The 72,089-nt window shown below is 36.4% G+C and overlaps 1 long non-coding RNA gene across 2 annotated transcripts; it reads right to left on the reverse strand.

The window, feature by feature from the left end:
• Nucleotides 1–1,638: 1,638 nt before the first annotated feature.
• Nucleotides 1,639–60,332, reverse strand: LOC310893607. 2 transcript variants are annotated; one of them, XR_014579130.1, is made up of 5 exons: nt 60,296–60,332; nt 39,430–40,076; nt 9,848–9,963; nt 6,180–8,371; nt 1,639–5,730 (listed from the first exon to the last, which is right to left on the reverse strand). It is a non-coding gene; the product is annotated as an uncharacterized lncRNA (long non-coding RNA). The 2 variants fall into 2 exon arrangements; XR_014579131.1 differs by lacking the exon at nt 1,639–5,730 and having other exon boundaries at nt 5,861–8,371.
• Nucleotides 60,333–72,089: the final 11,757 nt, after the last annotated feature.

Genomic DNA, 72,089 nt, shown 5'->3' on the forward strand with positions numbered 1-72,089 from the left:
CAACACTCTGAGACAGGAGAAAAATGATCGTGTAAAAATAGCTCAGCTCACATCTAACTGAGAAATAGAGCCACCTCTTTGGACTTACCACTCTAGTGTTGAGTTTGGGAACTGTTTGCAGCTTGGTATTACTCTGGTAGTCTAACACTTTTCTGGTCCACTATAAAGATATGCAAAATTATCTCACATTCGTGAACTAGTTACTTATCATTTTAATCTTGGGTTTATATAACTGAATAATTATGAACAGGCTGTCAGATCCAGGTGACATAACCTGCACATGTTCTCTCAAATATAGCAGAAGAAGGTTGTTGCAGGATCAACAACATAAACACATCATATGAAAACATCAGGGATACCCATGCAAACCGGTTGGTCTATATGGTACATAAAAATAATGCACTTTTACTGAAACCAATCTGATGCACTAAACACAGAGATAAAAGGGCCTGTGTGTCATAATGACATTGTGCCTTTAGTTCTAAAATTGGTGCTAATTCAGCGGTCTTTGCATCTAATCTAATTTTGTGAGATAACCAAAATGCCCTAATGCAAAATTTTCACAGAACATCAGAATTAGGAAACTTTTTTAGTATTTGACTACTATTCTCAACATAGCATTTTTGCTTTATATCTTTTCATACACCTGCAAACTTTGAATATGATATTTCGTAACATACGTGATTATTTAAAAAAAACAGTAATCATAAAAATTGAAATACCTCTTGTCACTTTGTTGGCTGTTAGAACTTACATGGAAATAAGAATCAACCAGTTACTGAAAATCTGAATGAAAAAGGAGAATTCCACAAATAATCCCCAAGCAGACAACATTTTATTTTATTTTTATATAAAAGCAGTTACTCAAACATGAACTGCTAAGATCTTTGTTGGCTATTATATATTATATGCAGACTGCCACAGCTCAAGTCTATGATGGAGCCAATGCTTTTATTGACAGACATGCACTGTTGGAAAAAGAATTATAAGAAAAAAAGTTATTAGACTAATACTTACATTTTTCCCGCTATTTCTTCCCAAGACTTTTTTTTTTGTCTTCTGTCATTGTTTTGTTTTGTTTTGTTTTAGAAGCAGTCAAAAGTAAAATCTCCTAGAATAATAAAACTTCAGGAGGTATCCATGAGGTTCCTTAAATCTCTTCTTAATGTGTACAATATGAAAAGAATAAGCACATAAAAGGAACATATCAGAAAACGCAGTGTTTTTTTCTTCTAGATTCAGGAATTGGGGGTATACATGCCAAAATTCAACAAATGGACCAGGAAGCCACAGATTAGCAAAACAAAAAGGAATATTTTATTTTAAATATTTGCATTCTATCTGCCTTTATTAAAAGACTGTTCATGTCCTTTAGCACTCAATTACAGCACATCTAACTATCTGAACTGCATATTTATGACACGCAGATTGGAAATTATTTTAGTTTACTTATGTTATTTGCAGTGTTAACAGAAGTGCATATCCACTGCTGTTTTCACTCAAACCATTTATAAACATTTCTAAATTAATAAAAAACAGCAAAAACAAATTATCCCTAATAAGAAAAAAAAAGTATTGCTCTATGTTTAACAAAACAGAAAATCCATTTCCACACTGCAATCATTTTGCAGATTGAAGATGTACAAATTAAAAGTCTTTGTAAATATCTGCTTTCTCAGTCAGATTATGGGCATAAACAATGTCTAGGAAAATATTCCCTCTTTTCCCACTTGTATATTATTTGTAGATATTGACATTTGATAGTATATAGCTAGTTTTTACTATATATAATTTTAGTTATAAGAGGAAATAATATGGTGATTTTTACTTCTGTTTCAAGTAGTATTTTTGGTAAACATATAAAATTAATGGGGGAAAAGCTATTATAGAGAATAATCTGAGGCACTTAGTTTTCGGTATTTCTTCTCATATAGAAGAGCGAGGAGAAACAGCTTCCCAAAGTTGTTCTCTTTAACATACCTCAAAGAGAGAAGTGTCACATGGAAACACATTTGTGAAGCCCAGGAGATTCAGTTTACCAAACTCTTTTATTCCTACTTTCCTGATGGTCTTTTTCTTTAGAAATATAAACTTTAGTTTGGAATCATGTAGAGAACTGAAGCATTATTCATCTTTAGAACTTCTGTGGTTATAACCCCAATATTTAATGTAATTTTAAGTAAAACAAAAGTATTTGTGAATCACGGGCCATAAAACTAATATCTGAAACAGAGATGGATTAAATTTATTTGACATTTTTAGTTACAGGTAAGAAGAACAAAACTAAAATTGAAATTCTTTTCTCCTACCAACTTAATCCACTTTAAAAAAAAAAAAAAGAGGAAAGATGACCTATGCCAAAATTCAATTTATGCATTAATATTTTAGAGTAAAAAAAAAAAAATTACATGTAGTAATACATCTAGAATTTAATCAGTAATTTCCTAGTGTTTCAGTAATATCTTTAGAAATCCATCAAAACAAGTATAATTTCCCCAAAATATCTAACAACAACAAAAAAAAACCTGTTTAGATAACCTAGATAACTTTAAGATCTATGCAACGTTTAGAAGGTTTTAACAATTTGTATTTAAATACACAGGCTTTTTCAGATTTTTCTTTATATAGTATTTTTTTGAAACAATTTAAAGCTTTGTAAAAATAATTACCTTTAAAAAAGAGCTACATATTGTGCTAGTTTCCTTCACAGGAACAAAAATACAGAAGACAGTATCTACTCTTCAGCTGGAGGCTGGGAAGAATAACACAAACTGTTTCTCTTCTTTTTCACTAAATGTTATTTGTCTGAGACAGGATAGTGTTCTAGATGGGCCTTTGTTTTGACCAATTAGGGTGATTCTTTTACCCTTAAGATTACTTATCCTAACCTTTTGCATTATAATATTTGAACTGAAATGCTTCTGGAAATGGCATGATAGTAAGAACTTAGTGGAAGGATGACAGGAAGTAAAAATCCAGAAAGGCCCTAAGAAATGTATATTCTGTCTTAAAATAACATTGAAAAGGGGAAGAGGAGAAAAATAGATTTATCCAAGTGTCATATTTTGATGTTACTGAACTCCTGAAAAAGTGATATGAATAACCCATAGCATCACTCCCCAGTAAACACTCAATAAATTCAATTCTCCTATACCAGCTTATGCTGTTTAGCCATTTCATAACAACCTGATTTGAAATATCATTTTGCAAGCCATTGAACTGCAGTAGAGAACATGAGAGTTTGCATGGAAGTGATGCTAGAAGGAAATAAGGGAATTTGGTCCTCCTGTATTGTTCCTTCTGGTTAGATAGAGGCAGTGAGAAATGAGTGATTTGGGAGAGTGCGAGGGTGCACAGGGTGTGCCGTTTGAAGTAGAGAAAGGAAACAAGAGCTGTATGTGAGGCTGCGAAATGTGTGTGAATGTAAAATGTTGGCTTTCTTCCGCCTTGGTGTCCTGTTGAGTTAGTACTCCATTTCCTCTTCCCCAACCCCCAACCCCTCACTCCGAACTATGATTCTTGTTACTAAAACACAAAATGCATGATGACTATTTGGCTTGATAATGGGAAATTTCATCAAAGTAAATATAGGAGCACTTCCACATAATTTTATATAACACAATGCCCTAGGAAAACTTTCTTACATAACTTAATACAAGAGAATAGCCTAGGAAACTCTGCTATACAATGACCTTGATGTAAAAAATGGCATTTACATTGGCAGCAAAACTATCCAGAGCATAAATGTATGCTAAAAACTTATTACTGTTAAAAGTTCTGTGAAATAAGAGGAGGAAAGCAAAACATAATACAGATTACTTCATACCTGTCAGTCCTCCAGGAGCTTTTAAGTTTGGGCCCAGACACACCAGAATTTTATAAGCCTTGGTAAAATCATTCTGTCTTATTTCCCTTCTCCATTAAGTGCAGGTGGTACACATGCTAGGATCAATTCATGACAAACCAGAAGATAACATACTCTCTGTTTTTCTTTGTAACATTACAGAAACCACTAGAGTTACCACAGTAACCTGTCTTCCCCGGCATAGAGATGAGATTCGAACTCTCAGTTATACCAAGTGCTTTCCCAGGAAACCTAACATTCTCTATAGAGTTGTTTCATAAGTTAGCACATGTATAGTTAGTTGTGTTTGTCATATTCTTGGTGTTTGCACGTGCTTTGCAGACAGTGTATTTATCACTGGCGATCCAAAAGAACCTGTATTCCTGTTGCTTCAATAAATTACACCAGTTATTTACTAGGCTGAAAGTGTATTCTGCTATTTGTGCATCCATGGTCATGATTAATGTGACTGGACTTATTGTTCGGATTGTGCTATTTGTGCATCTGTGATCACGGTAGTTTAATATATTGAATGTAAATGGACTTATAGTGCCAAACTGGGCATCACCCAGAGTCTAAGCCAAGCCGCCTCCAGCCCTTCTGATATCTGAGGACAAGCTGGAAAGCAAAGGGGTTTAGGTCCTGCCACACTCCCTTACCCTTTAATGCAATAGACTTACAGTCTTTGTGGCTGACATAGGGAATAAAGGAAAGCATGGATGCAGCAGAAAGTCCCAGTACAAGGCTGAAAAGATGGTAACATGCTGAAAGTTTGGCCAGTTCATGTATTATAGCAGGTCTGATATTTGTGTATAACTTGTTTGTTGTACCTAATTTAAAGTTGAGGAGTACGTGTGCCTGAGTTTCTGCTTTATTTTTTATAAAGTTTATAAGTTTGGGTTCTTGCCATGTGCATTATTGGCATACTGGCTAGCCCAATTTAAGTTATACCATAAAACTATGCTTAGCTTACTTCAGTCAACTGTGAGAATACACAATGGATTTCAAACTAGTGATTCTAGAAATAGGACTAGACAAAACTTGAGGCTGAGATATACCAAATAGTCCATTCCACCAATAGCAGTTTTGTATGAGGAGCTCTCTCTCTGGTTATTAATTCTTTTTAGGAGCTTGCTGTGGTCTTCTGGATGACAGTTCTCTGGATATGACTTTGGAAAATAAGACAGCTCTTCTTGTTACACACAGTACATTACCTCAAGAAAAATAGGCGGATTGATATAGCCTGAGATTTTTTCAGTGTTTAATTTCTTTTATCATCTCAGCAACACAGAAAAGAGAATTTAATTGAGGGTGCAAAGGACAGAACACACTTTGTTTTGTTTTACCATAGAGACAGTAGGCACTCAAGAAATTCAGGAAATTTTCTCATCTAATGTTTGTCTTACAACACTACTTTATAAATTCTGTGCAGAAAATATTTCCATCACTGTTTGTTAAATGTAAAGCTTAATGCACTAAATGATGTGTTTATTAATGCAACCAGTAAGAGAGATGGGATGTAGAATGCAGCTGAGATGGTTTTTCTGGGGAATGCTTATATTTTTATGATTTCCTGAGAACCTCAGTTTTCAGCATTAATATTTTATCAGTGATAGAAACACTTCTGGTCTCATTATAGTTTTCAAATTTGCTGTGACATCTCTGAGTTTTGGGCTAACTGACCTAAGCAATATTTGTGTAATGGCTAAAACTGGGCTGAAAGAGCTAGGATTCTCTATTCCAGTATTAGATTTGCCATGGATCCAGTTACTGATATCAGACTGGGTAATCACTGTACTTACGTTTTCTCATCTTTAAGCTATGAACAATAATCTTCTCAATTCCCTTTCTCATTCGTCCTCATTTTTCAAAAATATCTGTGAAATCTGATAAAGGACATCATTTAACTTGTTTGAAGGACATTTGGGTTTATACACAAGTTGAGATCCAGGTAAACTGAAGAAACTTCAAACCAGATACACAGGTTTCATTCATGATATGAGTGAAGCCCTGTAGTCCTTCTTATCCATGCAAAATGTTTATTAAATAATTCGATAACATTAGATAGGATGCAGCTCAGTGGTGAAAGACCACCGATTCCTCATAACTGTCAAGTGTGATTACAGATTTTTCATGTGTTGACAATACACAAAGTCCTTGGAAACTTGTAGTCATTCTTATTAATTATAGTTTGAATTCAACCAGAAAAATCTAAGTTGTATCATTAAAATATGTGTAATAACAAGGATATTTAACAGGAGTTTATAGCATAAGCCATAATTAGGAAATACAAAGACACCCTCCAGTGAGAAACTATTACAGTTATTTTACTCACAGAAGAAGGTCAGTAGCTGAGTAGCAAATTTCAGGACATTAAACTGATGTGATAAAAGAAGAGAGTTTATTTGAAAGAGGACCTGAAAGATAAGAAGGAGTAGGAATAAAGTAATCAGGTTTTGTAGCAGAATATAATTAAATATGGATGCCACTAAAATGTCAGCAGCCTATGCTGTTCTACATAGAAGTGGTTGGAAAAGAAAGAACTGCTAAGTAACAAAATATGCCGATAATACACAGATTATTCACAACAGTCTAAATTAAAGGATTGTGAAGAGTTACTTGGTGCTCCCAGCCTTCTCTCTCTGGTGCCAAGGTGTGGAGACACTCATGAACAAGCTGACCTAAGTGCTGGGTCACAAAGAGGAGGGGAGACACCAACTGAGCCAAGGTGCTGGGGTGCCAGGATGCAGTGACAACCTCATGGAACTGGGAAACATAACAGCACAGGGAGTACTGTCCATGAAACCAAGCAGCAGCAAGTCCTGTGTGGGACTTGGACGAGACCTGCTGCTACTGGACATCAAAACCCATGATGCCTGATGGCCAGGGTTGCCTACACTGTCATCCACCTCCTCTGAAGGCTGAGTGATTCAAGATCTTTTACAGAATCACAGAATCATCTAGGTTGGAAGAGACCTCCAAGATCACCTAGTCCAGCCTCTGACCTAACACTAACAAGTCCTTCACTAAACCATATCACTAAGCTCTACATCTAAACGTCTTTTAAAGACCTCCAGGGATGGTGGCTCAACCACTTTCCTGGGCAGCCCATTCCAATGCCTAACAACCCTTTCAGTAACGAAGTTTTTCCTAATATCCAACGTAAACCTCCCCTGACACAGCTTTAGCCCATTCCCCCTCGTCCTGTCACCAGGCATGTGGGAGAATAGACCAATCCCCACCTCGCTACAGCCTCCTTTAATGTACCTATAGAGTGTGATAAGGTCGCCCCTGAGCCTCCTCTTCTCCAGGCTGAACAACCCCAGCTCCCTCAGCCGCTCCTCGTAAGACTTGTTCTCGAGACCCCTCACCAGCTTCATTGCCCTTCTCTGGACTCTCTCGAGCACCTTTTATTTTACATAAAATCTGAGTCTGGGTTATGACTGTAAAGTGATAAGACTTTGATCCAATCTGCAGAGATATTATAGATAATAAATTACACCAATTGTAATAATAAATCTTTAATTACAACCACAACATTGTTGCCAGTCCTCATTCAGCCAAGGAAGCCTAGGGCAACCTGCATGTCCTCCATAGAAACATTGAAAAATACTATATTAAAGATAGCAGTAATCTTTTGAAATAAATTCCATGATCCTTATCTTAGAAAGCCTTTTTGTTCTTTCCAGCATTTTGGTGGTAACAGAGATGTTTGTGGATTAGTCTTGATTGGGACAGGTAGAAAGTGAGATGGTCTGCTGAGATGCTGAAAGTGAGCACAGCACCACAAAAGATACGATAGAAGTCACTTGGCAATAAAACTGGTGATGAAATTTAGTGCAGAGTAACACAGTCATTTAGCTAACTACAGATGGTTATAGAGCAAAAGCTGAAAGCTCTGAGAAATACCTCTGGTCTGATCAGCTATAAACTTTGTGATTTGAGCTTCTGCCCTTATCCTCAATTCATGGCTCTCTCCTTTTTACTTGATAGATAGAATGACACATCAGACATCCTAGCACCCTTCAGATCAATTTCTATTCCTCTATTGATCATGATAATTTATCCATGTCATACTTCAAATAATTCAATCTAAGTGACGCAGCTTGGTTTTAATATTTGATTTGCTCTACAGGAATTATTTTTGTTTTAAAAAACAGTATTGAAAGCCTTGCTGATGTCATCTACCTTGACTTTAGCAAGGCTTTCGATACTGTCTCCCATGACATCCTGATAGCAAAGCTGAGAAAGTATGGGATAGAGGAGTGGACAGTAAGGTGGGTTGAGAACTGGCTGACTGGCTGAGTTCAGAGGGTGGTGATCAGTGGCGCAGAGTCTGGCTGGAGACCTGTGACTGGCGGCGTTCCCCAGGGGTCGGTGCTGGGTCCACTCTTGTTCAACATCTTCATCGACGACATTGATGAGGGAATAGTGTCTGCCCTCAGCAAGTACGCCAATGACACAAAGCTGGGAGGAGTGGCCGACATGCCAGAAGGCTGTGATGCCATTCAGCGAGACCTGGACTGGCTGGAGAGATGGGCAGGAAGAAACCAAATGAGGTTTATTAAGAGCAAGTGTAGAGTCCTGCACATGGGAAGGAACAACTGGACATATCAGTACAGGCTGGGGGACGACCTGCTGGAGAGGAGCTCTGAGGAGAAGGACCTGGGGGTCCTGGTGGACGGCAGGTTGACCATGAGCCAGCAGTGTGCCCTGGTGGCCAAGAGGGCCAATGGGATCCTGGCGTGCATTAAAAGGAGCATGGCCAGCAGGTCAAGGGAGGTGATGCCCCCCCCTCTACTCTGCCCTGGTCAGGCCTCACCTGGAGTACTGTGTCCAGTTCTGGGCTCCCCAATACAAAAAAGACAGGGATCTCCTGGAGAGAGTCCAGCGGAGGGCCACAAAGATGATACGGGGCCTGGAGCATCTTCCCTATGAGGAAAGGCTGAGAGACCTGGGTCTGTTCAGCCTGGAGAAAAGAAGACTGAGAGGGGATCTCATCAATGTGTATAAATACCTGAGGTGTGGGAGACAGAGGGATTTGGCCAACCTCTTTTCAGAGGTTTGTGGGGATAGGACAAGGGATTACGGCCACAAGATAGAGCACAGGAAGTTCCGTGCCAACATGAGAAAGAACTTCTTCACGGTGAGGGTGACGGAGCACTGGAAAAGGCTGCCCAGGGAGGTTGTGGAGTCTCCTTCTCTGGAGATATTCAAGGCCCGTCTGGACGCCTACCTGGGCAGCCTGCTCTAAGGAACCTGCTTTGGCAGGGGGATTGGACCCGATGATCTTTTGAGGTCCCTTCCAACCCCTTCAATTTTGTGATTCTGTGATTCTGTGATATCCAAGATTCCCATGTTAACAGAATATACACTAGCATTCAAACAACTAAAAGAATGATGTGACTCACTATCAATAAAATAGTAATTCCCCCATATTCACTCTACTTTTTATCATGGCATTACTGCTGTCTTTGCATGAATGGTTTCTATCATAGTGACTCAATTTATGTCAATCTGCATTTTTACACATCCTTGAACAGCTTGCACATGTTTTTCTGAACACTAGAAGTGCTGTCAGCCTCATTTACTTTCCACTGAAAGCACCAGCCCTCTACAATGAAATTCAGAAACAATAGAACAGAATCTTATTTAAAATGTTCCTGTGGACATAACAAAATAGCACATATTTGAAATTATTCAATTATCAGTCATTTGCAATATACAGGCATTTCTTTCCCAGACAACAGAAGCAGAGTTTTTACTTCTGAGTATGTACACAGCCTGCTGAAAGCAATGTTGATCTGATAACTAGTGTTTTGTATCATAAGAAGAAACAAAGACTAATGGCAGGCTTAGTCCTTCCATTTCAAAATCCCATTTTCCTCAGCCTAACATGTTAAGGGGATGTGGACCAGAACAACACAGACCTCTCCAGTTCTCTCTCAAAAGATTCTGACAGCAAAGAATGATAGCAGATCTGGAGCCTGGTGACAAACTTACCTCAGTGAGAAATCAAGGAGCATCTGTGATCCTTTCCCCAAGGCAGCATTACTTTCAGTGTCTTGGCACATGCCAGAAAAATAGTCTCTTCAGTGTGGAAACTCCAGATGCTTCCTCTAGTAGAAAATTCAAAACAGGAGAAGTAGTGAAACACAAACATACTCCTACCTACAGGCTGTTCAAGGTACCTGTTGTTTCATTTAACAGAATCACAGTATGGTTAAAGTTGGAAAGGACCTGTGGAGGTCACATAGTACAACCCCCAAATAAACTATTCCATCTATTAAAAAGTATGCTCTGAGATGTACAGTAGGAGAATGAATATTTACCTAACAAATTTACAATTAAAAACTATACAATCTTTCAGTGTAGCTAGTTTTGTATGGAAAACAGAGATACATGATCTTAAATTAGTCTAGGAAGATGTTCAAAGGTAATGAAGAACTAAAACTAATTTCTATGTCATTATGACAGAAGCACTGTGTGCTGGGAAAACGACTTATAACGCATACACCATAGTAAAGAGGACATAACAGATATGAAGTTACCATGACTATTTTTACTGATTCAAAATGCCCTTCTTTTCTGTTCCGGCTACATCCCACATATTATTCCTTTATGTCTGTAAAATACAATGAAGGTGAATATATTTTAAGTATATTTATTGCAGAATACTTTATCCTGCCCTGTGTATTAATAAGTCACTTTTACTAACTGCAAACTGAAAGCAAAAGATGGGGTCTAAATGACCCTACACATTGATATGTTCTTGCATATATTGATAATGAACATCAAGCACATCTTTAAGAGTAAAATCGTTACTGCTTTATAGATTTTTTCTTTTTTTTTTTCTGAAAAAAAAAAAAGCTAGGCAGATAGTAATACTAATTTTTACTTATTCCTTTTCTTTTCTTTTTTTTTTTTTTAAGATAAACCTATATTTCATGTTTCTCAGATTGCACTAGTCAACTTCCTCAGGCTCCTTTGTAGCAGGAGAGCTGCAAGAGGCATGCAAAGCATGAAGGCAACAAGCCAAGCCTGACGCAACTTCTTCTCTATTCTATTCTTTCAAGCTACAAATATTCCTCCAAAATACTGTTGTGCTATGGCTGAAGAAGAAGCAGCAGGAAACCACTTTTCTTTTTTTTTTTTTTTTCTTTTTTTCTTTTTTTTCAATAAATGCATAAAACACTGCCAACTAAAATGTAACCAACAGTTATTAAATAACTGACAGCATGTCCAATAATTAAAACCAAGCTACATTACTGTAATACTAATTTTAAAACAATGACTAGGTCTGTCTTTACATTTTTCACTTTTAATATTTCTTTATTTTGTTATATTCTTCAGGATTTCTTAGAATAAGTTTTGACTTGAGGTATGACTTTTGCTAGAGAAAAATAGGAAGGTATGAACTGCATTTTCAAGGTAAGAAGAAACTTGTCTTTCCTGCTTTTGTTCACTCAATAAGCAAAGGGTAGGATACATAGCCAAGATATTAGTTTCCTGCTGAATGCCCTCCTCTGACAGAATTTGAAGCTGTAGTACTGACTCCCAGAGAACTGCATTAACTGCCAGGCTGCCATTAAACTTTCTTGCTGACATCTTCAATTGAGAAACATTTACTGGGACAAGATCTGGAACCTGGGCATTTCATATCTCCAGTGAGAATGTGAACTATCAAGAAAACGACACTTTAGTAGGATATATCGTCAACCTAAGCATACTTGTTTCCAGACGAAGGTTTGGCAGCACACACTTATTCGGTCTGACTTCACTCACCCATGGTTCTGACAAGTTAATGTAAAGAACTGAGTATTGGGATAGGCAAAACTACAAACAAGTTCAGACTGAAGTCAGCAAAAATTGTGAACTTCTGGAAAGAATCAAAGTGTTTTATTTATTTTCACATTTTCAAAGAAAAACAGGTATGAGTTTTTGAAAAGACAATGTTTGGGCTCTTTAAAATGCCTTTTCTAAAATCGGTCGTTTAAGATTATTTTTAAATTTATTTAAAATTTGTAACACTACTTTTTTGGAGTAGAATGCTTTCTTTGCACTAATCTGTGCATGTGTACTAATCTGTGATCTGTGTCATGTAAGGCTTTACATATTTCTGAGACTAGGAAATACTTCAAGTAATGTCATGTTCACCTAATGAAGATCATTTTGGTAAATGACACAATGCACATTGCAATACAACACAATACAGTTCTGAAGGTTTGTTTTGTTTTGTTTTGTTTTTTTGGTGGCAAATGTCATTTTCCTACAATGCAGTCAAACTGTTTTTCCTCAGCAGTTTTGTATCAAGTACTGCAAGGCATGTAGGGGAGCCAATGACAGAATTATTCTTCATATCCATTCTATCTTTACCTAGCCTTTCTTGATAATCACTTCACAGGCTCATCTGATATGCAGTACTGTTCCACCACCATTTTATCTGCTCATCTGCTGATTGCTTTCCTGACACTTTGCCCTCCAGTAATACTTGTCTCTGACTGTCATCCAATCTCTTGCTGAAATAAAACAAGAGTTTTCATTTTTGTCTCTCAGATGTGCATATAGAATGCCTACTGCACACCAGCTCTTGAAGTATCTACCCACTAGCAGTTTCAAGCATTGGCTATTACAGAGGCATAAGTTTAAAAAGGAAAATAGACAAAGATGATTATTTAAGTGCAGTCTGTTTCTCAGTCATGTGAAGTGTGGACCAAAGTAAGAACTACATAATTTAGGTAGAGTTCTGTTCATATGGATCCTCAATTGAGGTTTTTTACAGCCAAGCCACAAATAAATAAATAAATTTGAAAGCTGCAAGTTTAAAATAATAGAAATACTTGTTATTAGGCGAATACCACAAACAAATTCTGGTGGATATTCACTTAAATTTGCAATTAATTTATTTTGAAGTGTTTGCAGCATTTTTTGTTTCTGAAAGTATTAGTGCTAACAGATTCAGATAAGTTAATTTCAGAGTAGTATCATAATCATAAAAAGAACTGCAAGTTTTCAAACTGCAGTATTTATGTTTTATGTACTTGAATACTCATGCAGATAGGGAATAAAAACTTTTTGAATTACTATTCTGTCCAGCTTAAGCTAACAAATTTCTGAAAAATCATCAAATTTCACCTGCTTAAATCTTAGGCCTTACTATTGGACATTAATATATCTCATTATAGTAAATAAAATATTTAAAAATTGTACAGCAAATATTTTTTTCTTTGAAACTACTTTAAAAACCCTTATGTAAGACTGGGCCAAATTTATAACCCATACAGAAAACCAGACATTCTCTTCTCAGAAATAAAACAAATGAAAATGGATGAGCACAGAGGAAGCTGAGGTGAACCTTAGGTCTTCCAAATGTTGAATAAATGTGCTTAGAGATGTTTTCAAATGCTGATAAGGAAATTAAGTGCAATGAGTAAATTTGTGTTGTAGAGTACTTATTACCTCTAGTAATGAGGCTGCTGCCCTTCATGTTTTGTTTCATTTGTAGTAAAGAGAAAACCCTTTATTCACATCTCAAGCATTGCTCGGTAACTAAATATATTGAATACATGTTGTAAATCAATATACTAAAGCAACGCAAAATGTATACAGTAATTGAACTAATGTTCTATTCTGCTCCAACTGAGTGGAAAAAAAAAAAACAACACATATATATATATGTCTTTTAATTACAATAGTGTCCTAGTGGCAATTGATAACAGTTATGCTATGTAGCCTAATGACCAAGCTACAGAACGAAAACACTTGGAAGCACACAGAGATGGAGGATTACTGTTCCAATGTGAACAAAACCTGGGCCACATCAAACAATGGTTCCTCACTTTGTAGAACTAATTTTACCCATTGTTATGGCAGGGCATTGGGCAGGCAGCTGGGACTAGTTTTTGGCACTCTAACACACAGGAACATACTGCTTTGCTGAGGTCACTGTCAAAATGTGCAGCTGAGTGATTTTCCCCTTTTTATTGTCACATGTGGAGCTGTATGTTGGGCTGGATTTCTTGTTGCAATGGTCAATAAGCACTTGAAAGGAAAGAGCCATCCCACCTCTCTGGCTGTTCAACCAAACTCTGAAGAAAGTTTGAACAGAATAGTGGTCCCATTGATTTTCATTTCCATGAGAAAACATGAATTGCCTGCCTCCATCATAAACATGAAATGGTGACATTACCAGTTCTTACACGATGCCCATAGGTTTACTTTTCTTTACAGTTTCAAATGGAAATTGGCATTTCAGTGTGCAGTATAAATAAAAGAAGACACAGAAAAGTGAACTTAAGCATCTTTCTGAAGTGATAAGGCCAAGACTGGCAGATGGAGCCTAACAACACGTCACAGTTTCAAGAAAATATATATTGTAAAGAAAAAAACAATTAAGATCTTTCAGAAATTAATGCAACAATTAATTCTTCCAGCATTCCGGAACATTTGAATGATGACCTGCTTCCTGCATAGACATATATATATATATTATATTATTGCATTCTTTTCATAAAGAAAGAACAAAAAAGACAGAGACATATGACATCTTAAGTGCCATTTCCCAAAGCAGCCAAAGAGTACAAGCAAACAGCTAAGGTTAACCTGAGTGGAATATCTTTCCCATGGCCCCCTCTTCCCCATCGTGCGTTATCCTTGCCCACTCTTCCCCCATGGAGAAGAAGAAAAAATAGTGGGAGAAAAAGAATCATTTTAACATCGTGAATTGAGATTCAATTAGAAATATTTTAATGAAATTAATTCGGAGAGGAAAGGAGAGGAGAGAGGAGAGAGGAGAGGAGAGGAGAGGAGAGGAGAGGAGAGGAGAGGAGAGGAGAGGAGAGGAGAGGAGAGGAGAGGAGAGGAGAGGAGAGGAGAGGAGAGGAGAGGAGAGGAGAGGAGAGGAGAGGAGAGGAGAGGAGAGGAGAGGAGAGGAGAGGAGAGGAGAGGAGAGGAGAGGAGAGGAGAGGAGAGGAGAAAAGGAGAAAAGAGAAGAGAAGAGAAGAGAAGAGAAGAGAAGAGAAGAGAAGAGAAGAGAAGAGAAGAGAAGAGAAGAGAAGAGAAGAGAAGAGAAGAGAAGAGAAGAGAAGAGAAGAGAAGAGAAGAGAAGAGAAGAGAAGAGAAAATACTCCATAATTTATAATCCCAGATTCTCAAACATATTCTCATTGAGCTTAGAGTCTCCACCTGTTCATTCTGTGAACATCTACAGGGATGGATAACAGAAAAGAAAGCAGCCTCTGATTTGCCCCGTGCTTTCACTGAACATCATCACGCTGAGAGTATGACTGTTTGCTCTAGGAAGTTACATGTCTAACAAACAGCAAGAAAACACCAGGTACCTGCCCCACTAACAGAGACATAAAGTGTAAAACTTAATGAGGCATTATAAATTCTTAAATTGTATCACTAAATTGTTTGTGTTCATTTCCCATAGAGATTCCTGTAGATTTCCCATAGAGACAAACAAAAGGAAAAAGTGGGGTTGATACAAGGGCTAGGAAAATCCTGCCTGTGCTGAAACAGTCTGGAGTAGTATAATATAAACCAAACCATCACAATGGACAAATACATGTTTTATCATAAATATGAAATTATGAGTCACTCTGCAAATGATGTTAAATGCCACCTATAAAATGGGAAAACCTTGTTAGGAGTTAAGAAACAGAGACTCTCTGTAGAGTGGGAAATTAGCAAAATAAACAAGGGAGACATTCCAGGCAGAACTCATCTCTTTGACTTCTTTCTTTTGTGACATATATTTCAAGTAATTAAACAAACAAACAGATCATGTATAAACAATTAAGCAATTAATTTAACCAATATAATTAAGCATATGAGATACAGATTATAAAACTAAATGATGAAAGATAAAAGCATCTGAAAAGATGCTTTTCTAGAGGTCTAGTATTTAGAAAGTGAAGTCAAAGTTAAGTTCAGCAGATCTTGACTAGCTACTGCATTTTTCATTTTTAAAATATCCATAACACACTATATAACCATTAGCTAGCATTGTACACTCATATATGTGTATTCAAATATAAGAACAAGAAAAGACTCTTCCATAATGCTCTTCAAAAATAAGATATTTGACTTCAAATCAATAAATTCTAATCATTTATGTTTTCCACTATGAGGACAGTACCCTAACAAAAATGGATTAATCCACTAATCTTGCATTCCCCCCCCCCCCCCCAAAAAAAAAAAAAATCATATTAAAATTGGTTAGATGTCTTTTCCTTAAACTTTAATGAAAAAATAGTGGAAAACCAGGGAAAGTAGAATCCTGCTATTGCTAACAACAGAAGAAAATATGCATGAAATGTATTTATTTTTACATGATTCTTTAACATGTGCATATTTAAGTTAGGCAACTGTATTAAAGGTGATGCCCTACTTTGATCTTAGAGTCAAAATATTAGTTAGGGGTATTTTTTATGATTTACAGTTGTGAACTTCTTAGATTCAATGAAATATCTAATAGTACTTTTCCCAACTATTCACTAACTTAGCACAGATGACTGTATATGTACACGATAAGAGAAGGAAGAAAGGAAAATGGATTGCATTATTACATTTTTTTACATATATTTTGGACTTATTTATTGATTTAAATTATTTATTTATTTTTAAGAAAATTACACAATGTGAAAACTTTAATTTGAGAACTTAAGCAAAATATTGAATAAATGTCTCCCCATACCCTAATTTATTTCTGAAGTGGTCTGCAACCAGACTACATATTATTGGTATTGTCTTGTAGTTGTCACTAACATATCACTACTTTCAGTTGAAATCATCTTAAGAGCATAAGTTTCACAGGATTGTAAACATATGATAGTAATAAATTTGGTTTATTATTTTACATATATTTCTGCCTGTGGCAGAACTGTTTTATTTTGTACTCGCAGTGACATCATTCGTTTCAAACTACATTCCTTTCCAAACACTACAGCTGTCAGTAAGTATTTAGAAATTCAAATACAATGACCTTACATATCAGTATTGCTTCCAAACTCCTTGATTCTAATACAGAGATATATTAAATTAAAAGAAATCTCACTCTCATAGAAGAAAAACCAAGTATGGGATCCTAAAAGTAGCCTAGCAGTTTTTCTTCCTTAGTTAAAATGTTCTCATTTCTTGCTTACCATAAGAGCATGATAATTTTTTTTTGCCATATTGTATTCTTTAAGAACACAATACTGACTTATTTTTTCTCCAAATAGGTACATGCTGGATAGAGAGTGGTAATAATGCACCTCTACAAAGTATTTTTTTATAATAAGTGTGAAAAAAAATAATGTATGAACATTGTCCTTGAATAATTCTTCCTGTGAAATTAGGGGAAACTTTAACAAATCTATTACTCTGTGTAACAGTACATTTTCTGGTACTCCTCCCATGCAGGGAACATATCCCCACCACATTATGAGTTACTACTGAAGAGACCCAGTTCTCCAGGATCTTGCACTACTTCCTACTCTCTTACTACAGCCCTAGTAGTAGATGCATTTGCAGTGGCCAAGCTATGACTTCAGTCACGAATACCTCTGAAGGGCATAAAGTAAGTGGTGGGAAAACATGTCCAGGGAGGGACTAGAGGGATGAGTTTACACTTAGAATATGTGACCTGAGAGGCTTGGCCCTGTGGTGGTATGATTATTTGGCTCCACGGACAATGGTATCCTTTGCAGGAGCACAAGTGACATACTTAGAGACGGTTTAACTGCAAAGGCCACAGACTATTCTTTTAGCGCATTACTTTTTCATTGAGGTATATTTTTGACCTTTCTTGCTCACTTTGCTTTGTAAATTTGTAATTGAAGGACTGTTCTAACTTGTACTCAAAATATATACTGGTATATTCCTCTCATTTTGCATTGCACACATCTAATTAAATACACACTGAAGTAGAAAACATCTTATAAACTATACTGTTCTACTTATTACAGTGTTTAAGTACTATTAAAAGATACTTTGTTTATATTGTATTTATAGGGATTTTTATGACTAAATGAGGCACTTCCCACATAAAAATAGTATTTTGTAAGTTCAGAATATATCTATAAAATTTATATGTAAAGTTGTATAAAGTCATCCTTTAAATTATACTTGTTAACTAATGTGCAACAAATTATATAATTGTCTTAATTATATAGTTACTATATTGATAATAAATACACCTTATCCTGTTTCAACAATATATTTTATTTGATGCAGTCTCAATTAACATTTGCTTAAAAGTTAGAGCAGTATCAGCATTACAAGGAAAGTTACATACAGATAAAGGCAAGAATATCATCATTATCATTTGCCTTCCTCCTACACTGTCTCTTCCCACTTGCTCCCACCTAACACCGAAACGTATGTTTTATAATGAGATGTGCCTGCAAAAGGAAGAACAATTATACAAAAGGATTATGTGCCCTATAGGGGACACCGAATACACTCTTTGTGGTTGGGATCAGAAGGGCTGGGGCCCAAAGGAACAAGTACGAATATTCACACTGCAATCTTTCACACTACCAGTTGTATGTTTCAAGCAGAGATTCCTTTCTGAACACTTCTGCAGCAGAGTTAGAGCATGTATTACAGTTTTTGATAATTCATGCTAAACTTTTACATTATGAATGTTTACATCATCTTCCCAATCTGAACATTGCAACTTTGCCTACAGAAGTTACAATATATGGTTTTTAAGGTATCCTCCTGGACATCCAATACAAACTCTTATGCTTGACACAGTTTCAAAATTTATTATATGATAATATATTGAGAACAGTTGTAAAAGTAGGGACATCAGTAGAAAACGATTCCATTTTGAACGTATAGAGAATCTAGAATCATGAACATGAGTTTTCATAGTACTGCTTAAGATACTATAGATATTTAATAACCTTCAACTCCCTGTAAAGAAAATAATTCCTTCATCCTTCCTTTGTCATATTCTGTCATTTCTATTGTTTGACATGGAAGTTTTTGACTCTTATTTTCACAAATTTATTACAGTGAGACATGTAAAAGTCTTGGTTAAATTGAGATACAGATGGAAGAAAGGGCAATATCAGTGTCAATACATCAACAAATTATAGGTTGTCTCTTGAGATAATCCCACTGGGCTGAAATTCATTAGCCATACTCACAGTGAATAATTACACAGATTTAATTTCATAAGAAGCTACATAAAATATAGGGTATTAAATGCCACTACTGAATCATGCCCATTGACAGAAACAGGAATGCAATCACCAATGAATGTAAGACTTGCTGAAACAAACCCTATACCAGTATCCAAGGCATGCAAACTCAGTTCATACACTTGATCTTTACTTGTAGCCATTTCCTAAATCTTACTTGCATATCAACTATTCATCTCATTTACTTTGTGAATTATGTATGCTGCTTAAATCCATTTAAAACTGAAATCATGAGATGATGAAGTGAAGGAAACACATATGAGCATAATATTTACAGTAGATTTTCCACATCTGCCTGTTATTAACAAAGCACGTCTATCATTTTACATTTTATCATTTTATCATTCTATCATTTTACATTAAAAGTCTCTGAGTTTTAGAAGAGTGAAAAAATGAATTTATTAAAACCAGTTAAACTAGACAGTGGAGTTTTGCTCTGATGCTTTCTCCAAGCCAGTAATGCCCCACCCCCCACTCCCCAACATAAAAAGAAGTAATCAAGGTCCCAAATTTGAGACCCCTCTCTATCACCACCCCCACCCAGCCTGTTTTTTCTCCTGGTATAAGTACTGTATTCACTGTATTTTTATTATTATCATCATCGTTAACATTATTATCATTATTATTATTACTAAAGTGCTAAAGATACAAGCTGGTCTTGCTACGTCTGAAGTCCACAGTTATTGGACATGCTCCAGTTTACACTAATGTTACTAAAGCAATTTGTTTTTTTATGGTGATAGATTTTTGTTTACAGTTCAAGAGGGAAAATATCACTTGATTTGCAGGGTTTGAGAAAATGATTTATGTAGCATTTTCTGACTACTGCAATCAAAATTGAAAAACTTATATTACACTCTGTGCACAGTGATCTAAGATCTCATTTATAAACCTAATATAACATATAATAGAATACTGGACAATCAATCAAGAAATGGAGACACTGATGACTAAATTATACAAAATGTGAAAGATTCATGAGTGAACTGCTGAGGTTGGATTTCTTGGGTACTGTAAATATCAGAGAATTCAACCTGCAAGTTCATAAATTCAGTTTACAAACACAGAGTAAAAAAAGAAAAGAGAAATAAAAACACCATGAGTTAAACATTTCTCTCCTAAAAAACATGATTTTCCAATTTCTTATTTTATCCAAGAATGCACTCCAAGACATAAAGAAATATAGTTCACAACCGAAACTAAATGTATGTTAATAGAAGCCATTTTCCATTTGCATCAGGAAATTAAAAATTATTTGTCTCAAGGTTACAAACACTGAGCTTCAGTATTGTCTTCTGGTACAACATGGGGAAATCAAAAGTCAAATTATACCTGATTCTCATAACAGCTAGTGATTCCAAATAACTCCAGCTAGATGATCTGACAAACCTCAAATTAATTTATAGATGTTGTTAATAGCTATTGTTTTCCATCACATGAAATATGAAATATATATATTCATATATATATATATGTAGTTGAAAAATCAGGAATACCGCACTGTTTCAGTATGTAATAATGTGGCTTCTGGGTTAAGGCAAAGGCACAGAATAGGAGGAATTCAAAAGCTCTGTTAGCCAAAAGTGAACAGTGATGCCTGAGCACTATAGCCACCAGGACACAGATTCCTCATTTTCTTCCTCTAGAAGTTGACTCTGTGGGGCAAATGCTATTGCTTTCTATGTGCTGGCACAAGGAGGCTCAGCATCCAGGCAGAGCGTCTATGTGCTTCTATAATACAAATAATAATTAAGGGTTTCTGATAGTTTCAAGTACAGCTGAACCATGGAAAATTTGTATTAAATCTTTGCTGGAAGTTCTGTCATGTGTCTAAGAGGGCTTTACGGGCTGTCACTGAGATTCAGCAGATCATCCCATTGACCCATCTACAAATATAGTTTGACGACTGTCTTGCAGAAAACCGTGGGAATGGATCTTCCTCTTCTCCCACTCATCAGCTCATGGGGAATCGCTTTAAAATAGAAAAATGTGAGTTGCCTCAGTCTCTGACACTTTTGGCTAATTCCTTTTCCTATTCTGGATTTATACCTTTTGAATCAGTATTATGTTACATTATATGTTATTTGGATCTATGTATTTTCATTTTTGACTGAGAAAAGCAACATTAGAAAAACTTAGAAAAAGATTTTCTCTGGATCAAGGGTGTTTTAATGTAAAATTTTCAGATATTTCTTAAGAACAAAGGAAATGTCAAATGATATACTGTTGCAATGTACCACATTTGTTTTCATATTTGTTTGGTTTTTGTTTCCCTTCTTTTTTTCCGGGTACCTTAAATTATTTTTTTCCTTGATAGTTCTCCAAAAACTATGTCCTGTTATTCTAAAAGAAAAATAGACAAATAAGAAACTGCAACCCCAAGGTTAACCCCAAGGTTAACATTTTTAATATTATATCATGTTTCTTTAACAAAGCCATAGATATAACCCTAACATAACATTAATTTTAGTATGTTTAATAGAACATGCAAAATTCTGCTGCATCACTGAGAATTTCTTCATAGAATTCATATATAAAAACGCTTTCCTTTTTCAAATTACTTAAGTATGATGCTTGAATTGACTACATTCTAGCAGGAAGGATACACCACCAGTAATGAAAGTGCATCATGCTTTTAAGGCCAAGAATTTAATATCTTTTCAAAATACTAATTGGGTATTTTGGTTTGTTCAGTGAAGTCACTGTTGGCAAATGTTTAATTATTCAAAAATACTAACATATATAAATACTAGCATATTTCTCTTGCTGGTTTATTTGGAAAAGATTTAGTCATTTCTGATGGCATTTCTCTGAGAAGAGTTTCTCTGCAGCTGTTCCCTCTTAAGTTAAATACCAAATATTTACATTCCTCAATTCTCAAAAATATATTCCCACTCATTCACATACTAAATCAATTTCAAGTTACAGACAGAATAAAAATAATAATAATAAACATAGCGAATAAAGGGTATCTACAAGTATTTGATAGGGGCATCCATGTGATCACTGTGATTACAAAGCAACATTCAGAAGACACTTCAGGCTTAATACTCTTCCAGAGATATCATATACCGTGTTCTGTTCCTAACAGATGACTATGCTTTGTTCATCTATGACAGTAGCTGACACTGAATGTCAAATATGAATGTGAACACGGTTGCTGAAATATATTCGGCATGTATTAAAGCATAATGCAAAGCCATGATACAATGTCAACTCTCTTCTGGAAAAAAAAAAAAAAAAAGAAGAAATAAACACTGAACCAATGAATTCTTTCACTAAGACATGTAAATCATTGTGGAAAGTTTCCAGATTACTTAGAGACACACCTTTATTTTTTACTTTGGAGTTTATTGTAATAATACATTCTTCTACTTTCTCAGCATAGCTCTTAACACACGGATAGTTAACTATTGCATTTGTATTTCTCACTAACAAATACAGTAAAACAGTTCATCAGGTACCATATCCAATAGGTCATTTCTCTCTGTACAGATTGATAGAAGCAACATTATAATCAGCTACATAAACATATGCATACAATACATATAATAATCATAATCAGCTACATATACATACAAAAACATATCTAACCACATGTTAAATCCAAGGATGCTAGGAGAATATAAGGGCCTCTCACTGACTAGATGTCAAAGATAATGATGGTATCTCTAAGATATAAAACAAATCCTACAAGACATCAGAAAAAGAAGGAAAAATGCAATGTTTTCACAAATCCTATATCCTAGAAAACACGTCTCTCAATTATTTTTGTCATCTCCAATATTTTACTCTGACAGGAAAAGAACATTAGAGACTTTTATATGAAGTATATTTGAATATATGTGGTATTGAAAAGGCAACAGCACCACATTTGAAAATAAAATTACATACTGCACATTTAGTAATCTGACTGTTAAAAATACTAGACAATGATTGACTGTGAAATTTATACCTTTCAAATTATCAACCATTTAAATCTAAATGCTGATATTTCTTTTTTTTATATATATACAGAATCTGTAAGAATAATGACTGATACAAAAATCATTGTACAAGAATTCCTAGACACTTCTTTAAAAAAAAAAAAAAAAGAAAGCATTTAAACCAGTTTCTTCCTAAATTAACTAACCCCTGTATATCTTACGGTATGTACTGTGAAATGAACTTTGTTACTAGTATCTTGTTTAGATTCACTATTTATTTATTTAAACTGTGGAAGAAAATTCTACTATTATAAAAAATATAATATTACAGCAAAAATTTGCCAGGGAACCAAAGAAAGATCTTTTCAATTTTATCCAAGTTTTCTGTCTGCAAAACAGGAGTACTTTTCTAATTATAGATTCCTCCCTACTGACAGCTCTCATCTTATGCAGGTCTGCCAAAGGTGCAACCATTGAAGCATGTGGTAGAAAAGATTCACATAAATATTGTACAAGGAAGAGTAGTAAGTAATGAATAGTGCTCTATCAGTGTATGTTTGAATAATAGCCAGAAAATCTCTTCTGGATTATAAATATTCCTATTTTCATATTTCTCAAAGACGCAGTCTTCCGTAATATAAACAATTCTCAAATGAGAGTCACATTCTGTCCTTTGGCCATATGAACGCTGTTTTTATTTAGCTCTCTTCAAAAATAATTTTGAACTACCACAAATGGTTTCTAATAAATATCTATGTAATCAGTGGTTAGGGCTCTGAAAAAAAAGCAAAGCTTCAGACAAAACTGTCTGAAGTTTAGGAATCCTTTTGAAACTAGCTGTCTAGAAACCCTTTAGGGCAAAGACAAGTATTTCTCCAGGTCAGTTTGACCTATCCCTCCTTTGATACCCAGATAAATTTATATATATATATACACGTTTGATGTTGCCATTCCTACTTCATTAAATGAGGCCTTAGGCACTTTAATATGTCTAATAATGCCTAAATATTTGGATAATAGCCAACATTTCAGTTGGCTAAATAAGGTGAGTATAATCATAGGATTAGAAGGTGGTGTAAAAGAGTTGAGGCCTTTGTAATAAATGCAAAGAAAAAAAAGATTACTCCTGACTTCATACTGTCTCTGCTTCACAAGACAGTGTGACTGTGGAATACTCATACTCTAGCTAGGTTTTTTTCTTCCCTTCCCTTCCCTTCCCTTCCCTTCCCTTCCCTTCCCTTCCCTTCCCTTCCCTTCCCTTCCCTTCCCTTCCCTTCCCTTCCCTTCCCTTCCCTTCCCTTCCCTTCCCTTCCCTTCCCTTCCCTTCCCTTCCCTTCCCTTCCCTTCCCTTCCCTTCCCTTCCCTTCCCTTCCCTTCCCTTCCCTTCCCTTCCCTTCCCCTTTTCAGTACAGGGCATGGTTCTAGACAAGATATATAAGTGGTATACATGTATATGTATGTTTCTATACAAGGTTTTTAGACAAGGTATACGAGATTCTATGTTTGACCACAAAACTAACTGAAGAAACTCATCTCCAGTTCCTTGCATTGAATTAAATAGGCTTTGTTAAGGTATTAATTCACTTTAAGAGAGTTAGACACATGTAAGTTTTTGTGACCTTAAAAACAGAAAATTACATAACATAGCATAACCCTTTTAAAAAATAAATATTGAAAGGCTTCAATTATTTAGGACCCACAATAAAGTGAACAATGAAGTGCAATACTTCACTGTGGTGCTATGGCATATGACAGTGGCTGGCAGTGGCATGGTTCTACATTGCTTTACAAATAATTTTATCCTATTGATTTATTTTATGAAGAACAGAAGGCACTGACTAACCAGCTTGAACTAATTTCAGATTCTTACAGGTTCATAGGAAACTTTAAGATGTGTCAGAACATCACTACATCAAATGGCACCAGCATTGTGATATACTTTCAAAACTGAATGTTTATGTTTCTCTTGCCTTTCACCTTCTTGAACTAGAGACCATTTTAGGTAATGTAACAGATATTGTTCTGGAATATGCACTATGTTCAACTTGATATTTTAACATAAACAAAAGTGATGCAAAAAGACATGGTATAGTTATTTATGTCTCCATTTGTAATGACATACTTTTTTTTCTCATCAAATATGTTCTTCATAAAATATATATTTTTGGATCAAAGGGCTACATCTACTCTTACTTTTTCTCCTGCAAAACATATACTTGCATGGTAAATAATTATTGTCATTCACTAAACATGCATGGCAATCTATTCACAGAAGACTGAGCACTGGAACACGTTGCCCAGAGAGGTTGTTGGAGTCCACTTCCCTGGAGATATTCAAAAGCTGTCTGTACATAATCCTGGATAATATGCTCTAGGGAGCCCTGGATGAGCAGGAGGTTGGACTAGATGATCTACAGAGGTCCTTTCTAACCTCAATCATTCTGTGATTCTGTGATTACATACCATTAAAAGAGCATGTTATCTTCTTCCTTTTACAGTTTCCTTTTAACTTCACTGCTATGCAACTAATCATACAGTCATGGCGCATAACACATGAATTCTAGAAACACCTTTATTTTAAGACACCTCTCTTTCTAGGAATATTCAGACCACTAATCTAAATCCTAAACTAATTCAAATATGTTAATCCTGTCTGCTTTGCAGAAATAAAGAATTAATAGACCCTTTTAGTGGCACAAAAAATACTTTCCTACACATCTGAAAGCACAGAACAGTACGACTAGTTAACAGATCATGTTCAGTGCGTCAGCCAAATAGCCTGTATAGTCAAAAGAAGGTTTTTGTACTTTAAACAAGAAACTATTCTCTGTACTTTGTTAGATATCTGAGAACACATCTTCTTAGCTCGTCTGAGCCAAGAGTAGTAACATAACTTACTCCATTCCACAAACTGTGGAAATTGCCTTGTTCTTAGTACTTTTCTTCAGTAAAGAAGACCTCTCCAGACAGTGTCATGGTACATTAATTATTTAGTGGATAAATAATTAATCAAAAGATTGGAAAGACATGACAGGAGAAGATGATTTATTTTCTCAAGGTAGGGAGGTTACCAGTAGCATCCTGTAGAGATCTCTAAGGGAACCTGTGTGATTCAATATATTCTCAAAAGGGGTGAATAATGTGACAAGATTTGTTATTGACGCTAGGCTTACTAAAGCTAGATGGGGATCCAAGGAAGAACTACAGAAACACTTTCCAATACTGGCAGATGAAAATCAGTGTAGATAAATGTAAAACAGTTTATGTTGGATAGGGGAAATCAATCCTAATGTAACTTACAAAACAATGGACTCTCAACTAACCTAGTGCTCATATGAAAAATTGGAACTATAGCAGATAGATTTAAAAAAATGTTGGTTTACTGTTCAGTAGCTGTTAAAATAATCAATTTAAAGCTAGAAACTATCAGGAGGAAAAAAAAAAGAAAAAGAAAAAAGAAATAGGACAGGAAACAATGGGATTTATGCCACATTGTGATTACATGTTTCAGCATCATCCTGAATACAGTATCCAGTTCTGGGTACTCATACCCTCCATCTAAAAAAAGATTCAAAGGAATCTCGGAGGAGGTACAGAATAAAGATGACAAGAGTGACCTTAATGGCTTCTGTGCACTAAACAGTGGAAATGGAAGAACAGATGATTAAGAGAGATACAAAAAAAGCCAACATGGCCACATGGGATAGTGGGGAAAATAAAAAAATAATAATAATAATGATTAAAAAAAAATGTTCTTTCTTCCAAAACAAGAATTAAGTAATGCCAGATGAAAGATGATGGCAGTTAAAAACAAAAGACATTTTTTCCTTCGCATGATGGATAGACCATCTGGAAAAAAAGACACAGGAGACGGAAGACAATAATAGTTTGCAAATGTTGCAAAACTGATTTGATTTTTCCTCCAAGGATTTGTCCACTGAAGGCTACTAAACACAGGATACATACTCTGGTATGTATCATGTGTACTTACTTTGTTCCATTCCAATATTATTGCCTAGACATGCGGTTTTGGCACACTTGGAGAGGCTACAAGGCTAGATAGATCTTTGATCTCTCACAGCACAATCATTATGTTCTTATGTCAGTTCTGCTCTGCTCTTGGCAGCACTGTACATTCATTTTGTGCCAGGAATTAAATGTTTGCCTCACTGGAAATGTTGTCCAAATGAACCTCTATTTCCTTCTCATCTGTGAAGGAGGAATATTGGCTTCTTTCATATTATTCAGTATTAGAACTCACAAATTTGTGTCAGACTATTTCTACTGGGGCTTGAAATGTAGAAGGGAGAGAGGCAGCTCAAGAAATCTGAAAATCTGAAACCTCGTCCTGGATAAATGCTCTGACTAGATGGATAATTAAAGAGAAAAACAAACAAACCAAAAAAAATCAAAACAAACAGAAAAACCATAACTGTATTAAAAGATTATTTCTGCCTGCTTTGCTAGCAGTGTATAACTTAAGTCAATTCTTGCTGAACTGCAATATCAGATGCGGATAAAATGCATCAGAACATTTCAATATTGTGCCAATTTTCAAGAAGGGCAAGAAAGAAGACCCCGATAACTACAGGCCTGTCAGTCTCACATCAGTGCCTGGTAAAATTATGGAGAAGATTATCCTGGGAGTTATTGAAACGCATCTGGGGGACAATGCATCCAATGTGGGTTCACAAGGGGTATGTTCTGTTTAACAAATTTAATTTCCTTTTATGATAAGATCACCCATCTTGTTGATCAAGAGAAGCCAGTTGAAGTAATCTTTTTGGATTTCAGTAAAGTTTTTGATACGGTTTCTCATAGGATCCTACTGGACAAAACGTCCAGCATACAGCTAAATAAAAACATAATACGATGGGTGAACAATTGGCTGATAGGCAGGGCTCAAAGGGTTATGGTAAATGGGGCTACATCAGGCTGCTGGCCAGTCACCAGTGGGGTCCCCCAGGCCTCCATTTTAGGGCCAGTTCTTTTCAATGTTTTCATAAATGATTTGGATGTAGAACTAGAAGGTGCTTTGAGTAAGTCTGTGGATGATACTAAGCTGGGAGGAGCTGTTGTCTCTGTCAAGGGTGGAAAGGCCTTGCAGAGAGATCTGGACAAATTGGACAGCTGGGCAATCACTACCCATATGAAGTTTAAAAAGAGCAAGTGCCGAGTCCTGCACCTGGGAAGGGGCAACCCTGGCTATATGTACAGACTGGGCGACAAGACACTGGAGAACAGCCTCCCAGAGAGGGACCTGGGGGTTTTGGTCAATAGCAAGCTGAATGTGAGCCAGCAGTGTGTCCTGGCAGCCAGGAAGGCTAACCATATCCTGGGGTGCATCAAGCATGGCATTGCTAGCCGTCTGAGTGAAGTGATTTTCCCGCTCTACTCTGCGCTGGCGCGGCCTCACCTCGAGTACTGTGTGCTGTTTTGGGCACCACAGTACAAAAAAGGACGTGAAACTATTGGAGAGTGTCCAGAGAAGGGCTACAAAGATTGTGAAGGGCCTAGAGGGGAAGACTTTTTGGGAGTGGCTGAGGTCACTTGGTTTGTTCAGCCTGGAAAAGAGAAGGCTAAGGGGAGACTTCATGGTGGTTTACAGCTTCCTCACAGGGCAGGGGGGACGTGATAATCTCTTCTCTCTGGTGACCAGCAACAGGACCTGAGGGAATGGAGTCAAGCTGCAACAGGGGAGGCTCAGGATGAATATCAGGAAAAGGTTCTTCACCAAGAGGGTAGTCATGAACTGGAACAGGCTCCCCAGGGACGTAGTCACTGCACCAAGCCTGTCAGAGTTTAAGAAGCATTTGGACTATGCTCTCAGTCATATGGTCTGAATTCTGATTTTTGGGTAGACCTGTGTGGAGCCAGGAGTTGGACTCGATGATCCTTGTGGGTCCCTTCCAACCCAGGATATTCTATGATTCTATGAATCAGTAGAGTAACAGATAGAACTGCCATTAAGACTAAAGAAGATGTATTTTTTTCCATTGTTCTTCAAAGTAAGATAATACTTTAGATTATTTGCAAAGAATAAGCAGAAAATCAACTTAAAAATCGCTCAAGTATATTACGATGCAGCCTTTTTTACAAGGTAATCTAAGTATTAGTATCACTCTTCTGTCAGTTTCCCTGCATTTAAACTAGCTTTTCTAGTTCCTTACTTATCAATATATGTATTTTATATATATGTAGAAATCTATAGTCATTTGCGTAATCCTAAAAATGGAGTAACTTGTGTCCAGGGCATTCTTTCTGAATGCCACTTTCTAAGGAAATCATATGTCTGTAATGAAGATTTTGAAAATTATTGAATAGCACTAAAGTTGAAGAAACTTATACAAAACATCTTTTAATTTTTTCTTTTCATGTATTAGAAACAATGTAAGAACTTAAATAATTAGCTTCACTTGGTGTGTTGGAGAAAGCATTTCTACTCAAAGAAAGAATTAAACATTATCCCCAAAACAGACCACAACTAATTCTCTAAAAAGCATGAATTTAAAAAAAAAAAAAAAAAAAAAAAAAAAGAAAGAAAGCCTTGCAGTAACTATTTAACTACATCAAGAATATAGATGAAAATTTGGTACTTCAGGTAAATCCCTATCAAATAGATGCTGAAATACCTATTGTATTCTGATCCTTATTTTTTTTTTTTTTTTTTTTTTTTACTTTTTAAAATACCTTTAACTGAAATTACTAACATCTTCATGACTATTTTTGGTCCCTGTAAAATTCAAGATCATGATTTCAAACTGTATATTTCAAATATTAAACATTCATAAACTAAGATTGTGCTTTCTTCTTAAACAGGTAATGACATAAATTACAAACCTGAGTCCATGGGAACAGAATATACTTGTCCTTCCCATGGTCTCCTTTCTGTCAAGAACATTTCATGGACAAAGAAAGAGTGATGGATATCATCTACCTGGACTTGAGCAAAGCCTTTGATATGGTCCCTAACCACATTCTTCTCTCAAAATTGGAGAGGTATGGATTTGAAGGATGGACTGTTAGGTGGATAAAGAATTGGTTGGCTGGTCACAGCTAAAGGGTTGTGGTCAACGGTTCTATGTTTGGGGGAAGGCCGGTCACAAGTGGTGTCCCTCAGGGGTCGGTCTTGTGACCAGTGCTCTTCAACACCTTTATCAATGACATAGACAGAATCAAGTGCACCTTCAGCAAGTTTGCAGATGACACCAAGTTGAGTGGTGCAGTAGATACAATAGAGGGAAGGGATACCATCCAGAGGGACTTGGACAGGCTTGAGAAGTGGGGCCCATGAGAACCTAATGAGGTTCAACAAGGCTAAGTGCAAGGTGTTGCACTTGGGCTGGGGCAATCCCAGGTATTTACATAGACTGGGAGAAGAAAAACTCGAGAGCAGCCCTGTGGAGAAGGACTTGGGGGTCATGCTGGACAAGAAGGTGGACATTAGCCAGCAGTGCACGCTTGCAACCCAGAAGGCCAATTATGTTCTGGGCTGCATTAAAAAAGGGGTGTCCAGCAGGGAGAGGGAGGTGATTGTCCCCCTCTGCTCTGCTCTTGTGGGACCCCTCCTGGAATACTGCGTGCAGGCCTGGGGCCCCCAGCACAAGAAGGATGTGGAGCTCTTGGAACAGGTCCAGACGAGTTCCACTAAGATGATCAGAGGGCTGGAGCACCTCTCCTATGAAGAAAGGTTGAGGAAACTGGCCTTGTTTAACTTGGATAAGAGAAGGCTCTGGGGACACCTCATTGCAGCCTTACAGTACTTGAAGGATTGTATAAACAGGAGGGGGAACACCTGTTTACATGTGTTGATAGTGATAGGACAAGGGGGTATGGTTTTAAACTAAGACGGGAGATTTAGGTTAGATATTAGGAGGAAGTTTTTCACTCAGAGGGTGGTGAGGCACTGGAACAGGTTGCCCAGAGAGGTTGTGGATGCCCCATCCCTGGAGGCATTCAAGGCCAGGCTGGATGTGGCTCTGGGCAACCTGCTCTAGTGGTTGGTAACCCTGCCCAGAGCAGGGGGGTTGAAACTGGATGATCTTTAAGATCCTTTTCAACCCAGGACATTCTATGAAGTACAAGTCAGCCAACCTAGCCGGTAAGGTTACCCTAGCATAACAGAAAGTACTCCAAACAGACCCTAGAACAGAAGTCAGAAAAAAAAAATCTGAAAGCTTTTCTTTCAAAAACAAAAACCATGAGATTATTTCTTTTCTCAGTTATGGGTTTTGAGTTGGTTATAGCTTTCCTTCTCTTTTCATGTTACAGAAAATTTGTCTCATGTAATGATATCTAGAAATGGTTAGAAATTAAATTTAAAAGACTGTAAATGCTATAAGACCTAATTATTATATCAAAATGGCATTACTACAAATATTGCCAATTTCAGAATGGAGGGCCTAAAAACTTCTCTTATTTTGTTATGGCTTTCCCAGAACAATTAGGATTCCCAGTGATCTTTATGACTGTGTAATTACATGAACAAGCAATGCCTTGTGCCTCCATTTTACCTTCCAAATATACACCATGTATGAAATGTGTGGAGAAGATGGAAGTGAGAAATAGAGCTGACACGAGCAGTATAATGTTTCTCACTTGTAACCAGACAGAAGTTTCCACAGCCATGGATCTTAACCATGCTGTGCACAAGGTCCATACTCAATCCTTCACTTTTAGCAAAACTGGGTTAGACACAAGTTGCATGCTACCATGCTGAAGAACTCCCTTCCTGATACACATGGAGAAATCAGATCATTTGCTCAAGCAGGATTTCACACCCACATAATTTTCCATCAGCTGGATGAAGAATTCTTTGACTAGGTTCTGACCTGAAATCTGAGGCAAATCTGGTTATTCATTTATCTGAAGCTGATTAATTTCATTATTGATCACTTCAGCTTGTTTACCATGACTATAATGTCACAGGTTAATTCTACTTGCTGTGATCTTGACACCATATCTACTAAATTATTGACTTTTCATTTTGTACTACTCTTTCATTTTGTTTATTCACAGTAATAAATCTTCAACTTTGTTTTCAACTAAACAACACAGCACTGCTTAAGTGACTTAAATGTCACTCCAAGGAAAAAGGCCTGCAACTGCTTACCCCCAAAGCAATGTTGCTTTCTTGTATCCTTAGTATCCTATTCACTTCAAAAGCCATAGCCTGTTCTATGAACAACCATTCTCACAGAAAAGAAGTCTCACAGAAAGCATATAGCGTGATCATTTAAAGGTGAAGTAAGATTTATTTGAGCCAGATACCTGCTGCTTCTCTTTATCAGATAGATATGGACCTGTTAGAGCGGGTCCAGAGGAAAGTCATAAAAATGATCAGAGGACTAGAACCTCTCCTCTGAAGAAATGCTGAGAGAGCTGAGGTTGTTTAGCCTGGAGCTGAGAAAGCTCCAGGGATTTCTCTCATTGCAGTCTTTCAATAAATTAGGGGATATTACAAGAAAGACACAGAAGGACTTTTTGCCGGGTCCTGTAATATCAAGACAAAGTATAATGGTTTTAAATAAAAAGAGGGTAAATTTAGATGGGACATTAGGAAGAAATTCTTTATTCAGAGGGTGGTGAAGCACTGGAACAGGTTGCCCAGAGAAGCTGTGGATGCCCCATCCCTGGAAGTGTTCAAGGCCAGGCTGGATGGGGCTTTGAGCAACCTGATCTAGTAGAAGGTATCCCTACTTGCTGCAGGGGGGGGTTGGACTAGATGATCTCTAAAGGTCCCTTCCAACCTAAACCATTCTGTGATTCTCTTGTAGCAGTCAGACCCAAGGGCACACAGCTGGGCTGCATCACAGCAGGCCTGGAGAATGGGTAGCTAAAGCACTGCCCTTGAGAGCATCCTTGGCTATTCTCTTGGCAGCAAGTCCATATGTCTTGGATTAAGAATTTTTATTCATAGAATCATAGTGGGGAAAGTGAAACTCAAGGGCAGCCTTGGCTGCAGTGATCATGAAATGGTGCAGTTTTGCACAGAAAGCTTGCTACCTGGACTTTGGGAGGGTATCCTCTTCATACTGAGAATCTTCATATCCTCTTCATGTTGAGAATAACATTCTTCTCTTTTGCAAAGCTTCCCCCCAGTTTTCCTACTGGAAAATCTTAATAGGAAAGCTGTGCTACTGTGCAAGTTGTAAAGAGGTAAATAACTAAAAGGAAGACACTGATTTTATTTGAGAAGAACTCTTAAAGAAATGAAATTGTAACTTTCAACATGCTATCAGATCTTTTACTGTAGAGGTAAAACAGAAAGTTGCTTTTATATGACATTTCAACAAACACTATTCAGAACTTTTGGCAGACCAGAAAAAAGTAAGCTGATAGTTCTCTGTTAAACTGCCTTTTTACTTGCCTGATTATAAATCAGTCCAGATCAATCCTTTGTTCAAAAGCACAAAGTTAAGAGATACTCATGTAAGCTCCTTGCCGCAGCTCTTATTTGCTTCAGTTTAAGGAGAGGCTTTAGATTCTGTTTTCCTTTTTTTAGAACTCAAAACTTGCTCCAAAATCTTATCTTCTTAAATCTCTCGAAATTCACTTCACAGTGTACCTGAACCACTTGGTAGATTTCAGAAAGCAATTTAGCTATTTGAATGAGAAAGTTAATATTGTGGTGGGGTGGGGAACATTGTACCTATAAAAATATGAAACTTCTGCAGGGATATCAACATGTATATATTGTTCTTCCCTAGACAAAACTTTACACGATCAGAACAAAAGCAAATACAACCTAAAGCTCACTAATGAAAATCTTAATAATTTAAGACAGAGCAGGGTAACACGTGGAGGAAGTAAGGTTAGTATTCACCTCACCTATCTTCCAACACTTCTTTTAAGCAGCTGATGTTTTGTCAGGCTCCTGAGGGTACCACCAGCCCTTCCTGGCCCTGCCCATCATCCCATGTGGCCTCCCCCAGACCCTGCCCATCCCAGGACCCCATTTCAGCTCAGCCCTGAGTAGACAGCCCCTTCCTGAGCTATCTGTTGAGTCACTGCACGGGCCAGCAGCTCTATGAGGCTGGGTATGAGGTGTCCTCATGTGGGCCAGGCAGAGCCTGGACCCATCCTGAGGCCACACTAGGAGCAAGACACCAGGGGCTGAGGGCAGCCCCAGCTCTGGACACCAGGCACCTCCATGGGGATGGGGATGGGCCAAGGCTGGTCTGAGATGTGAGCTTGCCAAATTATGATGCTCTTAGGTACTGAGCATAAAACCTGTCATTGATTCCATGGATGATTTCCTGCATGTTTGGACTATAGTTCAACAAATCTCATTTTGCTATTATTAGTAAAAAACTCAAGGCTCTGTATTGCCCTGACATCACAGGGATCAGGACTTGTCTGTAATACTTAGGTGCGTGTTAGTATTATTGTAAGATGATGAATATTAACTTTTAGTTATATTTTTATTAGACTGTCAATATATTAATCATGCTAACCATAAATTATTGGCTCCACATGTCCAGTTTTTTACAGAACAAGATTTTGAGTTTAACAAACTTTACTGATTCCTATTGGACCTCTCATTTTTAAATGTAGCATACAAAATGGTTCTGAATCTGAGAAAGAGTGAATGCAAAGGCTGAGATCCACTCAACCTAACTGGTTACCTAAATGACGTTCAATTTCTAGACATTTCATATGGTAGCTGTGTTAAAGTAACAGTCTAAATGCCTGTATAGACAAGATTAGTGTTTTTGTTAAGGATTAAAACAAAACAACACTTTTGGGCTACCCATCTGGCTTTCAGAGGGTTCCCAAACACAATAAAATTAACATTTATTAGAACTGTATTTTCTGAACAGCACTTAAATTGTTCATTCAGCTAACATATCGAAAACCTGATGTCTTTTCCAAGATCTGTAATTTCTAATTTAATGCAAGAGTTTTAGTGCAATTCCTCTATGTTCAAGATAAGGTATAAAAACATAAATATTTCAGGAGTAAGCAATTAAAATCTTGATAATCTTCCTCCCACCCCAACCCCACCCCCCAATAATTTATTTTGATAAGACAGAAGGACACAATATTGGACAGCCCTAGAGTGACATCTACAGTTCAGAAAAGTGGGCAAAAAGGAAGCAAAAGTTGCATCCACTCGTCCTTCTTTAACTATGAAAGAAGAGTGTACTAATGATGAAATTATGCATTAAGTGAAGATACAAAAAAAGGAAAGCATTTTACCATGAAGCACACTGGCCAGGTAGCACCAGAAACAATTCAGTCCACCTGTCAATCCAGCTCTTCTCTCAGTAGTTTCCCACCTCTACCTTTTCCTAAGAATTTTAGAAAGGCTTACCTCTGCTCTAGGAAAAGAACATTAATTAAGTGTAGCCGAGAAATAACCAGATCTGGGAAAAAAAAAAGAAAAAAAAAAGAAAGAAAAAGTCATCTGATGAATCAATTACTTTTGATGTTGGAACACAGAAACTAATAGGAAGTTCATCTTGAGTAAAGATGTAAAAAATTCTTATATTGTGAGTCAACAAAACTGTACATCATCTATGAAGATAAAATTCCATCATTTTACTGGTAATTGTGCAGTCTGCAATACTTGTTTTCATGATAACATGCAGAATCATGAATTGCAATCCAGATAACAAAGTTCCATTTTTGCTGTAAATGTATTATAACACTGTACCCTATGTTAAGGGATAGCTATATTTTCAACAAATGAAAGCACGCATAAAACATGACATTCAAAAATCAGTAAACATTTTTGAAAGACTGAAGCACTTTATACTGGTTTTAATGTACAGATGAAGAAAAAAAATCCACTCTGTTGATAAGAACAATGGTACCATGCAAATAGTGATCAGTTTTATTTGATCAGATCGTATTTCTAGAACTAAACACATGATATTTTAACACTGAAGAGTTCATTAATATAGTAGAACTTAGTCATATGCAATGGATTCATAAGTTGAAAGAAAAGCTGGAAATGTCATTAGAACTTTCATTAGAGGATAAGAAGAAGTGCTGGTTGCAAAATGATTCATGACCCCTTCAGACACAATAAGAAAATGATAGCTAATTTGAAACCTGTGAGTCTATTATAGATCAGCTAACTTTGAAATACAAATCTGAAATGATGTGATGAAATATTAGGTTGTGACAGTCAATGCAATACTTTATGAGGATTGATAATCTCTTTGTATGTGATTAGAATAACTGTAGGAAAAATGATCAGTACCTATCAAAAAACTTCTGTAAGAAAAACAAACAGAACTTTAATTTTCCTTTTAGAAGTTCCTTTAGCTTGCTTTTTGTGCTTTTAATTCTATTTGTCTTGCAACATCAAGAATAAAATTCTGATTCTTACGTGTCATAAATAGTGTCTGTGCACAGATATTTGTAATAGGAGACGGGAAGAAAGAACTATTTTAAAAAAAAAAAAAAAAAGACTTTTCCATTAACTATTAATTAGTTAACAACTTTGCCTGGCAACAGCAAACACTTAGCAACTTCCATGTCTTAACAGCTGGAGAATAAGTAGTTTGAGACAGCAAGGCATCTCCTGAATCACCCTTCGTTGTTCCTTCTAAACTCTTTATTCTCCTCATGGCCTCATCGTTAAGAGTCCAATGTTATCACCTACCATGGGGCTTGTCAACCCCCATGGCGATACTCCCACAAGAGCCCATCACCAAATCATAGAATCAAAGAATGGTTTGTATTGGAAGGGACCTTAAAGACCATTTAATTCCAACCCCCCCTGCCACGGGCAGGGATACCTCCCACTAGACCAGGTAGCTCAAAGCCCCATCCAACCTGGCCTTAAACATTTCTAGGGATGGGAAGTGCCTACAAGTTCTCTGGGCAACCAGAGAATCCAGTCCAGAGATCAGGGATGATTCCTCCTGCAAGCCTTCCTCAGACACAGAAAGGTCAAGACAGATATTGAGAAGAGTCTTCAGGGTTCAGTTTCCAAAGGACCAATCCTGCCTGGCCAACTGGATTTCCTTTAAGGAGGAAGTTATTGCTTCAGGGAACACAGAGAAAGTAAGTCATCTATTAGCCTTTACTTTTACTTAGGCTTTTGAGACAGTCTCTCAGAGTATCCTTCGAACCAAATGTATGAAATATACACAGGAGTCAGAATTTAAAAGGTAGTAAAACATTGGCTGAACCTCTACAGGGAAAAGGGACTCCAACCCAGTGGGCTGGATTCATTTTTGGACTCCCTGCACTAACAATGTAATTACCAAGATGCAGCAAATGCCCATATGGGACCCCACATTTATTGAGGCGGACAAAGCACAGGGACTGGGAGGAGGGGATGACACAGCTTTTCATGGCTGTATAGTGATATGATGAGAGGCAAGAGACATAAGCTGAAATGACATAAATAGCCAATAAATGTCTGCAAGATGTCATTTTGGAAAGAAAGATTATGACTTACACCTACTGGTGACTATACACTTAGTACATGTGAAAATGACAAAACAAAATTAATTACAATATTTGCACTGGCAAATATGCAATAATTTAAAAGTAAAGATTGGTACTTTACATACAAAAAGAAATACAGTCTGTATATTTTCCTCGAGTCTTTCAGTCATTTTATGTGACACACAACGCAATGGACTCGATGACCCTTGTGGATTCCTTCCCAACGTGAAATATCCTATGACAACTAAATTCATATTCTCTGTCAAGGAGAAAATAGAAAACAGTTTCCTGATATAAACATGCCTAGCACATAAAAGTCAGAAGTCTGTTCAGTTAAGGAACTTGAATTTCTTTGGGGACTGTTACCACATTTAAAGCAGAAGTCATGTTCTCTTCACGCTCTAGCGTTTCAGCTGCTTGTGAAAGTGAATCTTTTCTATTTTACTTCAAAACATAGTTTATGAACAGGTATAAATTGTACTCAATCATTTCCTACAGTGAAGAGCTCATTTCTTAGCACTTCTTTGGTGTTTTTAATATTTTGCTTCTATTTGGAGAAATACATGCTGACACCATCAAACTTTGGTAAGGCCTTTTAAAAAGTATGCATTTCTTTTTCCCGAAGTCCTCTTTCTCAAATCATTTTGTGTATTCACTCAGCTCATTAGCTATTCTTGTTACATGTCTTAGCTGAAAATGATAAACATCAGGAAGACTTGTTGTTATAGTTTCCCATCTTTGCAAAAGAACTCAGAAATTCTTTGAGATTTCATATTGAACTCATATTCTTTGAGTAGATAAGATCTTTCTGAAAGAAATTCCCCCAGTCAGGAGATCTGGTCTTAAACACACACCAAGATATTAGCAACTTTACTTGCATGTATTTTCCCTTTTGTGTAATTATTTATCACAATTGTACATTAGTATCATTATCCCAGTTTTCATCATCTAAATGAGAAAAAAAATAGAGATGATAAAGCATGATTTTATGGCTTTATTCTTTTCCACCTCTCCTACTCTCCATTACCCATTTATATAAGGAAGGTTCATGTCATGGTAAAGCTGGAAGAGGATTCTCTGTTCCTGGTAACATTAACATCCACTGGGGAAAGTAAAGCTCCAAATTTCCTTCAAAAAGGAGTGACTCAGTCTCTAATACTACCTTTCTGGATGTCTTTTTACCTCTCCTAAGTTTTCAGACTGATGGAAGATAAACAAAGTAAATTGAAAGTTTAGTAAGTAAATTCAAAGTAAATTTAACTGGCTTGACCCTGGTTTAATAGATCTCCATCTTACCCTACTGGTTTAATGCATGCCTTGAGGAAAGCAAAGAGAAATCAGATGCAAGAGTGCTTTTGTTGATGTATTGACAGAGTACTGTATTCCTTCTTGTGACAAACCTCATGCGGGCTCCCTGACCTCTACAAATGGCCTGTAACTCCTGCTTAAGTAGAAGAAGCAATATTGGTACTGCTTCTAATGCAAGAAATAGTTCTGATATCTCTACCAGACACAGACACTGTGTATCTCTACCAGACACAGACACTCCAATGTCTCCAATGGACATTGCTGAGAAGTCGCTAAGGCCTTTGATAGCAGAGCAACACCTGTGTTACAAAGACTTAAAAAGACAAACAAAAAAAACAACACCTCTCTTTCTAATGTGATATACATAGATGTAAAGTGTAAAGCCTGCAAATATTAATTTTCAATGACATAACATAGTATACTAGAACAACTGTAAACATATAATTTGTATAATGGTAAAGAATGTTAACTAGCAAAGCAGTATTTTCCTTGTCTACTCTGTAAAGCATAAATCTAAACTTTTTTTTTTTTTTTGCATATGGTTAAGGCAGCTATTCCCCAGCTTTCATAAATTTTGACCTCATTTGTACTAAGATGGCAGTTCTCCCAAGCATAATACAGATGAAATACCACAGGCAGACATTCAACTTTAAATCACAGCTCTATCCTGATACCACATTAAGCGCTCTTTAACACAGTAAAGCCAAGTTGTAAACAATTTTAATCAGCTACATTAGATACTCACAGAAGTCTATATTGAACAAACTTTAGCATCAGCGAAGACAATCAACTGTTTGCCATGCTTCTTATTTGTGTCAGAGTATTGCTGCCAGAAAACAGCAGTACCCAGTAACCTCATGCATGTCAAACAGAGGGACTGTAACACAGACTCCTGGGTTTGTGATTCTCTATTAACAAGACACGTCTCCAGCAGTTGGCGTCTCCACAATTTGGCTTCTACAAACCAATTGTATTGTAATTTTGTATATTATTCAGCAGCTGTTATGCCAGCTATACATAAATTCAAATAAGTCTTTGTTTGATTCAAAATTTCTTCTGTTGATATATGAGCTTTTCTTGTTCAAAGACTGATGCTGTTAGCAAGAAGCAGAAGCAGAAGTGAGTGTTATTTTTCCTCATGTGGGTATCTTTTTGCAAAATCTGTAGCTGCAGCCAGTCGTTATAAATGAAGACCACTAGGTGGTAGCCTTGCTCTAAAAGTAATATGCTGACTCGGGTTTTCCAAATAAAGGAATGGCTTCCTCCTTTGTGACATCGCGATTTTCAGCTTCTATCGTATTTCTTTGAGATAGCGTCTCATGTACAAGTAAAATTAGAGCACAGGAGGTTTAAATCTTAGTCCAGTGTTCATCATGAGGATATGATATATTCCTAAGGAGATGAAGAAAATGCAATTATTAGCAGTAATTTTAATAACTCCAAAAACTAGTAGAGTTTACAAATAACACTTGTATTTTAACAAGTAAAGCTCTCTACTTACAGGAAAATAATTCTTGTAATAAAGGCCCAGGTCTGATTGTTTCTTGTGATAACAATAACTGATGGATTATCCATAAAAATCAACTACTGAATCTTTCATAGTTCTAAAAATGTACTAAGCATCAGCAGTTTTAAGAATCCAGGAAACGTTTAGGAAGGCTTGATTCAATCGAGTGCCTAATTACAGGAATCTGCTGTGAGTTTTCCAGTTCCACAACTTATTCTAGCCGTTGCTAGTTCAAACTGGGTTGAGTAGCTAATTTCTTTCTTACATACTTTGACCACTAGGTGACTCAGTTTCATACATGGAAAGGTGGATTTTAAAATACATTCTTTGAATTAAATATTTACAGTCACTTTCTAAGTCCAGCCACTTACATCTGTGTCCTAAGCTAGGCACCTAAAAGTAGATGTGCAGCCCAAGGTGTTTTGAAGGGGAAAACAAACAAGAAAATATCCATGAGATTTGGATTTATGTTGTGGGTCCTAATTTCTCAAAGCTGAATCCTGACTATACTGGTCACTGATGGCCTTGTTCAAAAACAACATCTTTGAATTTCTGTACCTGTAAGACAAAGTCAAGTTTGTCGTGTATTTTCATGTATTGCCAGACATCTGTGTTTTTTGGGGGGAAGGGTAGATGATATTCTAGAACAGTGTCCAAATTTGAAAGTGGTAGGAAAAAAATATGGCAACTGTGAGCATCAGGCTCCAAACCGTTCAAAGGAAATGGTAATATTTGGACTGTTCCTTTTATAGTCCCTTGAAAAATTTAGCAAATGTTCCCAGTCTGAATCAGTCTTGAGTACGACTGATGGGAATCAAAACACTGAGACAAACTGGGCCTAATGAAGAATGCTATTTGTTACGAAACCTCTAGACATCATGACAAAATAATTTCAGTATTTCTGAAATAACAATAGATTTGTTTTCCAGTATGAACTAATCAAATCCTAGTTTTGATTGTTTCATGAACTTTCAACACTAAGTGATATTGGTACATTATATTTGGGAGGAAATTAAAAACTCTAGGATTAAAGTGAGCATCATCTATGAATGAGTTCCTTTCAACAATGGTATAACCCAGGAATCAAAATAGAATGGGTCACGTTACCCTTCCCATTATGACTGATGACTACTTTTTTTGTGTTGTGGATACACGATTTTTAGGCCAAATACATAGAGACAAGGGTCACTAAGTTGTGTTCTTGACTGACCCTATTCAGCTGTACATAAACCATAAAGGTACAGGGTGGATTTAGATTGCTTTCTCCTAGAGACTGAGGTGGTAGGCATTTCAGAGAAATTTAACCTTCAGCTGTAATGAAGTCTGTGTGCTGAGGGCCAAGGTTATCACAGAATCATAGAATAACTTGGGTTGGAAGGGGCCTTAAAGATCATCTAACTCCAACCCCCCTGCTGTAAGCAGGGATGCCACCCACTAGATCAGGTTGGCCAAGGCCCCATCTAGCCTGGCCTTGAACACCTCCAGGGATGGGGCATCCAAAACTTCTCTTGGCAACCGGTTGCACGGCCTCACTACCCTTACAGTGAAGAATTTCTTCCTAATGTCTAGAGGAAGGGTTCTCTTTAGAATAAAGAATAGATCCAAAAGGACTGTGCTTTTTCAGTACTTGACATAAATTAGGAAAAGTATCTAGTCAGCTGTGGTTTTGAAAACATTATTAAAAAAAAAAAAAAAAAAAAGCAGGGTTGGTGGTTCTGTAACAGACATAAAAAGGTGGACACTGCCATATAAAGTTCAGATTTTGAAGCATACGTTCTAGACAGAACTAAGAGAATTGACATTGCATTATGCTATTTTTGAATGTGCTAGAATAGAAAATTTCTAAAACAATATAAAGCATGTTGACAATTGGTTGTAGTAATTGGGTAGCTAGCACAATGCCCCATAAGAAAGAATACACCAAAAATGGCCTGAACTTTTGTTGTTGATCCATTTGATGTTAAGATGCACTTTCTGCTCTTTGCCTAAAATTATAGATGAGTCTCTTGTTCAAATAATTTTGTAAAAGAAGTGAGAAACAGAAAAATCAGTAATACAGAATCTCAAAATGAGGATACAAATTCAATTAATGTTATCAGTGCCTCAAATAGCTCTCTCTGCAAATGCAGATAATCAGTTGAGACAGGCAAGAAATACAGATTCTACAGCTGAAAGACAAGATAGGAATACAGGCACAAAAGACAGCTGCAGCTGAATAGCCAAAAGCTATACCATCTCAGAACAGAATTTCTGTGGCTTGAGTCAGTTACTGTGTCAGTTCATCTGTGCTGTATGAACAGCTTAAATCAGCTTTAATTTTTTCAAGGAAATTGCCCTACCACTGATTCAGTCCAATATGAACTCCTGGGGAGGGAGGAAATGGTCCCAAATTACATGCAAGGATTTACTTTCAAGAAAGCGTTTAGGCACCATGTTCATCTCTGTTCTGAAGAATGCTGGGGAAGGTGTGCTGGGCTGTTGGGAGAGATGCATAGATAAAGGTCAGGTGCTTCCTGAAGACGATTAATTTCGGTAAGCTTAACACAAATGTTTAGTTGTGTTTGTGTTTTTTTCCTAATGAAAATCTGTTTTCACTAAATAAGATATTCCACAAACATATTACCAGGAATTCACTAACCACCTCTCCGGAGGTATACTACCATCAATAGTTGTGGATCCATAGAGAAAAACAAGTAATTATAGAATAACATTACACAAAAGTACAAAAATACAAGGTTGCAGATAATTCCTTTAGATTTCAGAAAAAAAAAAAAAAAAAGTATTTTACTTGTGAATCATTATGATTTCCTCCCTGGGAAATTACATTTAATATTTTTTTTTCTATGAAAAAAGATACCAAATATCATAAATAACAAAAAGGAGTGTGATTTAGCAGAGTTCCTACCATCATTTTATCCAGAAAAACAAAATAGATTATTTTTGTGTTCTACAGATGTCTACAGCAGCAAATAATTTGGGAAAACAGTAGCTAATTACTAAATCAAAGCATTTGGTGCTAAGGTTTGAATGTGATAACTACATGAAGTATGAAGGTTTTCACTTTCAGACAGTTTAAGGTTGCTGTGCTGCAACATAAGCAAAATTGTTCAAAGGTGCTTGTTGAAGGACCAGCTTTTAGCTTGGACACTTATGTGTCCCCACTACAATCTGAAGTGCATTTGGTTCCCACTCTGAGCTTGTAGTTTAGTTTCCTTAGAAAGGAATGCGGTTTGTACACACCAAAACTTCATGTATTCATATGTATTTCCACTAAGAAAATAATTTTTTAAAAAATCTACGAAAAGCTTAATTTTAATCTGTGCTTTCACGTGACCTTAAACATAAGGTGCAAAAAAGCAATCTGAATATAATTAATACCTTTTAAAATTTAATCTATTTATGAAGTGGATTGGTATATTAAACTTTTTCATCAGGGATCTGGTATTCCAAACCAGATCATCAATATCATCTGATACAGATAACATACCAATTCTTTTTTCTTCCTTATTTGAACCTCCATCCTCATCCCTATACACTCTTCACTTACGCAGTCTAGAAATCCTAGGCCATTAGCTTCATTAAGAAAAACTAATTTTAAAAGTATAGGTGCATTACACCATTTACATTACAGATTGTCATAAACCTAATAATTATCCTAGTTGATTATTTTTTTTTTACCCATTGTTCTCTTGGTAGATTTGTCAGGTTACCTACCACTGACTAAAGAATAATTTTGAGAAGAAATTCAATCATATGCTTCCTCAGACAGTTCACTATTGACTCTTCAAAACAAGTAGGCAACTATTGATTATTACTCATTTGTTTAAAATGTGAAGCTCTTTGTGCAGTCCTATTTCCTAAAGAAGCCATATTTTTGTCATTGACTAGTCCATCCTTCCCTACTCTGCAGTTACATCTTTTCTCTTACATATTAAATGGCTCTTGCCTGACTGGACTACAGCCCACTGCTGTCTTAATGTATTTGATGGACAGAAAAGTGGACCTAATCTTTCTCCAGAAGCTATAAAATATTATAGCTATAAAAATATTAAAAAGCAGAAAAGGCAGATTTTTTTTTTGTTTTGTTTTGTTTTTCTTATGTAATAGATATATTACAAAAAGAGCTGTTTTTGTCTCTTTCATAACTTTGTTAGAAGACAGCTAAACTAGCTTATGAGAGTAAAGATACATTCCACTTTATGACCCCAGCTACATTGGTAGACTAAAGCTATTCATGATTAATGAAAGCAAAATTAAGCAACATATTATACTTAATAGTCTGTTCTCTGATATCCTTAATTAGAACAGATTGACCACCTAATCTGCATCTCAGAGAGCCAAGAGTTTGGTCTTATCCGAGACTCCCACTCTATAAGTATACAGGGACAGTTTATAATATACCCTTCAGGTGTGCAATGTTCATCATGCAGACTTTCAGAGATTGCTTGTGACCAGTACTGAAGAAGCAAGCAGGGGGTAAGCAGAGCATTTAAACACTTTTAAACATATATAACACTTTTAAAGTGTTACATAATATAAATAATATATTATATGTATATATATTTTATATATATATACATATATATATAAAAATAAGATAACGTCCTGTATGGCTCTTTAGGGTAACATTGTACAGTACTCAAAAGAACGCGTCCTAGGGAAAAAAAGCATGTTATTTTTTTCCAGGTTCATTTGTCATACGTGGTTCCTCAAAGTCCCTGCAAGATCACGTTAAAGATAGATGCCAGATTGTTTTTTTCCTTATTTAATCATCTAAATATTTGTACAGAGTTTTGTCTATACAGCTTTATTTGAGAGAAACCTAAGAACAATAAGGATATTTTCCTTGAGGATTGTTAATGAATGTAACCAGTATTATGCATCAGAATGAAATTGCATGCATGAGTGTACACAACAGAGGTCACTTTTGACATAAATTGCTTAGCTTGACTGTGGTCCAAACAGCAGTAGCTAAAGCATCTGCTCTCTGGCATGTGATTTACTTTTCAAAGTAAACCTGTTATCTTTGACTATTTATGTTATGATTATGTCATTTATTTTTATTTTGCTTCATTAGTTCAACTAAAAGCAGCAGTAACTGCTGTTAATTTTTTATATTCAGCATGGGAAGTGTTAGACTGTATGGGGCAACACTTGCACTTACATACAACACCTACAAACAACCTTTGCAGGCAAACTGTTCCAATCAGAGAAAGAAGGAAACTTTGAATCTCTGATAGTTTGTCACATATTATATAGGTATTTGAGTAATATAAGCAGTTCAAATTAAATATACATCAGGAAAAAAAAAAAAACTTTAACAGACATAATTTTTGAGGAAATTTAACATGTTCTACTGTCAGATTGCAATGTATCAAACACTAAACAGAGTTTAGCCAGTACCTGAGCTTAAAAACAATAAGCTGCATCAGAAGCAAGTCTCTAGTTTCTCTCTTTTTTTTTTTTTTTTTTTTTGGTCTTATTTCACTGAACTATTTATGTACTTATACAACTTACATAGCTGTATGATTAACACATTCTTATGGATTTGATGGCTGCCTAAAATTAGTGGCTGTAATTCATCAGATTCAAGAGCTAAGTATTATGATCATCATTGACAAAAAGTATTCTTATTTACATTTCAGGTCCAATCAAGACTGCTGCAGATCCACATATGTGAATGGAAAAGCATTGTGCATTTGAACATCTTCCATACCTGTTAGTTTCATTTTCTTACTCTGTCAATTAGAGAATCATAACAACTTAACATGATATATAAACTCCCTCTTAATAAAATGGTTGAGAGTCCATCTATATGAATATGTTTTGAATAAGTAAAAGAGCTTTTAAGTGCAGCTCTGAAGCCATAATTAAATAATATACAACTTAAGTTACATCAGAGATGGTGACCACACAGTTCATAGAATCATAGAACATCCCAAGTTGGAAGGGACCCATAAGGATCATCAAGTCCAACTCCTGGCACCGGACAGGTCTACCCAAAAGTTTAGACCATGTGACTAAGTGCACAGTCCAAATGCTTCTTAAATTCAGACAGGCTTGGTGTAGTGACTACTTCACTGGGGAGCCTGTTCCAGTGTGCAACCACCCTCTCGGTGAAGAACCTCTTCCTGACGTCCAGCCTAAACTTCCCCTGCCTCAGCTTAACACCGTTCCCACGGGTCTTATCACTGGTGATTACGGAGAATAGGTCACCTGCCTCTCCACTCCCCCTCGCGAGGAAGTTGTAGACTGCGATGAGGTCCCCTCTCAGCCTCCTCTTCTCCAGGCTGAACAGGCCCAGTGACCTCAGCTGCTCCTCATATGTCTTCCCCTCTAGGCCCTTCACCATTTTTATTGCCCTCCTCTGGACACTCTCCAACAGTTTAATGTCCTTTTTGTACTGTGGTGCCCAGAACTGCACACAGTACTTGAGGTGAGGCTGCACCAGCGCAGAGTAGAGCGGGACAATCACTTCCCTCGACCGACTAGCGATGCCGTGCTTGATGAACCCCAGAATACGGTTGGCCCTCCTGGCTGCCAGGGCACACTGCTGGCTCATATTCCACTTGCTGTCAACCACAACCCCCAGATCCCTCTCTGCGGGGCTGCTGTCCAGCATCTCGCTGCCCAGCCTACGTATAGACTGGGCGACAACAGTTATTGTAAAGAGTTGCTATTCATGTTTAATTGCTCCCCACTTCTATCACAATTGATTTTTTTTTTTTGAGAATTCTTTGTTTGTGTAAAGCACTTTACAAAACAAGCCTTATTTTGCAGATGATAATAGTGTCTCTGAAGGTAATGTTTTTAGTTTTGTTGTGACAACAGTAGTCACTTCACAGCTGTCACCAACCCATCTCATTGGCAAGAAAAAGATTTATTTCTCAAAATGGAAAGTCATTTAATGGAGAAGAAGCACAATTTGCAGCTCTCTACAATTAAATTTTGCATGAACATCTTAACACAGCTATATTCAACCTCTCTTACCCATGGGAAACAAAACTAAATGAATACCATGCTGAAGGCAGTGCAACGACTTGTTCTCCATCTTAAGCTTCCCCACAACTGTGTTGGTCTTTCTGAGTGCACAATCAGTGAAATATCTCATTAGCAACTTGTTGTATGGAACTCACAGTCCTCTCACCACCACTTTAGGGCCTCATAAAGGTAATTCAGACTGTAAAGTCATCAGAAGAAAAGCTATATTTTCATGTCTGTGAAAAGCAGACAGTATATTGTCAGTACCAATAGCAATCAAGTAATATTGTGGAGCTTGGTTTAATTCATTTCAAATTTTTTCTTTGACTTGCTTTGACATCTGTATCCTGTTAGTTTCATTTTCTTTGAATATCTCACTCACTGTGAACAATTCCCTGCCTTGGAATTCATTGTTGTGCTCCCAAATGGAGCTGAGCTTAGAAGGAAATCACACAGTTCTGTCCTGCATTCCTCTGGGCATTGATTCTCTCGTCTGCTCCCCCTCCCCTGAAATAAATAGATAAATAGCAAAGTTTTAATAAGTTTCAGCCAACATTTATTACTTTTGGGGGTTGCCACTAGAATATGCTCAGCAAACACATGCAAACAACTGTCTGTCAATTTGAGGTCAAAGGTCAGTTAAGCAGAAGTTACAGAATCACAGAATTCAAGGGATTGGAAGGGACCTCAAAAGATCATCGGGTCCAACCCCCCTGCCAAAGCAGGTTCCTTAGAGCAGGCTGCCCAGGTAGGCGTCCAGACGGGCCTTGAATATCTCCAGAGAAGGAGACTCCACAACCTCCCTGGGCAGCCTGTTCCAGTGCTCCGTCACCCTCACTGTGAAGAAGTTCTTTCTCATGTTGGCGCGAAACTTCCTGTGCTCTATCTTGTGGCCATAACCCCTTGTCCTATCCCCACAAACCTCTGAAAAGAGGTTGGCCAAATCCCTCTGTCTCCCACACCTCAGGTATTTATACACATTGATGAGATCCCCTCTCAGTCTTCTTTTCTCCAGGCTGAACAGACCCAGGTCTCTCAGCCTTTCCTCATAGGGAAGATGCTCCAGGCCCCGTATCATCTTTGTGGCCCTCCACTGGACTCTTTCCAGGAGATCCCTGTCTCCTGTCTTTTTTTTTTTTTTTTTTTTTTTTGTTTTTTTAATGCTCTGGTTTCGGTCACTATCTTCTGTCTTAGAGAAGCACTGATATTATAAATGCCTTGTAAATGCAGTAGCCAAACTAAAAATATTTCAAAGCCTGAAGCTTTCCTAAACTAACATAAGTTACAGCAAAACGAGTTAATTTTTATACTTGTAATGCTGCAAACTCAGAGTAGTTGTTCTGAAGCTAATGCAGTTACTTAGTGTTCAACGTCAAAACTAATCCTAAATATTTCACATACTCTTTCTAACAGCAAAAATCAACATCGCAACAAATTAAAAAACAAACAAACAAGCAAAAACATAAATTAAGCTCTTCAACACAGAATATGCCAAGTCATATTTGTATTCTGCCCAGGTCAACCTGACTTTACTTAGTGAGCCTCTAATGTGCTTGGTCCTCTGCACTGTTTTCATATTTACAATCAAAGAGTAAAAATGCAATAGATTAAAAAATATTCCACATTGTAAAAGAAATTAAGACATAGAAATGATAGTATTTTTGACTCTACATTGTTTGTCAAAGTATAAAGAAAATTGAACATATGGATTTTACAGCACAGTATTTGTTATACTCATTTTTATTGTGATAAATTTAAGAGAAATATTAAGAATCACTGAAAAATAACTCCAGTCTGTAGTATGTCACAGGTAGTATGTCACAGGTAGTAGCAACTCCACAATTAAGATTAATTGTTTCTTGACTTCTTTAAAAATGGAAAGTCAGTGCAAAAACTTCACTTGCTGCAATTTAAGACCATATTTTTTGTCCTCCCATAGTGCACCTCTGAGAATACTGTCAGCCTTCTCTATAATCTTCTTGAGGTATTTGGAGAGAGCAAACAGGAATCTCCTTAGCATTCTCTTCTCCAGGATAAATAAAACAGTTCTTTCAGACGCTAAAAAAAATAAAATAAAAAAATCCTTTGAGGTGCTACAGTATACAATACCTGGCTCTAGACTAACCTGGCTGAACGCCATTTAAGGTTTGCACACAGGTCCTGTTTTTATCTGTCTACAGGTGGCTAATCCAGGGTGAGTGGATCTTCCCTGAGCTTCAAGCAAAAATTTCATCCTGGAGTTTATAGTATTTCTGTTAAAACTGCCAAGCAGTTAGAAAAGTCTGGAGATTTGTTGTTGTTGCTGGTGGTTGGTTTGTTGTTTACAAATTGATGTTGTTTTCTTAATACAGGGAAATATCAGTTCTGATCAGTGTTCTTACTAACACAGTCTTAAAGCATCTGAGAATTAAAATAACTGCCAAGACACTATCCAAGGAGAGAACCTAATGCTTTTAAAAACGCTATTTCAGAGGTGGTGCTTCATATTGTTCAAGCAGCTGACCTTGAAGGAAATGCGCATCAGAAATTTCACAAGGAAGACTGCAAAAAATATATATATATATAATCTGAGAAATATTAGGTTAGGTTGTTCAATGTATCTCAGCCTGGATGAAGTGATTCTAAACTTCGCAAACTCTGTCCCTGGTCCCAGTGTAGCAAGCTGAAAAATAAGCATATGTATAGGTCGGAATTGCAGTGACAAAATCCACGAAAGAGGTCACTAATGTAGCCCAAAAAGTGTCTAAGGGATCTATGGGGTACACAGGAGCTTTGAAGACGGAAGGAATTAAAGCTTTTGCCGTAAAGGTGCTAATTGGATTCTTTACCCGCAACATCCAGTCTTTAGGCACCTATTAATGGACATCAATTAATTTCTATAGTGCCATACTCATACTCTACCTATTATTTTTCCATCTCTTAACTACGTTAGTAGAAGTTTTTCTATCAGGTAACAAGTCCTTACAATGATAATGCATATGTGCTCACATAGCTCAGATTCTTTAACTTGTCAAGGATTGCACCATGTCTGATCAGCAAAAACAAACACAACAACAAAAATACATCACCAAAAAAGTAAAAAAAAAAAATGAAATACTAAGTTTTTTTGTAATTGCACTTGTCAGCAATCCCCTTTTAGTAGTAGTAACTTAAGTTTAATAGTAAATGCAGGCATTGAAGACCGACCTTTCACTCAGATTTGGCGGGGGGGGGGGGGGGGGGGCGGGGGAACAACAAACCAGCTTAATTTGAACTAGAAGGGGAAAAAAAAGATCATAGCCAAAACTTGGACACTAAATTAGCCATAGCTAAATCAGCAGTGCCAAGACACAGAGAACAATAGAAATTGTGTCTGTGTCATCTGTGGGAACAGAAGTGGAAAGAAAATGAAAGTAGTCAAGCCATCTTCAAAGACAGAATTATTTTTAACTAAAAAGATGAGAGAACTTTAATTGCTGTGAGCTGCAAATTGAAACCTTTTACGGCAAATATGTAAAAAACTTATGTGAAGAAATACAGCCCACAGGCTCAACTATACATTAAACAGGCATTAAAAAGACCTGTCTCCTCTCCTCACTGCTGTCCAAAGCAGTATTTGAAGAATATTGTTTACCTAAAGCCACTAAATGTATGTCTTTGCAACAACTGTGCATAGTCAAAAAATATTGGAAACAGACTTTCTTCCTCTTTTATACCAAACACTGGCATCTGGTGTACAAATTTAGTTCTTTAACCTGTTCCTTTGTACACTGTGGATTTAGGAAGAGATTAATGCAGAAAGTGGTTTTGCATACATCATCACTGAAGTACAGAACTCTTAGACAAGCAGCTGCTTTAAAGAGAACATTTTATTATTTTTTTAAAATTTTTTATTCTTGGATAGCTCTTCCATTATTGTGACACTTCAAATGAATCTCTGCCCTTTTTTTCAGCACTGATATGATATAGGGACAGAAAAACCTGTCCTACCAGAGCAAGCTTCTGAGTGAGTGCATCTTGCCCACGCACTGTACTCACACAGCCACAGGATGCCACTGCTAGCAACAAATTGTTATTGATAATAAGTAAATAAACAAATAAACATTTGAATGCTTTCTATTTGCTGACTAGCTTTTGGCTTATTTTCTACCATCTCTTACAAATTCAGTGCTGTAGCTACATTTTTTTCTTTGTCTTCTGTACTCCTCATTGTGCACTTAATTCCATTTAATAAACCAGTGCTTGTCATACACCCATCTTCTCTCAATTCCAGTCTGCAAAATGTTATGCTCAGGGACCATAGCCCACACAGGAAGAAATTATCCAAAGTCTTTGCTAGGATATCCATATGGTCCCACTCTTTAAACTATTAAAATTCCGTGTGGTGAGATATTGATTCTGCTGTGCCAAACCTTCAAGTTCTCTGAAAACTTCATTTAAGAAGCAAACTTCTTAATTGATATTTCTGATATATCTGGAGGATATGCTTATCAGAGCTTTGATTCACTTTCACATAGCTCTAGAACAGCTTTTAAAATACTTGTTAATAGTAAGAAGTAATGTAGTTAATCTCCAAATAAATTAATATGGAAAAGTTTGCACACATCTTCCCATGTTTTTACACTTAGATGAAGTATGATATCTGAAGATGTAAGACTTTACAGTCTTAAAGTGTTGGTTGTGCTGTACTACACCTGTACATAGAAATCTTTCTTAGAACTATATTAACTATAAATTAATCCAGACCCTTTCATAACAATTATATTCAGTACCGCTACTTAAAATTTCAGAAAATAATGTTTGTTACTGTGCTACAGTCTTACTGTTTTATATATTTGACATCACTTGGAAAGTTTAGTACAAATGTACAAAGGAAATAGCTTTTCTTGACAGCATGAAAGCTGGTGATAAAAAGGTTAACAGAAATATTTGCTCAGTTTTAGAGAGATATAAGCAATAAACCTAATTAAGTGAGGTAAAACCAGGCAATGAGTCATTTCAAAAACATATTCAGATAAGTGAATTAGGTCCTGTGTTCATTTGAAACTTTAACTGATTGATTCATAGAATGCTTGCCAATTGAAGGTGTTTTGGTGGTGGTGGTGGTGATGTGTTGTGGTTTTTTGTTGTTTGGTGTGTTTTTTGAGTTTTTGGTTTGTTTATTTTTTCACGTTGTAGAACAGTTAATTGGCACATTTAGCTGTGTTTAGCTCTCAAAAACCCAGGCATGCCTGACTGAGAACATAAATGAGAACACATAACATGGTTAGGAGAAGTCAAACACATATGAGAAATCAAAACAGAAGCCTATAGCAGCAGCAAACCTGATTTTTACTTAGAATTTAGCTGGGCTTCATTCTGTGTGTTGCACAGCCGTTTTAGTGACAATGTCTCTTTGTTCGAATACTTGTAATTTGTCCATTTTCTAACTGTACAACTAAGTCACAGATAGTGTAGCTCTACTATTCTCAGTAACTTTAATTTCTTTACAGAATATTCTCATTTAAATTTATTCATTCTTCTTCCCACTAATTTAAACCACCTTTCCTAACTTCTGCTTTTTCTCTTGATGATGGATTTTGCCTAATTTCTGTAAATGGAGAAGTGTATGCTTGGAAAGGGCTTTTATAATAATTTACATTATTATTTTTCATCATTATTTAGTTCTACTTTCCTCAGAAGATTGCTGCTAGGGCCTCACAAGAGCAGGACTCGTTATAAGAGAAAAGAAAATGGCCAGAGATGTGACAAGGAATTATTTCTTTTGGACTTCATAAGTTCTTTCCTCACAGCATTTCCTGATCTTCTTATGGCTGAGTATCTCACATTTTAAAAGACATGGTTCTAATCTCATATTACCTTCTGGTGAAGAATGCCAAACCCAAGCTATCAATTCCAAAGAAGATTATACAGTTGCAATACATCTATATATAGATATATCTCAGGGAGTTTGTTTTGACTCCATTTTATAGATAGCAGTTGATTAATTTATTGTTAAAATCTGGACTGGCATATCTTCAGAAACTGGAAGATAGCTCAGTTTACTGCCAAATCTTCAGGTCTTATTTGGAGACAGAACTTTCAGTGTTCATCAAACTGTGCTTTTCAATAAATCAGTAGACCCCCGACAAAGACATTTCAATAGGAGATTTTCACACAGCCAATTCCTCAGCATTTTAGGCTAGAATCAATACCAAATTTACCACTTTAGTTGTCAAAATCAATAATAACTTAAGCATTAACACATAAATATCTCCCTTGCCTAAGATCCTGGATATTTTCCAGGTATTCTGAGATCTATTTTAAACATTGACAAATGGTGTTTCTCTGCTCTTTAAGTTCATGAGTTTAACATCTCTTGTCATAATTGGAACATTTTAAAACTTATCTCCTCTCTAGCTGGGATAAATAATAAGTAATTATGATAACTGTAGATATTATCTATGTTCTTATAAATAAGCAGTAATAGTATTAATAGTTCCATTTGTTAAGCCTCCTGTAGAGGTATCTTGTCCTTTCTTATGACTAAAAATATCATTGCTATAATTTCATTTGTCCCAGTGTTTTCATTCTCCATTTTTAAATATTTCTCTATTTTATGTATTTAAGTATAATCAGGCATGTTTCAGTGAATATTTAGTTTAGTTCAGTGATCAAATCACTTTCGTACTTAGACTGAAACTTAATACGGAATTATCTTGAGCAAGATATGATTGTGTTAGAAAAAAAGAATTCCTGTTTAGAACCTCCAAAACAGCTGTCTATGACCAGCAGCATATGCCCATTCTTGACAGAAATCCATAGCAACATTTTTTTCCTCTGTTTTTGAAGGTCTGTTATCTCCTTAGCTAATTAAATGTCCTAGGAAAAAAAATCCCATCATATTTTACTTTTTGTTTTTTATTTGTAATAAATGTTTCAGAGTACATTTTTTCTTAAGCACTATTCATCCTAAAGAATGTAATACTTCCTAGGCAGAATGAAATTTTTTTCTGACCCTTCTATTCCACTTTTTGAGTATTTGTAAAAATTTTTGAATTTCCTTCACACACACAATATTCTGGTATTTAGTATAACAAATACATATATATATATATAATTATATAATTATGATTATGAGGCTACAGAGGATGTATCCCGAAATAAACAGGAAGGTAGAAATGATGGCTTGATGACTTGCCAAACTAAGTTAAATTTTGCCATCTGAAAAATTATGATCAGTGCATGGAGAAATATAATATACATTGCATATAATTACTTAGTCCAAAAGGACAGTAAGTATTTTCAAAAGTTTATTCAGATGATTAGCCAGGACTGAAGGAAGGTCTGACCAGTCAGGGCAGTCTGGAAATTTGTGAACATGCCAGATGATACAGAAATACATCTAAATACATCTGTATTGGTGCTAAGTAGGAAAGCTAAAGAGACAACTGAACTCATATTGATGGTAACTGAAGCTGAGCTCTCTAGTGTAGAGTACTACATTAAACTAACAAACAAAAAACAACCAAACAACAACAACAACAAAAGTTAGAATTGTCTTGTTAGATGAGGCAAAACAGCTCAGCAATGTGGCTAAGCTGCATCAAAAGCAGATCTTGCTCTCCTGCAGTCAGTTCCAAAGTTACGCAGAGATCTTCAGGTCACCCTCATGCACCCATGCAGATACACCATGAACTATTTCATTAAATAATGCAAGCTTTTCTGCAGAAATGCTTTGAGTGTCTTCAGAGTCACTGTTTCTTAGTACATATTTCCTGTGTGCCAATGACCAAATAAGGATTTTCCACACGCTTTGCTTTGAACACTGTTAGAATGGTTACAAGACATACATCTATGTGAACCAGAGAATCCACCGTACTTTAAACAAAAAGAAGATATTCATATCTGTGACACTTGTCACATAGGATATAACCTCGCCTTCTGCCTGTAGCTATACCTTCATTTTTTAAAGAGGTATCTGTGTCTATTCAATGTGGCTGACCTCTCATGCTGTCTCCATCCCTAAGTGCAAGGCCAGACCCTGTCCAGCTCCCTCCATCTGCCGCTAAACTCCTACCTGCCTCATAAGGACTTTGTGCCCTGTCATCTGCACTCAAACAGAAGGCTACTGTACTCTGCATGGCTTTGCACTGGTGCCTGGGTGTCCTTTTCAGCCAGAAGTCCCTCTCGGCTGGCTGGTTTCCCACAGTGACCTTGACTTGCTATTTAAGCCCTGAGGAGTCTCCTCAGCTGCTGCAGTGTTCTACCCCTCCGTACAGTTTCAAGCGATAAGTCTAGAAGTACAATGTCTTGTCAAGCTTTGTACCATAAGATTTGAAACTAATTTGAAGTGGCTTCTTAAAGCTTAAATTTCTACCTGGGACTCCAGCTTAAATTAGGAAATGTAGTTTGCCAAGCTGTGACTATTTTTAGTAAAACTGAATCAGGGCTTTTTCTTCTTTGATGAATATGCTTTTTCTTTCTTTTTTTTAATAGGAAAAATGACTTGTGTCATCTTTTCAGAAGTTTAATGTGCTCTAAAGTGTATTATAGAACTACACTTAGAGGTAGCTCCAAGGGACACAGTTTGGAGTGTCTGGTAAATTATAGCTGTTACACTATCAAAAAAAACAAGATAGGCTAGGACCCCTTACAAGTAACAGAGAGTAATGCACAAATAATCAGAAACAATATGTATGAAAAGAATAACTCCAAAAAAAACTATTTTTCAGGCTTGTCATCATCACACCTAGACTCAAACCTCTGTTAACTTTGTCATCTCAGTCAATTTCAGGTCCTGCTCATTTCATACTTTATTGAAGTTAATAGTGTTAATTTTTTTTTTTTTCAAATATGGCTTTTGAGCTGTTTTTGAAAGGAGATCCCAATGCAGCATAGCTCAGCAGGCAGCTGGAAGCTTGCCTGTGAGTTATGAAATGTGGAATCAATTAGCCTTCAACTTATGGATACCTATTTGTGGGTGTCTTTAATGTAATAAAAAACAGGCATAACTCCTGACTTTACTACCTCATTCAGATTATTTTTTTCCTTCATTTAATAAAAAGAGCAAAAATTCTCTTGAGATTAAATAATTTTGCTTGTTTTTCAGGCTACGAACCAAGAGTTGTTTTACCTTCCTAATAATGAAGAGGTGAACAGTAAAGCAGAGACATTCATTGTACTTTCAGATACTAGCGATGACCAGTGAATACACCACAGCAGCCTGGATAATATATAGCACATATCTTGAACTATCCCGTTTTCATAAATCAAGAATAAAACTGGAAAGAATCATTTTAAGAATATCTCCAGTATAGCAGGACTACATGAATATATTTCTGAGTGTACTTTAGCATCTAGTGGAAAAAAATACTAAAACTGAACAAGAAGTTTTTTATGGGTAGAGAATCCTAACTCCTGCTTATCTTAACTTTCAATATCCCTTAGTGCTGAAAGTTTTTACATTTTGCATTATTTTTTGAATTTGTCCAGTTTCAGCACCCATCCACTGGATCTTATTTTTATGTCTCTGACTAGTTCAAGGGATGTTATCAAAACTTTAAACTTGAGATAGCTGACAGTTATACCTAAACTGGCTCTCAAAATGGATTAGGTTCCTGAAGCTTATAATGTTTTCTAGTTCTCTGATCATTTTCATGACTCAGTTTCAGTTTAAGAGATTCTTTTTTGCAGTTCTTGTTGAAGATGGGCCAGATAATCCAGAATGACCATACTGAAGAGAGGTAATAAACCTTGCACTGTGGATTTTACTCCCAACATTTTTCTGGATAGATAACCTCCCATCTTCAGAAGCTAAGAGAGTGAATCTTTTCTATTCCTTTTTCAAACAGGGAAAATCATATCAGTCAAGCAACATGTTATATTAGCAAAATACATATTTTTAAGGTTAACTTGCCGTAAATCCTTATAGCATTTTTTTCCCCTCAGGAGTTTACTGGTGATAACACTGATACTAGTTTGGGATGGGATGAACCCATTCTTTAGCTTCAAACAACTTTGCATGGGTTGTTATAGACCACCCAGGGTTTCACTCTTGTATCTGAAATGTCTTAGTGATATTCAGAAACAATCATTCCCTATCGCAAAATGCCTTCTTTGACAAGTACCTAGAAAAAGCCTTTATTAAAAAGCAAAAATTTGCAATCAGGTTTATAATAGCAGCTTCTTTTTGAATGTAGGCTGCAGCATACAAGATCTATCATAAGCATTTTTATAACTGTTTTTAATTTTTAACAGTTTGTCTTTCATTATTTTTAAAATAATGGTGTAAAATCCTTCAGAAAATACATAGAGAACATCAACCAATAATATTATAAATAAGAAGGAAAGATAATTCTAAAATGTAACTTGAAGTCTTGAAGTAACATACCTTTTCTCATAGAAGTTTAACTTCTAAATAGTAGAACTAATAAGGACTTATCCTATGAAAATAAGTACTAATTGGCTTTTAAATTTAGTTGCACAAAATTTTCATCTAAAAAAATTGCTGTGATAACAGCTTTATTATTATTATTATTATTTTTAATCTGAAGGCCATGGGAATATTAAATAGATAGTCTCTTAGAAGTTCTGCTCTACTGAAATGTAATGTCATAGTTCCTAAATAAGATTAGTATTATGCCTGCGTGTACACTTCCTTTTGAAAACCCTAGATATGAATAAGTATAAATTCTTTTTCAAATTTATTTTATTTCCTCTCCAACTTCTTGTTTAGAATTCTTTTCTACTGTTTTCTCAGCCTGCATTGACTTAAAACAAATAAAGAACGTAATTTCCTCTGGAGGGGAACTAATAGTACTTTGAAATGACTCCTATGGCACTTTCTAACAGGTGAAGTCTGGGTGTACTATACTCAGGTAATACAGAAGTGTCACAACACTAGTCTGATTTGAATACTTTTCCTCTTGCTCAGAACATGTAAAAGAATATGAGAGACTGTGATTGGTGATTGGTAGTATTACAATAAAAATGGATTTGCTGAACATTTACCCTAACTATATAAAACACAATTTCCATACATGATTCAATTTCCATACATGATTTTCTTTTAAATAATGCAGTGTTTGTTTGTTTGTTTGTTTGGGGGGGGGGGGGTGTTAATTGTTGTTTTTAAGAAAGAAGTTTAATTGCTTGCTTATGAATGTGGCTCATATGCACCAGATCAAAGAAAGGTGCAAGAAGAGTTCACTAACTTTGGTAATTTGATAGACTGGGCTAGTAGCCTCCTACACAGCACTCAAAGCAAGAGCACAAGCAAAAACATCCTACAGCTGTTCTGTGTCATGCTGAATTTCACTAAGGAGTTGTTGAATCAGACAGTCAGTGATAAACCTAAATATAGCAGCTGGCTTCCCTAGAAATTGGTAAGGAGTCTTGCCACCTGAGCTGTCAGTACCTTGACTACTTCTTCATTCTAATCTTCAGTTTTACTATTTCCCACCACAATCCCACTGTACTTTGAATATTCATTCTTTTTCTTTCTCCAGTTTACCGCCCCATTGTCTTCCCCCCTTTCATCTTGTATAACTGGAAAACTGGGAACTGAAACCCCTCAGATCAATAAAATATAATGCAAAACATGTCTTTTCTCTTGGAAATTATTATTTTAAGGTTGCTTAATGATACAGTCTCTTCAATATAATTACATTAGAATGTTACTCATTTTAAAAAGTAGGTGTGATCATGGTACATTGTCCGCGTAACATCTTTCAGAGTAAACACATTTCTTCTGACATTTGTAAGAAACACAGAGATATATTATACCCTTGAGATACTGTGTCTAAAATCTGGCTATGAATCATCTGTTTCCACAAAGGTGAATGACCTGTTAAGACTGAATGGTGATTCACAAGTCCTAAATGCAATATATCATTTAAAAAAAAATGAGATTCACACTTAACTGATACTATGTTTGCTAGAATCAAACAAAATCCACAAACACTCATTTTAGATAGCCTACCAGAACACCTGTAAGTCAAAGAAGTTGACTCAGAGGTGTAATGAATTATATTTACTGATAAGTTGGTATAATAATAAAAGACTAACTTTTGAACTGAAAGCAATTATATACAAATGCAGCTGAGTTATATTGCAAACATTAGTAGAAATTTGTTAAATTAGGAATATGAGTGCATAAAGCCTATGCAATCTATGCCTCTTCCCCTATGAATCATGAAAAAAATAAATAAAGAATTCAAACAAGGATTTTTTTGCATTTTTTTTTTCATGGTGTTAGCATTTTGATTTCTTCCACCTGCTGCATTTAAGCAGTATGTAGGGGAGTTTTAATGTCTATAACATCTCAAAATTGACCATAAAGCCACTGATGTCAGTATGGTAAAATAGTAGAGATATGATAACCCAGTATAGATTTTAGTTCAAAGTATCAATTAAATCAGAGATGATTGGACTAGTATTTTATGAGAATATTAAAAAAAAATGCTTAAAAAATCATGCTATGGATAATTAGGGTTAAAATGATATTAGGCTGCTGTAGACATATAAAAAGAATTGTCATTCATGTTTACCACCTGCTGCTTCCTCTGTGGTCAATGGACCTACCCACAGGTAAAGTAAAAGTAAATATCAGTGTGTTATCAGTCTCAGATAATAGTATAGATGGCGGTGAATTTATATTTAATTCCGTTTGCATTTCTAATTCTATTTACTACTTAAGTAGATTCATTAACAACAAATTGGATATTATATATTCCTCAGCATAAATGGCATTAACATAAGCTTCCATAACTAACTCATGAACTTATCATTCTCTGAAACACTGGCTGATGGAGAAAGTTAAATAACCTGCAAAGTCATCCAAATATTTTTTCAAAATTGTTAACAAGACAACGGACACTGAGTATTCTCTTCTCTCTGTGTAAGTCAAATAAAATAAAACAAAACAAAACAAAACACTGTGTTGTGGTTTAACACGGCTGGCAGCTAAACACCACACAGCCGTTCGCTCACCCTCCCCCCTCCCTCTCTGGGATGGGGGAGAGAAACGGGAAAGTGAAGCCGGTGAGTTGAGATAAAGACAGTTTATTAAGACAGGAAAATAATAATAACAATAATAATAATAATAATAGTATTAATAATAATAATGTGTAAGAAACAAGTGATGCACAATGCAATTGCTCACCACCCGCTGACCGATGCCCAGCCTATCCCCGAGCAGCTGGCCCCCCCACCCCTGCCAGCCACCCCTATATATTGTTTAGCATGACGTCAGATGGTATGGAATACCCCTTTGGCCAGTTTGGGTCAGCTGTCCTGGGTCTGTCCCCTCCCAGCTCCTGCTGCACCCCTAGCCTGCTCACTGGCAGGACAGAGCGAGAAGCTGAAAAGTCCTTGGCCTGGTGTAAACACTGCTCTGCAACAATTAAAACATCAGCATGTTATCAGCGCTCTTCTCATCCTAATCCAAAACATAGCACCCTACCAGCTACTATGAGGAAAATTAACTCTGTCCTAACTGGAACCAGGACACACTGGTAGAAAGTCTGTATACCTGGCTTACACCCAATGAAAAATCAAGCTTGTTTCAGAAAATAATTCTAGTCAGAGGTCCCTAGTCAACGTCTGTTTATTAGAGGGGCATGCCTTATATCTCATTAACTTCATCACAGAATCACAGAATAATTTAGGATGAAAGGCACCTATGGATGTTAGCTAGTCTAGTTTCATGATCAAATCAGAGTCAAGCTTGAAGTAAAATCCAGCTTCAAAGTAGGTTGATCAGGGCCATATCCAGGTGAGTTCTGGCCATATCCAAGGGCAGAGATCTCTCAGCCTATTCCAACCACCTGTTCCACTATTCAATCACCCATTCATTTTTTTTTTTTCCTGATACCTATTAGGATTTTTTCTAGTTGCATCTCATGTTCATTGTCCCTCATCCTTTCATTGTGTCACTCCAAGAAGGATCATAATATTTTTCTTTCCACAAACACAAGAATAATTTTGCTTTGATAGTATTAATTTGATTCTTGCTGTTTGTTCAATGTGCTTCTGTGCACTGAAATTAACATATACTGAACAAGCCACAGACACTTCAAAATTATTTCAGAAATATTTTTACTGTTTCAAAATGAAATGAACAGACAGAAGAACTAGTGCGGGTAAATGCTGGGAGTAAAGAGGAATTTTACCTTGAATCTTGAAAATTCTCCACGTGTCATAGTTACAACATGTAGACTCTGAATTATTTATACATATGTAAAAAATATTTTTAGGATATTTTTATATACATTTAGGATATTCTATACATACATATTTAGGAAAGAGCCTTTGGAAAGGCTGTTACTATTTTGCTGGTGTTACTTCAAACATGGATGAAAGAAAGTATGATTAAAACCAAGATTCTGTCTTTTCTTGTAAGTCTATCTGACCTCAGAAGAATTGATGCAAAGCAAAGGTACAGCTAGGGATAGATTTTGACAAGCCAGTCTTGAGTGTTTTTAATCCATGTGAAACACAATTTGGGTCTGATGTGGGAAGAAGGGAAAGAGGAGAAGAGAGAGGTTGCTTGGGAATAGACACTGAGGAGGATATAAGCAAGTTAAAGGCTTTTGATATCTTTAAGGAAAACTGTTCTAAGAATTGTCACAAAGAGACAAAGTTGGAAACAAACAAACAAAAAATACTACTCTGGAACACACAACCTAGCCCAAATACTGATATTTAGGCTTGGTGAGGAAGATAGGTTTCCTGTATAGTTGTCCTGCTGTAAAAACAATGCTGCAATACTTAATTTTTACTGTAAGTAATTTACAAAATGTAAACAGCCATGAATGAGCTAAATACTTTTTCTATTGTATTGCTTTCCATGCATGCTATATCAAAACTACGTCAAATCAAAAGAGAATAAAGGAGAAACATTTTGAAAACACAGAAACCAGAAAAATAAGATGAATAGTTGCCTGTGCTAGGAAACAGAAGAGATCTTGTACACACAATAACTAGCATTTCCGCATTAAGATCTTGACCAGAATAAACATGTTTAAACCTCTCACCCACAGTAATCTATGTTCCATATACTATTGTTTAGACTTGCTGAAAAATGTGAAACTAGATTACCGAAATCAGTATTTGCAAAAATAAGACTAATGGTTCCCACAGATACTATCAGAAATTACCTGAGTTTAGCTGACCTTGCCCATGCCTTGAGGATAAGTTAGATAAGTTTTCAGGATCCCCTCCAGACAGAGGCTCTTATATCCATTAAAAGAGCTCAATGAATCACTTAATTTACTACATTGTTTCCCTAAGTGATTTAGGGTACTGATAATAGGCATTGCTTATGGTATTACTCCCTTCTTTTGACATTGCATAACAGCATCTACAGGCTTACAGCCAGGCTTTGAAGCAACAACCACAATTTATCTTGCAAAAGCTATATCAAAGAAGTCAACATTCTAGAGCTATGCATACTATGAGTAGTAATAAATTCAGAAAAATCAAGTCTAATTCTTAGATCTTTATAAGAGAATCTTGAAAGTAATAAAAGTTCATAACAATTGAGTCTGTACACATTGTAAATGCTGACGAAACCAATGGACCACTGATGCAAAATGATTTGACTTGTACCTGGTATTAACATAGAGTAAAGGTGAAATTATTGAAACTTACAATATCTGTGAATTACTTAGTAGAACAAGTTGCTTGGCCCATATCATTAAATAAATAGAGGAAATTAACATTTTAAGAAGCAGGCTGAACATAAAATATTAATTTAGAATTAAAACAGCTCATCAGCTTTTGTGAAACTGGAAAAAATACTTTCCAGAACTTTCTGCACAAAACTTTAAAAAAAAAAAAAAAGGAGCCTAATAGCCATCATATCTATTGTGGGAAAATCAATTAATTAATTAATGTTTTTTTTATACGACCAAGTAGAATTTTAAGTCTGTTTGCCCTACTCATCCTTTTGGGTTTTAAAACTACATATTTGCATTTATCTATTTGTTCCCATTTGTTCAGGGGAGACATTTTGTGTGCCAATGACAACAATGCTTTTCTCAGTCCCTTTCTCTGTTTCACTGTCTGCTGACACCGCATATTCTCAATCTGTAAGGCTCTTGTGAGCTTCCACAAGACAACTGTGGAAGTATACAAATTACACTGAGTTCTGTGCCTTTATCATGTATTCATTGTGACAGTTTAGATGATGAAGTCCCAAACAGGAAAACAGCCTGCAATGCTTTGCAATACGTTAAAATGACAGAAGCAATATAATTAGGTTTAAAATAGTTTTAAATGTTGCCCATTTCCATTGTGTGGAAAAATTCTCAAGCCTTAGTTGTAGAACATTTGATAATAGTTCTGTGTAGATGAGTTATAACAAATAAACCTTCATATTTGAGAGGAAAAAAAAAATCAAAGATCAAATGTAATTTGTATAAACTTGATTGAAAGAATAACTGGAGATACAATTTCCCATATAAGGAACTCTAGATCTCCATCTAGATAATTTTTTCTCATCTAGATAACAAACTATAATTTCTGTTACTTATGCCTAATTTAAGGAAGATAACATAGTGCTATGATTAATATAGCACCAGAATTAATAGTTCAAAGTTTTTTTTCTTTGAACAGTTTAAGAATATTGTAGCTACTGCATATTCACAATATTTTTTTCACACTCACCTTAATTTCCAGAATTAGAACTAATGTTAGCCTGCAAAAAAATTTAATCACAGTGTCATGATTAAAAAAAAAAACCACAACACATTGGATACATTCATGTCTTGGTACTCCAAGAGAATATCATGCCCCCTTATAGCACCCTTACAGCTCAAATTAGGAGTGGATCAAAATAGTTTTCTGTGAAATAAAGCTTAGCTACTGAAAAAAAAAATCCTGATATCAGGGAGAATAAAGTGTAGAATAATCTTTTAATTTTAAAAGGAAATTGTATGGGTACCTGCCTAGCTTCACCAGAAAGAGCTGGTTTTGTTTGTTTTTTCCCATATAATCACACTCTGCCAGTGCTACCACAGGTAGTATTTACTATAGTTTAATTGAAAATAAACCTGAGGAATTTGATCTCAATTTTGAAGGAAAACAATTCCAAGCAAGTTTTCCCAGGAGCTCTGCCACTTCCTACTCAGGCTCACAAAATTTCTGAGGACTCCTTGACATTTGAAGAAAGCTGTGGCTTTTACCTCAAAGTCTTCCTGACAGTGTGATAAAATCAGATCTCGGGATTATTAATCAGTGCAACATGAGTGGGAACGCTCAAGCTGGAAGAATGATCATTAGAGTGGGATAGCATTGTTCCATCCAGGGCTGCCCATTACCTCAGGTAACAGTAGGCAACTTGCAACTGCTGTGACATACAAGCCAAATGCTGTGGCAAACAAGCAAACAAAACACTGGTGGAAAATATGTTCAGCATTTAGTGTATATGACTATTAAGACTACACGTAAGCAAAAGCATTTATATAACAATCCTCAAACTGCATGTGTCCATGGGATCATAAACTTTAATTAGCTTAGACTTCGGTTTCAACAATTTTTCAGCAGTGTTAACTGGTATGTATGATACTACTGATGAAGTGTTATGCGAAGAATGAGATTTTTTTTTCTCACCACGAAGGATTTTCAGTGGAATAAACATGAAAACATTGAACACATCGTATGAAAATTGATCTTTTGCACTTTGTCCATCTAAATAGGAAATGAGAAGTGTCTAGGATCACTCACTTTTCTGCATCGTAGGAAATGGCTAGTTTTAGATACTGTACAGCTCCAGTGGTGGTGTATGGCCCAAGTGGAAATACGCAAGAGTCTGATGAATGTTGGCTTAAAAGTAATAATAAAAAAAATCCAGCCTTTGCTTTTGGAGAAATTTTGAACACATATAGACTCAAGACTTCAGAACAATAATATTATTAAAAAATAAAAAATAAAAAAGGCACTCCTTAGAAAATTACATAGGAAATTATGTATCAAATGGTAAGTTATTTTTATCAAGGTCAGTTACACTATGACTGTGTTTAGGTTAGTAAAATAACTATGCCTAAGACCATTGTCCAATGCTGAGGCCAGCCATCACTAAACAGACAGCATTCATAATGTTAAACTCTCTTATCCTTCAAAACAGGGCCACTCACAAACTGCCAGTTGGGAATGATTCCTGGAAATGATCACTCTAATTCACAGACCGTGAACTCAAATAGCCCGAGGGAGTGCCACTTGGCACAGGCCAAAAGCAATACAAGGTATTGTTCTAGCTGGCTGGCAGTACAGATGGTTGAATGCCAGTGCACAGAGACATTCCTGCGCACTATTTAATTTACCAGCATAGATACAGCATACAAACACTCTTTCTGCAGTCTCTGAAGTATAAATAATGCAACCAATTACAATAATAAGAGACTGAAGCAAATGAAAATTTTGGAAATTGGATCAGCTACTTTTGATAATTTTGCATAAATATGTTCCAAAGTTTGTTGTTATTCTTAGGGTGAATACAAGAGTAACATCAGCTTGACAACAAAACTTATCACAGTGGATTTTAGGAGTACTTTTTCAAAGAAAGCTGAAAGAGTTTGGTGTCAAGTTTCCATTGGAAATTTTAAAATTTCCAGTAAAGTTATCTTAAGGAAATTCAACACATTTCAAACATACATGTTTATTAATGTTATATTAACTGGATTATCTGAATATGAACACTTGTTTGTATTATCAGGCCCCCAGATAATTAAACCATATTTGCCAGAATATCAAGACCCAAGTCCTATCTTAATTAGAGACCATTCTCAAAATTTCACAAACTTTAGAATGACAAAACAGAAAACCATCATAGTAGGCAGATATAGGATAACCTTCTTAGAAGGGTCCTATGATTAACACATGGTCAGTCTTCTAGGATGCAATTGTGCAAATAACTGTTTTGCCACAATCATGTAAAAACTAATTTTAAAATAGTTTAAAAAATAACTTCTGCGGAGGAATGAATTATAAAAATTTATAATATGTTCTTAATTTTATCATGAACATTTAATACTTTTGGGATAATTTCAAGAGGAGGCACAGTTTTGGAAAAAAATAGAAAAGCAAATTTGCCAAATGTGTCAAGTGATCCAAATCTACATTTGTAGAAAAAAGTACTTTGGCCAATATTTCTTGATCAGCACTTAACTTGCTAACATTATTTACCCTTGCTACTCTTTTAAGGTATTAAATTGTTTTAATTTTCCTAAACCTACTGTTCCACAGTAGTTTAAACCAATCTAAGCTAGAGATGCTGCCAGTCCCCTTTCTTCTTTGCATGAGTACTTGAGTCTATGCAGCCAGATGGTTCAAAATCAGTAAATTTGTCTAAATTTTCATTCAGACAGGTGAGATACTGGATCTAGCTTACTGTGTTTCCTTATAGCTGTGTAATAATATGTGTGGGCTGGAATACATAGCCAGAAAGAGAGAGAAGAGAGATGGAAGAAAAAACCACATGGGAAAACAGAGTAGCCTTCTCATGGCAATAACTTACTCAGGTGCTTCACAGCTCTTTCCTTAGTTTAACTAAATTTCAGGACAGTTTAAACTTTGTCACCATGATTTCAGTGGTACTACGACCTTCTTAAAAGGCAGTTGTTCATCTTCTCATCAATACTTTGCTCACCAAGAAGCAGCAACTATAAAGTCATAATTCCAACAGTTGTTTTACATTTAGAATATGTTTATGAATAATGTATTTTAGATTTAATCAATAAAATTAATTATTCATAAAACCAAAATATTTATTTGACTAGATTCAATAGCAAATATTTATAATCAAAATGAGAGTTTTCATTATGCCCAGCTCTTAAATCAATAGCCATTACAGTCTTAGAGGCCATTCCTCTGATTTGACAATGTCCTGAAAAGAAGTTATACAGAGTTTCAGTTGGGCATGACTGCAATCCTGCAAAGATTTTTTCTTAGCAAGAGTACTTACTCTCCCCAGCTGGATTCTGTTGAAAATTATGTTTACAACAACAGCAGTGAAGAGTTTGAACGGCAAGGAAGAAAACATCATTCTAAAAAGAAAATGACAAATTTTCACATTATACCAGAGTGGGAATGGGAGTGAGAGAGGGGAGGGGAGGGGAGGGGAAAGATTCATTTGGAAGTGACCTTCAAAGATCATCTAGTACAACAGCCTGCCCACTTTGGGGCTAACCAAAAGTTAAACCACGTTACTGAGGGCATTATCCAAATGCCTCTTGAATATTGACAGGCACAGGGCATCAACCACCTCACCAAGAAGCCTGTTCTGGTGTTTGACCACCCTCACAGTAAAGAAATTTTTCCTGATATCCAGTCTGAACCTCCCCAGCACAGCTTTGTGCCATTCCCATGCATTCTGTCATTGGTTATCAGGGAATAGAGACTGGCACCTCCCTCTCTGCTTCCCCTCCTCAGGAAGGTGCAAAGAGCCACGAGGTCTCCTCTCAGCCTCTTTTTCTCCAGACATGACAACCCAAGTGTTCTCAGCTTCTCCTCACAGGACATGCCTTCCAGCCCTTTAAACAGCTGTGTTGACCTCCTCTGGACACTTTCAAGGACCTTAATGTCCTTTCTATATTGTGGAGACCAGCACTATGCACAGTATTCAAGGTGAGGCCGCACCAGCACTAAATATAGCAGGAGAATCACCTCTTTTGACTGGCTGTCTATGCTGTGTTTAGTGCACCCCAAAATGTGTTTTGCCCTCCTGGCTGCCAGGGCACAGTACGTGCTGTTGACCAGCAGCCCCAGGTCCCTTTCTGCTGAGCTACTCCCCAGCCGCTCGTCTCCCAGTCTGTACCTGTGTCAACAGTTCATTTGTTATCCACAAAACTACCTGACCTTTTTATGTTTTATGCACTTCCACCTGAACTTTGATTGCTAGTAATATTCACAGAACCACGAAATGGCTGGGGTTTGAGGGGATGTCTGGGGTCCATCTGGTCCAACCCCCCTGCTCAAGCAGGGAGGGACACCTACAGCCATTTGCCTAGGACCATATCCAGATGGCTTTTGAAGATCTCCAAGGAGGGAGATTCCACACCCTCTTTGGGCAGCCAGTGCTGTCACCTGCCTAGTAAAGAAGTGCCTTCTGATGTTCAAAGAGACCCTCCTGTATTCCAGGTTGTGCCCATTGCCTCCTGTCCTGTCACTTGCCACCACTGAAAAGAGTCTGTCTCCAAACTCTCTGCAACTTCCCTTCAGGCATTTATATACATGGATAGGAAACCCCCTGAGCCTCCTCTTTTCCAGGCTGAACCATCCCAACTCTCTCAGTCTCTCCTCAGGAGAGGGACTCCAGTCCCTTGATCATCTTGGTAGCCCTCCACTGGTGGAGCTTCAGCAGTGCTGAGCAGAGGGGAAGGATCACCTTCCTTGACATGCTGGCAATATTTTGCCTAATACAGCCAAGATACCATTATCCTTCTTCATAGCAAGGGCACATTGCTATAGGTTCATGCTGGCATTGAACCAGGACCACCAGGTTCTTTGCCAAACTACTTTCCAGCTAGGCAGCACCCAGCATATACTGGTGCATGATGTTGTTCCTCCCCTGGTCCAGGACTTTGCACTTCTTCTTATGAACCTCCTTCCTGAGGTTCATTTAATTCTCCAACCTCTCCAGGTCCTTCTGGATGGCAGCATAATCCTCTGATGAATCAGCCACCCCTCCCAGTATTGCGTTGTCAGCATGTGTACCACCATCCAGATCATTAATGAAGCTGTTAAACAGGACTCAGTATTGACCTCTGGGATACACTTCTAGTTACTAGCCTTTAGTTAGACTTTGTGCCACTGATCACCACCCTCTGAGCCTTACTGTTCAGCCAGTTTTCAATCTGCCTCATTGTCTGCACATTCAGCCCATACTTACCAGCTTCTCTATGGGGATCTGAACGGAGACAGTGATGAAGCCTTACTGAAGTCAAGGTACACTACAGTACTGAAGTCAAGCAATTTTCACTACTCTTTCCTTGTCTACCAAGCCAATCATTTCATAATAGAAAATGATCACATGATTCAACATTACAGTGCAACTAGAACTTTAGACAGACACATTAGGGTACCCACAGGAAACATAAATATATAAATATATATATATATATATTCATTGCTCCCCAACCTAATGAGCTATATAGAAATACATTTAAAAGCATATTAAAATTCTCCTTTTTCAGTACCACCTCAGTTTACTGGAATGTCATCTGTTATTTTCTACTATACTTTCAACTTTGCAAGTTTATTTTTGACAAAATTAAATGTAAATTCTCTGTCACACTCCAAATTTCTCTTTTTAATACAGTCAAGTTAAACTTTTCAGACCTGTGGGAAGGTCTGAAAGGGAGAATGCCTTTTTTTTCTGCTGCCTCTCAACCACATTAAAACATTAGTGACTCATTGGAAACTTCATTGAAAACTCACAATTTTCCACAGGGATTGAAGGGTGAAACTGAAAGACAGGTGTGTACGTAATGGATGGAGTTTTGTACTGAATGAGAAACTGATGAAACTTAATCAAATATAATCAATCTTCTGAAAAATATTTTATTGTATGAAATTTTTATAAGATTTATTATTGTTGTTATTCAGCATTATCTAAGGGACTATGCTTACTGTACAATTTTCAGACTTGTGCTGGGAGAAGTTTTTCCAGAGATTGTGGCCCCTCAAATGGCCTGAATCTGGGTGTTGAAGAGATAGTCTTGTGGACTGGGAAAAAGAGATTGCCCAAGACAACAGCTATTGGGCCATGGGATGGTGATGTCTGTGAAGGAAACAGATCTGTGCAGGACAATAGGGAAGATAAGGGAAGTATGTTTGGGGGAAATGAAATAGGCTATTGAACAATACTGGGAAGTAAACAGTTTTGGGGGATTTATGAGAACGAAAATGTAGAGGAAACAAGTTGGAGGGGGAAGAAGACCTCAAGTACTTGTTAGGGAAATTTGGTCTAGGAGCACACAACAGAAACAGATAAATATAAAAGAGTTGGGGTAGGAGACAGGTGAATTCTTGGGTAAAGACTGTCATAAAGGTCATCATTAAGTGGGAACAGGATTTTCTGCATTCAGGGACAGCAAAGATAAATCTAAGGGGAAAACGGTCTTTGGCAGATGAAGACAAGGGAATGGTGGTGAAGAAACACACATGGAGAGGAGACATTAAGGCAGAAAGCTTCAGGTCTATCAAAAAATAAGAGTTCAGCTTGTAGTGAACACTATCTGCAGGTATTTCACACCCTCTGGCAAAGCTGGTATCATCTGCTCATGGATACCATCCTTTTCCATACATGGTGTTGTAGACTAGAGCTGACAGTTTCTCTGTGGACTGTACTGCTTGCTTCAAAAAGCCTTGTCTATTATATACAATATTATATTAAATAAAATGCATATTTCATTTTGTGTGTTCAACCCAGCCTGATGGCGTTTGCACACATCTTCCAGAGGACTACAACTTTTTTTTGTTCCCAAAAGAGATGCTGCTCATTAAATAAGCAGCTGTTAAAATAGTTTCTTCTCTTAATATCATTCCAAAGTCTTATTTACTACACTATTTGACTCCATTTTGAAGGAAGACTAACTAAATTGTTAAATTCCCTGAGGCTTTTTCAATGCCACACATCTTTGTAGAATTTAAAGACTTTGATCATTAATATTTGCTTACAACATGTTTTAAGCAAGGGAGCACTCTAACCTCATTTTGAAGATGGAATTCAAAGGCTTAATATTTTTTGTGGCCTAATAATTTTGAGTACCCACTTTGAGAGAGTGAGCGATCTACATAACACACATGCCAGGCACAGTTTGAATAGATTTTTATCTTGCAACTTTAAGCATTTAGCTTTCTATAAATAAGCCTTTAGAATCTCAAATTTGTCACTTCAGAATGAATGGACGGCCTCCAAAACGTGTACACAGGTTTCCTTGTATTACAATTCAGGAAGTGATCCTGTGGCTAGTAGGAGTCCTCTGTAGTTAGAGACAGAATTCTGTTCATAAATCTATTCAGTGTATAATTTCTAAGTTTTGAAGACAATGGAGTTGGATTTCTACAAAATCTTTACATCACTGAAGAACAAGTTCATCCTCTGCTTTAACGAGGTACATTCTTACAGAAAGTGTCATGGAAATGAACCCTATTGTACTATACTACATTCACTAGTGATGTTAATTATACTGTCCCTTAACCAAAGTGCTTATTTTTATTACAACACTCAAACACATATTGTTTAGTTGCAGTAGCTTTCAACTGTGTCCTTATCAGATGTTTTTTCACCTTGCTGACCTCATTTACAAGATTAGGATTTCTTACTTTTACAGAAAGCCAATTACAATAGTTGTTTTTACTGAGAAGCAAAATGTCTTCATGGTTTTAAAAGGGCTGCAAATTTAGGACAGCATGATTTTGACAATTATTTATTTTTTCGTCTGAGGCTAAAGAATTCATAACCTCACTTTGGAAGCTTTTTGATGCAGTTAAATTATGCCATATTTGTGAACAAGATTTATTTTCAAAATAAAGAGCACTGTAGGCCTCTATCCAGATCCGATTTGGGAAAAATAGCCATCTTTCATTAACCTCATTAGGGTTGGATAGGATGCTATGGGGAAAAAAAAAAGGCGGGGGGGACGGACACAGTTACCTTCCACCTTCAGTTAAGAATGTTTGTCTTGTGAACTTTCATTTCTAGCCTTAGTATCACTTTGTTAGACATTTACATGTTTTGAATTGTATAATTTGTACACAGAGCAATGTATTCATGAAGTTAAATATCTGTAAATCTTGCTTGATTTGTCATCTCAGTCTTTCAATCCTGCATAATGCCAGCTTTAGCAATTATTAATTCCTGTCCTACTCCTCTTCCCCTCACTCCTGCCTTATTTGACTGTTTCATTTATTTCAAAAACAAACAAAAATATTGTTTTTTGTTTTGTTTTTTA

Source organism: Anser anser (assembly GCF_964211835.1).
Source record: "Anser anser genome assembly, chromosome: 2".
Lineage (NCBI taxonomy): Eukaryota > Metazoa > Chordata > Aves > Anseriformes > Anatidae > Anser > Anser anser.